General features: G+C 36.0%; 2 protein-coding genes and 2 non-coding genes across 5 annotated transcripts in view; 2 read left to right on the top strand and 2 right to left on the bottom strand.

The window, feature by feature from the left end:
- The first annotated feature begins 4,664 nt into the window (after positions 1-4,664).
- On the top strand, positions 4,665-16,720 carry LOC149802629 (ankyrin repeat and SOCS box protein 16-like). 2 transcript variants are annotated; one of them, XM_089951949.1, is made up of 4 exons: positions 4,665-5,122; positions 9,843-10,353; positions 12,603-12,826; positions 16,182-16,720. In XM_089951949.1, the coding sequence occupies exons 2-4, from the start codon at positions 9,850-9,852 to the stop codon at positions 16,327-16,329; spliced, it is 876 nt and encodes a 291-aa protein (XP_089808075.1). In that variant the 5' UTR covers positions 4,665-5,122; positions 9,843-9,849; the 3' UTR covers positions 16,330-16,720. The 2 variants fall into 2 exon arrangements, with proteins under 2 accessions (XP_089808075.1, XP_089808074.1); XM_089951948.1 differs by having other exon boundaries at positions 12,603-16,324.
- Positions 16,721-33,261: 16,541 nt separating this feature from the next.
- On the bottom strand, positions 33,262-33,333 carry Trnah-aug (transfer RNA histidin (anticodon AUG)). Its single transcript has one exon. It is a non-coding gene; the product is annotated as a tRNA-His (tRNA).
- A 12,975-nt stretch (positions 33,334-46,308) lies between these two features.
- Positions 46,309-46,380, bottom strand: Trnah-gug (transfer RNA histidin (anticodon GUG)). Its single transcript has one exon. It is a non-coding gene; the product is annotated as a tRNA-His (tRNA).
- Positions 46,381-63,161: 16,781 nt separating this feature from the next.
- The window catches only part of LOC149802626 (uncharacterized), a 5,385-nt gene continuing 4,864 nt past the window's right edge, over positions 63,162-63,682 (top strand). The window contains exon 1 of the mRNA XM_089951294.1: positions 63,162-63,665. Coding sequence (XP_089807420.1) covers positions 63,162-63,665 — 504 coding nt within the window. The remainder of the gene's footprint in view (positions 63,666-63,682) is intronic.

The following is a 63,682-nucleotide window of genomic DNA, read 5'->3' as shown; positions in this document are numbered from 1 at the left end:
TTCACAAAGGACTGTACACATCAGCTCTATTCTGACTACAGTATACGTCATCGCCTTACATTTTGGATTTTTCGTCCGGACTCGAACTTAAATTGATTAAAACATTTCATTACTAGGACTTCTCAAATTTATTTCGTGGATTATTCTTGGATAATTTTGGAATTTGATTCTTAAAACCGTAAGTTCTTATTTTTTTATATTTGCAGTATTTTTCCAGGGAAATAAATTATTTGTTAAATTTTTCAATGCTTGTTATTTTCACTCTTTCTTTTGTTACTGTTTATTCGAGCCTAAACACGTAACACCTGACTAAAAAAAGAACCTTGATTTCTCAAAATCTAATTATTTAGTAGCCTATCAATTCTTAATCGGTGATATTATTTATCAATCACTTACTTAAAGCAGAAATCAATGTTTGTCAATACCACACAGTTCTCTACCAACTTTACTGAGTATATTACAAAACATATAGTGATTTATGCATGTACCATTCATATATCTTCAAAGACGTTATATTTATAAAGGCCATGTGTTATTTGTATACCCATACAGTTTGATTCTGTCAGCTGATGTAATATAGTTTGTAATAGGAGATGGCTTTACATAAATACGTCAGCACTTTTTCCAAATCCTTACCTTTGCCTAGTACCAAATATATGTCCTTGACAATTTTGGAAATGAATATTGTTTGAACTACAATAGGGTTGCATGGTTAATGAGTTCGTATGCCAAACGAGTAGGTGTGATGAAGTTCGTCACTAAGCAATTAAACAAAAGAAATAAAACTTGCTGAAGAAAAAAAAGAAGTAAAAGATGCGAAGTTGGAGTTACGCATGTGAAGCTTTGTAAAACGAAAGAACTATCCGTGCTCCTTTGTCTAATTTGGATGTCAAATAAAAAGAGGGCGGTTATTTGTCCAGTCAAATCAGAGAGATGAATTAGGGGGCGGAGAATAACAAAACAGAATAGCGATCTCTTGCAATCTCATAAAAACATGCACGAAGTAAGATGGGAGCATCAGATTTCCCAGATAGTTCACATAATTAAAAATTCACCATACAATGAGCAGTCAATGTTTTCTTCATAAAAGTGCCATAATGTTTTTGAGTTAATCAAACTCTTTTGCATAACGATAATAAACTTTTCTGATCAAATGTATAGTACAATGAGATAAATTTTACTGGATAGTTTGCATTTCGAATTAATATATGTTTTGTACAACAAAAACATAGGAAGGGGGAAACTGTAACTGGTATCTGTACAGGTTTTTATGACTTTTTGTGAGATAGATCAACTGACACTAGTGTTCCTTGAACGTATGTCTTTTTTCAATAGTATTCTTTCAGACATCATTGAGGGTTGTACTGTATCAGAAGTTTGTTGCGTGAAGAATTTCACGCACACACACACACACACAAAATGTATGCTGTCTTGATATGAGCATCAGAAATCGCAGACATGAGATTAAGGGGCAAACTATCGGCATCATTGCAAAGTTCAAAAGCAAATTAGGATCAACCATTAGTAAGTGTTTTCTGTGGAAGGGTAATATCTTGGACTGCAGCGAAAGATATGTCTTCCCTTCGATATAATGGTGGACCATTCACCAACAAATAAATAAAATAGTTGACAAAAATTAAAACCAATCAGTGAAACAAACAAAATATTCCTATCGGGTGTGTTCACCTCACAGCGGCGCAGAATGTATAGTATTATGTAGTTTGTATAAACCATTTGATCTTTTATAGCAATAAATATAAATATATTTAGAATCTTACCAACTTTTTAAAATCCGTGAAAAGTCTAAGCGACTGGTTAGAGCAAGGCCGGCCTTAGGCCGATTGGACGAATCCCGCGCTCACAGGGGCCTCGCCTTTTAGTAATTTCAAAATGTATATATATAGAGAGAGAGAGAGAGAAAGTGATTTTAAAGCGATGGAAGAAATTTTATGTTCAATATCATATAAAACTTGTTTAAAAGTTTAACTCCAAATGCCGTGCTCACAGGGGATCCCGCGCGTAAATCCATGGGGGTGGGGGCTGGGGGGGGGGGGGACCTAAATGATACAAAGCGGGCCCAGCGTTTGCTAAGTCCGTTTCTGTATAATACATTTTTCTGTTGGAAGTCTGGTTTAAAAGTATCAGATAATCAATAACAAGTTTTACCTCATAGCTAAAGTACTCTTTGACAAAAGAATTAAGCAAGCTAAACGGCTAGAGGTTCGTGTCATTTTATTAAAAGACGATTCATTTGATGACACGTGTCTGAATTGTATCGATTAAAGCAAACGAAAGTATGTACCTTATTGGACAGATTAGGATGTCTCATTGGTCCAATTAAAATATCTCACTGGGCCGATTATGGTGTCTCATTGGACATATTAGATTATCTCACTAGACAGATAAGAGTATCTTATTATCGTCAACATAACAAGATTCTGCCTATCTTGATCTGTAGAAGTCTTGGTATTTCATACTGAATGTTTCGATTTCGTGCACATGTTATATACGGCACGATGTAATTTGACGGCGATGAAAGTTCAAGGGGTGCGCCATATTTTGAAAAGACCATACTAGGCACAACGGGTATCGTGATTTCATTTCAGATCAAAAGCTGTCTAAGTACTATTGAATATATACGATATCTTTGAAAAACACCATGTCACAACCGTGTGTAAAAGTATCAATCTAATACTTTCCTTTGTGTACAAAATAAAACGTATGGATGGATGGATGGATATATATATATATATATATATATATATATATATATATATATATATATATATATATATATATATATATATATTGCAATTGTGATCAACAGGTGTATAGATGCATCTATAATATGCACAGTGGATACATTTCAAATGTCAACAGTCATAAACCTAACATTTACCTAGTGCTATGGAATTAGTATACATACGGTAAGCCACTTAACTTTATCGCTCACGTGAATATATTTATACTGATAATTTTCCGTGGCTGTAATTCTCTTGTCAATGTTTAACTCTGTGATTAAGTAGATAATAATCGAAAGGAAACTACTTCCTGTGTATTATCTGAGTCATCGTCACAGTCCTCATGAATTACCCGTAAAAATATGCCAGTGTTTCGGGAATAAAATAACCTTAATGCATTTAAAATAGGAAAGAATGAACATGTAAATTCCTTGTCGAAATAACGATACCTGTTTTACACACAGTATGGTCCACTCCAAGTTAGTTTCAATATGTTTTTACCCAGCCCCACTGATGTAGACAATGGTTACAATGTCTTAAAGATACATGGATGTACCATTTTCTCGTGCCCAGGTTTGTGACATTTCCATTCAGATGAATTATTTGTATTAGTGGAGAAAAGTGTAAACAATTAGTTACTCTAAAAAAAAGTAACACAAAAATCCATTTCAATATCAATGCTCAGTCAGGTGTTTTCAATATTCATTTTGTCAAAAAAAGTAATCACGCATATGAGCACATACCGTGTGAATCAGGTGTAGATAATCTGTGTGTGAATCTGGTGTAGATAATCTGTGTGTGGATCTGGTGTAGATAATCTGTGTGTGCATCTGGGTGGTGATGATGCAAAGTCTTTTTCTTGTACAGTTCCAAATAATCAATAGTTCCGATTTTTACTCTTTTCTAAAGAATTCGTCCATTGAAGGTATATGTATGCCAAGATAACATTCCACATGGTTTCTTTTCTCTTGCCCAGTGATATGAATCTCGTTCTTGTGACTCCTCCCTTGACGGATTAGATCAGGTGTGTGCAAGCAGGTTTTAAAATATAAAAAATACTATATGGTGTGTGATTGAACCTGTAATATAAAATATATCGAAAGGATGTGCTGGTCCTTACATAAATCTATTTCAAAGGCATAAAGGCTACTCTCTCTCTCTCTCTCTCTCTCTCTCTCTCTCTCTCTCTCTCTCTCTCTCTCTCACACACACACACACACACACACACACACAATACAAGCACACACACACACACAGTACGAGTATCATTCATAAGGTTGCATGTTTAGTGTCAGCGGTTTCTTATTCATCTTCAGTCTGTAATGTCAGCAGTTTTTTTTTATTCAGCTTCAGTCTGTAGTGTCAGCAGTTTTTATTCAGCTTCAGTCTGTAGTGTCAGCAGCTTTTATTCAGCTTCAGTCTGTAGTGTCAGCAGCTTTTATTCAGCTTCAGTCTGTTGTGTCAGCAGCTTTTATTCAGCTTCAGTCTGTAGTGTCAGCAGTTTTTATTCAGCTTCAGTCTGTAGTGTCAGCGGTTTCTTATTCATCTTCAGTCTGTAGAGTCAGCAGATTTTATTAGCTTCAGTCTGTAGTGTCAGCAGCTTTTATTCAGCTTCAGTCTGTAGTGTCAGCAGTTTTTATTCAGCTTCAGTTTGTAGTGTCAGCAGTTTTTATTCAGCTTCAGTCTGTAGTGTCAGCAGTTTGTTTTTATTCAGCTTCAGTCTGTAGTGTCAGCAGTTTGTTTTTATTCAGCTTCAGTCTGTAGTGTCAGCAGTTTGTTTTTATTCAGCTTCAGTCTGTAGTGTCAGCAGTTTCTGTTTGTATTGTTAACGTTGCGACAAGCCATATATTTATTGCCGAGTTTATTGTTCCATATCATAAAGCGGCCAAATACCGTGTAGAAAGGTATGTAAACATAGACGGAATCACGTGACAAATGAATATTAACATGAACAGGGCTGATAACCACCCGACTGAAATTTTACCTCTGAATAGAATGTTCATTTAATATTGTTTTCAGTATTGATATGACTTTTCTTAAGTATGAAACCAATGGTGGATCAGTGAATCCATTCGACCTGATTAAAAAATTCCCTGGCAAACAGAAATCATATCATGGACGGTGAATCAGAGATATGACAACTATAACGTTTGCTTAGATATATCCAAGTCAGACATGATTTGGCGGGAACTGGGACTTGTTGTGTGACAGGCAACAATTATACATGTGCATGGAACAATAACTGTACATTGATTGATCTCTAGACAGATATATCAAGAGAGAGGAATCAAATAGAGACCAATTTTATACGGATGGCTGCTGATTTTGCTCCAGTGACAAAGTTCCCGTGTTACTACGTTATCTGTTAAATCACGACTAAGGTAAGAATGAATATTCAACGTTCAATCACTGCTTATTTGCGATGTAGGTATGTGTTGTGAGTATCAGTGTGAATGTAATGTTGTGTAATATTCTAGATGCAATAAACTACATTATGCAGCATTGTGATATTAATTTCAAGTGATACTTTCTTTGCGATTTTAAAGAAAAAATTCTTGGAACAAAAAGAACGTAACAGAGCTTCTTCTTCAGTTATGTGAATTGCACAGTTATATCAAATATGAATCATGTCTTTAATAAGCAGCAATGATGTATATATAGATCGGATATATTTGTATGCACACCTACAAATATTGAAAATATTGAATAAATGCAAGACTACGCGTTATTTTGTACTTAGCCAGTCATTTCGAGAATATATATATATATATATATATATATATATATATATATATATATATATATATATATATGGCGATTCCAAGTCCAGTCAAGTGTACTGGATCCAGCAAGAGATTGCGTGTGTTATAGATTGGTACGATAAACCCAACGCACTGACAACGAACGGTGCAAACCTAGTTTTTAACTAGCGTTACCACTTACAAGTCAAGAATGAGTTTTTGTCGAAGCCAATTATAAATCAAAGGCAAACATTAAGCACCGAAGAAAACATTTAATTTGCAAAACTTTACATGGGTATGCCTAATGGAAACAATATTTTCAAATTTAGATGTCGCAACTTATTGGCTGGAACTCCAATGCTAAAATGGCATTCTATTTGATATTAGCCTACAAAGATTTTGTATATAGGTTTTATTTCGGGTGTGTGTGAGAGTGAGTGACTTCGATTTTTAACGTCGCTCTAACAGTTTTAGTCATTTGGGTACGATGTATACAGAGTGGCACTTTATAGCGATGTCTTACACTGTGGTATCATGCCGCAGACGTGTAGCATCATGTCCCACACAGTCACTTTTCCTTACACCAGACCGACCAGTCATAACACTAACCTCTTAATGCTGAGTGCCAAGCGAGACAGTTGATAGTACTATATTTTTTAAGTCTTTGTTATAATTCGGTCAGGGTTCGAACCCGCAACCTCTCGCATACGTTAAGAATAAAACATTTTAGTGGTGACTATTCGACTAAAACCAAACATATACATATATTGATGTCAGCAGCGTGTTTGGATTCTTCTCTGGCCAATGTTTCCCACAGAGCCGCCTAATATTCTTCACTAAACTCAACCCAGTCTTTTAAATATATTGTATAAAGTATTACAGATTATATTTTGATTATTATATTTCACACAGTACTGACAATAGTATGCTGCAATTAAAGACTTGCGACATTGCTTCAATCTACGGCCAACAACATGAAACATCGTGACCTACAATCACGCGTTGTAAGAGATATGGCTACCAGGAACGTGTTGAAATATAGGTTCTTTTTTCCACAATCCCAAGTCGTTTTGCAAGCAAATAATTGATCTCAGTTTAATCTAACACTCTTCTAACTTAATGAATGAAAGAAATGTGTCAGTACTTAACGTAGGGAGGCACCAGTAAAAATCAATGGTTTACGTGAGGGGGTGGGGAGCCAAACCACTATAAATGTAGTGGTAGGGATCTTTCTGCATGGTTTGTTTGGGTTTCAGGGGTTTTCTGAAACGTGTTTGTAATTTTTGTCAACTGCAATTCTGCACATGGGTTCCGTATTCAGTGTCTAACACGTCGTAAAATAATCATAACATATATTGAACATAAAATTTCTTCCATCGTTTACCGTAAGTGTTCTGCTGTGCTATGTGTACCTGTTTTACCAGGTTAACTAGCGCCAGTTATATTGCTTTTTCTTGGTGTTGTCTTTTAGGGCAAAATAACACATATTGGCTATTTAGTACATTGATACTTGGAAAGTTTCTTGCTAAAGGACACAATACGGTAGCCGACGTTGCTAAAGAGATGGTAGGATCGAACCCGCGCGCTTTCAGTCTGGCACGCTGAAACTGGGACATCGAGGTTACTGCCTCTGCTAGTATCGTCTTATGACAGAACTGGAACATCTCTCAGCCATTTCCGTCAGTTCGAAAAATAACCTCGGTTGTAATTGTACAAATGTACATAAATTTGATCAGTTTCGGTTATTCGCCTCTGAAGAAGTGCATCATATATGCCACAACAGAAAATGCCGACGATATTCCGATTTGGACTTTGCCATAGTGTGCCATACAAACAGAAGTAGCCCCGATATGATTCTCACCGGCGGCGACTTTACGAAAAAGGTCGAGGATGTTTTGATTGGACATTCAGGAGAGTCCATCGAGCCCATTATAGATCAGTGAGGGTGTCTATATATCTAACAGGTGCAATAAATGAGAACCGTATGATAGCAACATCTGATTAACATTCCTATGTGTTCTAAGCGTTTCTGTTCAAACTTTGCTTTAGTAATGGAGTCGTAAATTAGCATGTATGTATGTATGTATGTATGTATGTATGTATGTATGTATGTATGTATGTATGTATGTATGTATGTATGTGTGTGTGTGTGTGCGTGCGTGCGTGCTTGCATGCGTATGTATGTATGTATGTATGTATGTATGGATTAATGGATGGATGGATGGATGAATGTATGTATGTATGTATGTATGTATGTATGTATGTATGTATGTATGTATGTATGTAATGGCAAATCTATCGAAGTGCTGGACAGATGAAGATAACAAAATATTAATTTCACTGATTTTTAAATTGAATAAAGGCTACCGCCATACATACTGCATATATCTTTGATAGAGAACTTTCTGCTCGCCCTGAAAAGTCATTTTGTTTCGTTCTAGGGACTCCTTTTGAGTGTAAATATTGACGCATAAGCTTTTTCAAACTGAAGTGCTTTCTTTGCACCTAATTTAGTACATGTACCTGCAGGTTCTATTGATGTCTGAGAATCTACGAGTGTGCAACACATACATAAACATACATACCAACAAATCTTTGACATTTCTCACCCTTCAAAGCCCTGAAAAGGAAGTGAGAACCGACGATAATGTCAGAGGGTGTTTTCATTATTGACCGTAATGGTTCAATTAGGTTTTTGATACCCTCAGAAATAGAAATAAAAACAATCAAATCAGAGGAACTGTATAACATTGTACCGAGGATCAATTTCAGTACAATAGTTAGCATCCATAGCCCAAGACGCCTTAGCATAAATAAAAGTTTTTTCATTATTATAAAAACAGAAAATATAGAACACTTGTCTCAAGTAAAACTAATTATATGCCTAGACGGATGGAACTGCAAAATTCTTTTTCGTACGTAATCAATAAGGCCTTTGTCCAAGTCGTATTTTATAGTGAACTGTTATATAGAGAAGATATGTTTACTTTTGTCTGTAAGTTTTTAATTAACAGCGCACTTATAAATCTTTCAGAGTGAAGCGTACCTCCTGAACACTTCGCTTTAACACTGCTTAGACGTTAGAAACAAAGTTGCCAACGGCGGCTGAAATAAGATAAAAGAGAAAATGTTGAGTATAAAGATGGAATCCTGACTATAAAAACTAAATACCAGCTGTAAAAAAGAGACGAATGTCCGGCGTAAAACAAGCCCAATTTTTGTACCGAAATTTCATTTTGAAACAGGTTGGATGCAACATTACGTTCATTTCCTACATTATAAAGGGTTTTAAGGTTAGCTGAATTTCTTATAATACAATGTAAGTGATAGGTGCGACAAGAAATAATATCTGGCTGAATGTAATCTGTGTCTAATACTTTACCACTTAACCTGGCTAAGAAATATTATACAGTTCTCTTTCAGTCCCTATCAATACAGCATTGTCTGTGAAATAATATTCGCAGATCACGATAATCACGCAATTCTTCGGCTGATTTTGTTGATTGTTTAACCAGCAATCAGATTACTCTAACTGGAGAAAGCTTAGCATTGAATATAAAGCGAACATTATCGTTATTGTGCAACTTTAGATCGCTGCTTTTTCCTCGTATAGTCGGACCGTCTATAATACCAACCGTTGCGCTCACTCGGTTAGGGGGAATGAACATTGCATCCGATATGGTGTAAGTTAAAAAAAAATTCTTACCCAAGAAAATGTGCCACTTAAAACTAATAATATTGACCAAAGCCGTATAAGATATTTGCTCGGAATACTGGAACATCATATCTGCGAGTGTTTATCTGCAATTAATGAGTAATAGAAAGTTCTTCCGCCTATTGTATGGGTACCTCGTTTGCTGTAAATATATTAAAATCCCACCTAATAGCCACACCTGGCTAAGAATTATCGAAATATAAAGATTCGTATCTTCCTTTAATATATAATGTACCTCATTACTGAGACAACCCTGTAAGAAGACAACGTTTTTCGACGCAGAAGAGTGGTATTTATATGAACGACGTTTCTGCTTTTAAAGGATTGGTTGGTTACATGTTTCAGTTTACATTAAATGGGACAAAGTGTCTGGTAAAGACTTAACTATTTATGGTAGAAGTATCTAAAATTTAGTAAAACACACACCCACCACCCACCCCACACACAGAGGCCCATGATTTCGGTGATGTATTCAATAGCAGGTTTATCAAAGTTTGAGGCTTTGAAATTGAGAATTTATTGATTCATTTGCTTTGAATCAAATTTGAGGCCATTGGAAGTTAGATGGATATGTATTGAATGTTGTTTTTTTTTTTTGTATATATATTTCCGTTGTCATCTTATAGGAGGTTACCTCTATTTCAGGGTTAGGATGGAGGTTGTAGATCCCAATGCTAGCAAGGAGAGCGCCATGCACGCGCTGACATGGTGTGTAAATATGGGCCATCTTGACGTCCTTCAAGCGTTACTAAGAACTCACTTTGCGGAATGCAAGCTCTCTGACATGGGCGACAAATGCGCTGACGTCCTAATGCACGCTGTCAGGGATGGTACGTCAGATGCCATGTCCCAGCTACTTATGTACGTTGACGACATATTTTTGTGCAAGACAAAGGAAAGAGACAATAATTACGTCACAAAGATGTTGTGTCTCGCAGTTGAGAAAGGGGAGAGAGAAAAGGTTAAAATTTTGGTAAAGAAACGTGCTGATGTAAATGCATTGTACCATGGTAAACCATTGCTTCATCTGTCATTAGCTCTTGGACATGTGGAAATAGCCAAGGTGCTCGTTGAATCAGGAGCCTCGGTCAATGCAGTTGATAAAAGAGGGGAATGTGCAATCAGCCCAGCTATATGTTCTTCAATACAGAACAAGGTATGCATGTTTATTGTATGAAACAGTCTATCATTAAAAAAATTTGAATGAAGATTTATTTCAACAATTGATATTGCTATATTTTGTATCCATATCTTAAGACAAAGTCTATGAAAAAAATGAAGTCTTAGATTTCTTCATCCATCAATATGCCAATGATTTCCAAAGCAATTGCTTTTCAGAATCTAGGATAAATAATACCATACATTAAACTTGTTAAAGATTATATTATTACTTGGTTTACGAGTCCCCGTGAGACATTTGTAAAGTAGCTGCATGATTCTCGCTCATATATTTACTAAGTTCAGGTAGTTTGGTACATTACGGCCACGCAGCTCTTTAAGAGCAAGACCTTTTTATCGTTGATCCTGAAACAATTATTTTCCACGAGACTTCGAGAAAAGAGTGTGGTCAACATGGGTACCCACTCATTGATATAGACATGGTTCTCGACTATCCCATCATATATCTGGAAACACATGGTAAATGCACAGAACAAATGTATGCTTATTTTAACCAATGGAGGCAATCGAAGCATACACATGAATACTGATCAATGCCACCGATACATGAGTTGTACTACATATAAGATAAAATATTTATCTGAAGACTATCAAGGAAACATAAAAATGACAGGACTTGGCTCTTGAATCGATTATCTGTCATATCCACAATCCTCGTGCAACTTATGAGGGGTGGGTGAGTTAGTAGCTCAATAAACCAGATATTGATGTCAACACGTTTGTTTCTAATTCTGAAGTATAATAAATTATCTGGACCGATAAACTATACATTACACCTCCACTTGTATTTTTCACGAGTAGTGGTAATATTTATATGTATATGTAATATTGCGCTTAAACATTATACCAGGGTCTCCCATAATCAATGCCTTATTTCATACACTGGAGCACTGCGTGATGTTTCCATTTGCCTTTCGAAGCCAAGATCATGCAATCGTCTTTAGGGCACCTAGCACATTTCATATTAATTTAAGGCTCAAAATGATTCTACGGTTTGATATAATCTTCTTCTCTATATGGCACTAGATGGTTGATTCATACACATTGTTAAATGTAACTGATTTCATACACATTGTTAAATGTAACTGATTTCATACACATTGTTAAATGTAACTGATTTCATACACATTGTTAAATGTAACTGATTTCATACACATTATTAAATGTAACTGATGTCATACACATTATTAAATGTAACTGATTTCATACACATTGTTAAATGTAACTGATTTCATACACATTGTTAAATGTAACTGATTTCATACACATTGTTAAATGTAACTGATTTCATACACATTATTAAATGTAACTGATTTCGCAGGCTCGACTTAAGAAAACTATCTGGACTGTGTTAGTGTTGGATCTTTCTGTATACATCCTCGTTTAAAAATAGGTCTTTCGAAGTTCTTTATTTAACTTATATGACGAAAGGTGAAGAAACGTTAACAAAGTGGATCCTACATCTTTTCCATTATATCCTAGTATGCGGTTACGTCATCTGCATTTATAACTGAATAAGCACTTAATGGTTCTTACGATAACTGAGATAACTGTTCGCATTAAGCTTTTATTTTGTCTAACTGTAGATCGGTAAGGGGACAAAATTGTTCTTCATTTTCCTGTATAAGTTATAAAGGACCGTAACATTGTCAGCGTTATTGGATATCATGGCCAGCCATTTAGAAGATTTCATACCACATTTCAAGTTGTATGTTTTGTGGGCCAATAAATGACACAAATATGAGACACTTTCGATGGACCAGTGTTACTGACAGTCACTGACAGATTTTTCAAGATAACAAATTATTTACTTAGTATGCTCCTGTAACTCAATAAAAATTATTATAATATCATTCAGAAACATAACAAGGGCAATTAAATCATAAATGATAAATAAATCCTCCGTTTTTTCAGTAACTTACTAAAATGAAACCCCCAAAATATTTTTGTTCCATGTTATCTATTCAATTCTTAAATATAAGATTTTTAGGTGATAAGAATGCGAAGGATATTGTTTTCAACCATAAAAATAGCTGCAGAGAACGTGACTAAACAGCACATTTTGTATAACGACTAAAATCATTGTGGGAGATATTTTTGTTTCTTTTTCTTTCATTATAATAACAGTTTATTTCAAATACATAAAAGTTTTTTAATTTTCTTTAACAGACTGTACATTAATTGTATTTCCGAAGTTATATTAAGTTAATCAGTCTTTCTTTACAGAAGGAAGTAGTACGTTGGTTAATTGAGAATGGGATGGACATCAACCGTGCAGCCGTTTCCGGGAAGAAGCCTATTCACATAGCCGCTGCACATTCGGCTGACGTAGTCAGGGAGTTAGCACTTGCCGGATGTGATGTCAACCAACCTGATGACGTCAACAGCGACACTCCCCTTCATATCGCATGCGCCAGGTGTTGTTCCGACACAGTTACTCAACTTATTCGGTACGGTGCAAAATTTAACGTTCTAAACAATCAGGGAGAAACTGTGCTCGAGAAATTATTAAAGTTTGCTCAGGAACATAACAACTCTCTCACAAAAGCGCGGATAGATCTTGCCAAAAGACTTATCAGCATTGGTTTCAAAGTCTTCTCTCACAATGAAAAAATACCATCGAAAACAAAACGAGGAAGGAATAAACTTCACGATCTTTATCTTCAGATTTTGAAATCAACCAATCAGACGAGGTCTCTCCAAAGTATATGTCGGTCGTACATAAGAGATAGACTGCAAGGCGTGGATGTATCACAGCAAATCGAGAAATTTGACATTCCACAGTATTTGAAAGAATATCTTTTATTTCAGGACGAAGATATCTGACGCTTATGAAATACTCAATACCATCCACGTTGTTGTTTTTTTAATGTGCTAAAATATATGTAATACTCTATTTATTGATTTAAGTTTGGGTGTCAGGTAGATCCGATTTACATATACTCTAGTCTTTGGTGATTGGTTAAGTTTAGTATAATTATTTATATCATTTGTCTTTTATAGTAGTGCTCACTGTGGAAATAGTTAGTCCCCGGATTGAACGTTTATCTTTCGTGTTTCCGTTTAAATTTACAGATAATTCTTGGTTTCGCAGAACTTAGTTTTGTTAACTGAGAACAATGATATATATATATATATATATATATATATATATATATATATATATATATATATATATATATATATATATATATATATATATATATATATATATATATATATGGGGCCCCGAGTGGCCGAGTGGTCTAAAGCGCTCTCCGTTACGGATCACTGCCATCTCACCTCTGTCTGCGTAGGTTCTAGTCTCAGATTCGGCCAATGTGGGTATGTGAGAAAGCTTGCCAGTAGCTTCTCGAGGGTCCGTGGTTCTTTCCGGGGATTTCCTGGGTTCTTCCTCCACCATTAATACTGGCCGCCATGTATAGCCTATCTTGTGCTGAAAAATGGCGTTAAAACATACAACAACAACATATATATATACATGGATAGATATTAATTGACATTGACTATTCATTTGTTTCGTGAGTTTCTGACCCATTTTTAACGAGACAGCCACGTCAGTTCTGCTTGTAGAGCGTCAGACTCGTAATCCTAAAGTAGGGGGTTCGATACCTGCCTATGCCAGCTATCGTCGCCTGTCTGGATTAATCCTTTGGAAATGTTATTGGTTCCAATTTCTTCGTCTTGGTAAGGCCGTTAGTGAAGTAAATGTTCTTTTTAAAATCAACCACCCAATTGTTTTCAATGAATAAAACTGAAATCTAAATAAAGATTTAATGTTGATATGATATAAGCATGGTCAGCCTTATCCTCCGCTTTGGCGGTTATGTCTCTTATCCTTATTCATCGGCCACATATACAGCGCCCAACCCTTCCAACGTTTAATTGGTTGACTTACGCATTACTGACGGTGACTCCGCCTAGCTGTCGAAAGAAAAATTATTCGAGTTCTCAAATGACTTTTCTTTTGTTTAAGATAATGGTTATGTTTTCTCCCGTTGAAACAAATTTAAAAAAACTTACATCCATGCAAGATTTTCTAGCCAGCACAAGTGGTGCAGTAGTTTGTTTCTTAAGGTGTAGGAAACGAAGAATTATATGTAAAGAACTGACCGCAAAAAGGCGACAGTCAATTTTTGGCATATGCCGAGTCCTGGCATCAATTTTTAGCATATACCTTGTCCTGGGCCGAGTCCTGTGTCAGTTTTTGACATATGCTGAGTCCTGGCATCATATCCAGGCCACCAAGTTTGGAAAGAGAATTTACGTTCAGTACTCTTAAGTAAAGTAAAGAAATAATGACACAGAATTATGGGATATAATTTTTTCACCACTAGTTGACCAAAAATCTTAAGTTTACTCAGGTCTTACTGTTTTTCCTATCCTTTAAATGCAAAAGTACTCTCCGTCATTATATTCTTAATATCAAACATGGGATTGTATAAGGATCGCATTCGCTATAAAGGTTGAGGAAACAGACAATATTTTCAAATTTACATGTGTGCTTAAACGAACCTCTGAACGGTTGAAAATAATTAGACTGTGTTTAGTCAAAAGGAAACCTTTATTAGTCAAGGAAGTCTAATTTGGACCAACTATAAATTCGCAATTAACTAATATAGCTATATCATCTTGAAAAATTCACAGATCAAACATAACCACGCCTACTAAATAGCACGTAAATTCTGATGACAATTTACCGCTGTATTAGAGAGTATACTTATAAGCAAAGAGAAAATGTCACATTTGTTTTTTAAAGTTAGGGAAGCTCTAACAGATTAAATATATATATGGTATGCAGACAAATAACTCGACAGACTAGTTAATGGCCACACATGACTTTAAGTGAATAACCATCATCATAACTTGGCCGCTTTATGTTATTCAAACCTAGCAACAGAGACATTACCAGTAGAATGTAATAAATCAAACAGAGTGAGCAAGTGGTCCATTGTAATATTGGATATAAACTACACTTGGCTGGCATCGGGTGGTACGTATGCGATTTTTGTCTCCGGACAAATCTTGATAAAATCTTTGGCAATTTACACAGCTCAGTGTCAAATGGCTGGCACCGTGTCCAATCAATATTATGATGATTAATACCTCCAACTAGGTAATATTGTTTCTTTTTTTTGGGGGGGGGGGGTAAGGCCATTTATCAGTTATTTATAAAGGCAATACAAGACAGCTAGTATAACTGCTGGAGGAAGAGCCCAAGAAAACCCTGGTAAGAACCACCGACCCACCGGTAGCAAGAGACAATCATTGGCCTATCCCGAGACTAGAACCCACGCGGACAGAAGTCAGATGAATGACCAGAAATAATATCTACATGCATAATATCTACAATAACATCGTTATTTTCTATTAACAAGATATTGATGTTGTATCGATAATAATATGAGTAATGATACCGTGTAGATGGTTTTAATTGTAATACGGCAAACATTTTACTTCAGTGTATATAATATAGCTCTTTCTCACTTTGCAAAATATGCCGCAAGTACTCTCAATTTTGGAACCGTCGCTTAAATAAATGCGATATGAAAAAACTTGAAGCCCGATATAAATTAAGCGATCGTCATTGTGAGACGAATCTTGTCCATATTCATCCTATCTGATCGGCGTACGCCCGGTGAAGGCGCAAGGGAGCTCATGCGGAGTGTGGGGGGTAAAATTGCCCCTGGCTCCAGTCCGGGGGAAGGGCGGGTGCCGTCGGAAGGTGTTTTGCAGCTGCAGTTTTCATAGTGTTTCACCTCGCCATAATGTAGCGGGGTAATTTTTCATAAAACTTATTTTCAGATGCTGGGGTGGAGATGGAGGTTGGCAAATGAAAGAAATAAAGGCTCTGCGGCAAAGTAGGAGCGCCACTAAAGAATACTACCCCTGGGCGCCTCGAACCCTCGTGCTGCCAATATATACGCCACGCGATATGGCACTTTCCAAATGACCGTTAAGTGGCTACCAAGTGCCAATAATCTGCTGTAAATGTCACTGACTAAAGCAATAAAAACCTGAACAGCCACTTATGAAAATACGTAAGAAAAAGGCCATTTTCATATTTTATCTATTCCTGTGTATCGTTGTACACTCTCGAGTTGCATAGTAGTAACGAGTTTCGGTGAAATTGTTGAAAGGGGGATAATTTCACATCACTAAATAATCTTTGATGAGAACCAAAGAATGCTTGAGACCTTATTTATTAGCCCTTACTTGTATGTAATCAATTTTCAAGTGTCCGAATGGTGTCATTAATTACACATTATTGTATGCCATGAAGGTCATTTATGTATTCCGTACCGACAGTATATTATTTTTATAATTAAAAACGTACTCTTAAATTGCGATTATTCACTTTATGAATAGCTGCGTGTGTTGAAATAATATGTGTGTGTGTGTGTGTGTGTGTGTGTGTGTGTGTGTGTGTGTGATTTGGATTTTTAACGTAGCTTTAAAATAATTTCAGTCATATCGTACCGATGTCTGCAGTGTGACAGTTTATTGTGTTGTCTAGCACCCAGTCACATTATCCTGACACCAGGCCGACCAGTCCTAACACTAATATCTTAATGCTGAGCGCCAAGCGAAGCAGCTGTTAGTACCATTTTTATCAAGTCTTTAGTATGACTCGGCCGGGGATTGAAACCACGACCTCCCACATTCGAGGCGGACGCTCTAACCACTAGGCAAATGGAGCGGTGAAATAATAATTGTACTACCATGCTATTTGTATGGATTCAATCCGACGTCCTCTTTTCTTGATCCGGTATAATACCTTTCCAAAATAGCTAAGATTCAAAGCAATCAATGAGTTTCGTTTAGAAGTGCTTTGAAGTCATTAAATATGCGGAACATTCAACAATCAAGATTGTATAGACTTATATTAAACTATATTCAAATATAATTTTAGAACAAAAATGAATATTTCAGATGAATAAATACCCCTACATGACTTTTCTTGAAGTTAAAATTTAGAAACTGCACTAGTGAAAACATGGTTTGGTCACGAGATGTGTTTGCCAGAAGAATGGCCTACTTGCAAAAGAAGAGTGAATTTAGTTAAAGAAATCCGTTATCGAAATGTATGTTTTCTCTCGTGTGTAACAGATTAAGTCTTTAAAGACTCAGATTTTTTGTTAAAGAAAACAAACATCATTGATTGCAAGTTTGACACGTATTGTCTATTATGCCACGCAGTTTTGATAAACCGTGAATCGTTTTTGTCTTAAACCCTAGGATGTCATTCTTGCTCGATATATTACATATAAAAAGTATAGTATTTTTATACATTAACTTTATTATGCTTTTCCATATGAACACATTTTATTTTATAGATTATAGTACAAAGAGATCGGACCAAAAATTCTACCAACTCCTCTACACTCATACTTGGTAAAGATCCACTGTTTACGTGCATACTGTTTACTGAGAATCCATCTTACTGCAACAGGCAATTAATCTGGAAACAAACTTACAGATGGTTCGCAATTTTGTTTTAACATTCTAGGAAACATCTGTTTTACAATACTTACATTTTTACAACAACAAAAATATATATATAAACATCGTGTGCAATAAAACACTAGAGAATTATTCATGCTGATTTTAGTGTACGGTGTATGTCTGCACATTTTTCTGTTGTGCAACTCAAGGTCTTATAGTATAACCATTATTCCAAGCATGTTAGAAAGTGAAAATCATGTAATGCCTGTAACCGCCACTTGATAAGATTGTTAATTTTTCATAACTTTAATAGCCACTTTGTAAGGCCATTACTATTTCATGGCTGTAATCGCCACTTTGTAAGACCACTACTATTTCATGGCTGTAACCGCCACTTTGTAAGACCATTACTATTTCATGGCTGTAACCGCCACTTTGTAAGACCATTACTATTTCATGGCTGTAACCGCCACTTTGTAAGACCATTACTATTTCATGGCTGTAACCGCCACTTTGTAAGACCATTACTATTTCATGGCTGTAACGGCCACTTTGTAAGGCCGTTACTATTTCATGGCTGTAACCGCCACTTTGTAAGGCAATTACCATTTCATGGCTGTAACCGCCACTTTGTAAGGCCATTACTATTTCAGGTCTGTAACCGCCACCTTGTAAGGCCATTACTATTTCATGGCTGTAACCGCCATTCTGCAAGACCATTACTCTTTAATCGCTGTAACCGCCACTTTGTAAGGCCATTGCTATTTGAACGACGTTATATTAAGCCCTATCAACATAAGGCAATCTGAACGCAATTTATAGTCTTATGTCAATCCTTTATAAACTTTGATACGTGTGATACTCTTAAGTTCTAAACATTTTCAACGATAAAGATATTTTTCTTCAATCAATCACTGTTTATATGGACCACGAAACTAGATCGTGTCTCCTTGCGCGTGTATGTGTAGATTTGTAAGTTTGCAGATACCTGATTTGACGGAAAAGTCTATTCAGTAGACCCACAGGGTAATATAGGTAAAGACTTTTATACAACTCTCAATAAAATTAATATGGTTTCAGTATTCACTATATGGTGTCTTGTTAAATTTTTTAGAAACTTCTTACTGAGCTCTCTTCGTAAATCAAGCAATAAGACAATTAACGATGCATTTCTTGGATAAAGACGACATAAAGCAAATTAAAATTTCGAAGGGTTGATAAATTCTTGAAGTCTAGTAACGTAAACCAAACTCAAAAATGCTTTACATATGACGTAGCTTTTTGATAGTATATATCCTTAACTGCAATGAGTAGCAACTGGTCACGTTTGAATAATAAAACACACACAATAAAGTGCACCAAATACTGGCTTTCTTATTATTGAATAAAATAATGATAAAAGTTTGGCTGATCAGTATAATGATAAGATAAAACGGAGGAAAACAGACAAATGGACGGACAAACAGGAAATAGATTGTGCAATGATTGGTAATGCATGATGCACACTTGAGTAGAATTTCACGCTCTGACGTTCTGACTAACAACATTAGCGATAAAAACATCAGATACACTCGGATCACAATTATTTTTCCTATATAGTCTCAGCATGTTTTTTCTTAGTACTGAACTTTCCACCGTGTCAAATTCCCAATAAATCATGTGTTATTCTAAAATACCATCAAAGATGACCTCATTGTGAAGTTCTTTTGAAAGGTTATCAGGCATTTTTCTTTGACAGTGTAAACAAAGCAGCGTGCAATGCGTCACATATTTCACTTCCGGATCAGCAGTAATGCCTCATTATTCCCTGTGCACTGTGGCTGAAATACATACAGATAAACACATCCTAATACTAATACTCGCATTCTAAATATAAGCAAATAACTTTAAACCATAACAAAGAACGCCTAAATCTAAGTCTTACGTCACACCAAAATGAGAGACGAACAAATTGCTCTAACACCATCTCGTACCCAGTGCTATCACGTGCTATGAAAGACGGCGGTGGCGATTTGACACAGAATACAGTAATACCCTTTGCCCTTTGTGTGTTACTATTTACACATGAAAAAGATTTATACTTTCTCTGTGGTTTAATATTCAAAATATTATTGCCATTAATTTGTTCCCTCAGGCTCACTACTGTCACTGCACCCGCGAGGACCGCACGTACTGTGCAAAGAAATAAAATCTGAATAGAAAATTGACAAATCACACAAAAGTGGTTCAGTAAGGGTGCATGTTTGAATCATACCACCGAATCAGCCCAGGTCAGCTACCGTGGTGTGTCCTTGTGAAAGTAACTTTAATCGAATTGCCTCAACACTAAATAACCTACTTGTATTGCTGTGCCATAACACACCAAAGTCAAACCAAGCCCAACCGACTCTTTAAATACATCGATGTTGTTGATGACTTCAGTCCATATATAATGGCATTTTGTTTGATATGAAAATATATTTGGAAAAACATATTAGGATTTAGTACCATGATTTTCTCCAAACTAATTTGAAAAATTGTTGATAATTTTAAAAACGCAAATTATGATTAAAGGCAGGAAAAGAGTAAACCAAATGTTGTCACCTACAAGGAAAGGCAAATCTAGTTCATTTTAAAAAGTCATTACGTTTTTAATCAGACAGGGGAATATTAACATGTGACTCGCACACTCGAGTTGCATGAGGTACCGGATATAACGACCGGACGTAGAATATGCTCAGTTTCAAATTCTAAAACACATTAGGGATAGACCGTTATGGTTGTTTCATTGGTTCATTGGTTTGTACGTAAGGCTCACAAGGCAACCGTTGTAATTTGTATTATTCGACGCATTATATTAAACCACTCGGCCACTCAAGACCCACTCATAATTCGCACATGTCTTTTTAAAAATAGTTTTGTATATTGCTTTATCGAAGTAAAGAATAACTTCTGCCGTAACAGTAACACACGATTGCATAGCTCACCTATACGAATAAACAGTAAGCTCCAGTGTCCACTGTAAATATTAATTATCATGCAGAAAAATAAAGTTCAACTAAAGCGACCTTGACAGTGAAATGTTTTCTCCTTTTCTAACTCAGATTTTGCTTTTTTTCAATCAAAATTTGAGAACCACTCTTTTGATATGCACTAGACAGGCAAAATTGTTCTGGTGTGCCGTTAAGCCACATACATACATACATACATACATACATACATACATACATATACGTACATACATACATACATACATACATACATACATACATACATACATACATACATACATACATACATACATACATATCCAAAACCATGAAGAAACTACCTGGAGAGCAAATATGGAACTAAGGGATGATTTAATTCACTTCAGAAACATTCATTTGGACTTAAAACCAAGTAATATATGGTTTCTTGGGCGTAAATTTCCATCCATGTTATGGCCTCTCTCTGAAGTAATGAAACTATATATCATGCCTGTTGGTAAAGTTATGGTATGCAAACTCTGTGGAAAAGAGACTGACGACAGAGCGAAACATCTTATTTTAGGTTGCGAAATGCTGCTTGAGGAACGAAACGTTTTCTTTGAGAGAGTGATTGACCCTTTAGAAGTGAGAGACGGGGTTAACTTATTCAATCAAGAAGACGATATATTGTTGGAGACACTTCTTGGAAGCAGGGTTGACTGCATGTCGTCTATTGACGATGACGTATCAGATACGCTCATGTTGGTGACCGCAAACAGCATAGCTTCATTCTACAATAAAATGTGTGCCCTGCTATCAACTAACATGCCCTAACATGATATTAAAAGTAAGTAGTAAATTAACATTAAATATAAACAATTAAAGGCCAAAGTCTTCTTGTCAAATCCGCAAATTTTGTTGTATGACAGCTGTTTGTGTGTCTGTTTATGTATTTGTTTATGTATTTGTTTATGTTTATTTCCAAGAGATTTCTATATGGTTTTCTGTATTTATATATCTCATTTTGTAAACACATTAGTTGACGATGTATATATCATGCTTGCGTTCTCGTCTATGATGTGTCTCATAATCCTATGATATGTATAATATGTATCTTAGCAACCTGATATACTCTTTGTTGTAGAGGTAACTAAGTCATTTAGACAGTCAGTCATAGATAAATGCATGCACGCACGCATACGCGCAAACAAGTATATGTATGCATAAATACATGCGTCATATAAAGAAAAAAAAAACTACATATAGAATTACACTGTTAAAAGTTTTTCATTTCATTTTCGTTACTATCTCGAACTTAATGTTAAGCACATAACACTATAGACGTATTAACTTTTCGAAATATTATCATCATCAAGCAACTGTTAAAAGATTAGTGCCTTGCTCCGCCAAATGACTGCAGATTTGCATAATTGCAGGCAGTGAGATATTTCGTTTTGTCAATACGGTAGCTGACACAGTATTACTATTGTATTTTTGTCAATTTTCTGTTTTATTTTATGATCTTGTATTATCATGAATTTGTTTATTCTGATGTAATCTCTTTTTAAAGAGGAAATAAAGTCAGTCAGTCAGTCAGTCAGTCAGTCATACATACATACATACATACATACATACATACATATACATACATACATACATACATACATACATACATACATACATACATACATACACATACGTACATACGTACATACATATATACATACATACACGAGTCCCTTGGACAGACATGTAAGGTACCTGGAAGATGCTGGGCCAGTCTTCAAAATACATAAATTTACTAAGTTCACATGATTTGGTTTCTACGGCCACTGCGCTCTATCAGAAACAATGCATGCTTTTGTTGTTGATCTTCAAACTCTGCTTTTTAATGTCATAAACGTTAAGAGAAAAGTGCATGGCCAACGTGTGCATTCGAGCCAACAACTTCATTTTTGAAAGGTAACCTCTCTAAACTGTTCAGCTCTGGGGAATCACGCAGCGGCATCCAAACTTTCTGGAAATGTGGTAAAAGCAACCACTGCAAGTATTGCACACTGGGTGAGCGACATGGGCGACTGTTTTGGCGCCAAAGCTTTGGGGTGGGAACATTTCGCGGCGTTTGCTGTATTTTTCCTGTGGTGGGTGACCGACACGGCGCTCGTCTGCGGGGCCTCTTAAGCCCAAACTTGCGACGGCCCTAGCTGCACAGATCATTCGTATGCACAATGTTATCACTGGAGACAATAGAAGCATACACATCAAGGCTGATCAATACCATCGATGCACGAGTTATACTACATTTAGAATAAACTATTTGTCTCAAGACCATAAAACAAATATAAATATGACAGGGCCATGCTCTTGAATCGATTACCCGTCATATACACAATCCTAGTTGTTATGGATGTTGTACTTGTTGAAGGCTCGATGAGCTAGTAGTTAAAGAAATTCAATTTTGATGTCGAGTTTTATTTCCTTCTAAACCCCAATAAAATAAAGGATACATAACACCTTCACATATATTTTTGGCGAGTGTCATGTAATTTGCCGTAAAGGACATTGCATATCAAATATTATTCCATCTATAAAAGCATATCCCAGAGGATCCCAGAGGCAATGTCAAATATTTCCTATTTATATTGCAGCACAATACTGCGCATTTTTGTAGTTGCATCCCCATGTCACATCGTGTAACCATTTTCAGCGCACATAACGCAGAACTTCGTCTACGGGGCTGAAAATGTGTTAAATGTAATCCCACAGTTTGACATAAGAGTCATTTTCTTATCCTAAGGCACTAAAACGGGCGATTCACGAACATAAGTTATATGTAATGAATTTCGCAAACTGTACTTAAGAAAAATATCAGGATCGTGTTAACGTTGATCCTTAGATATTTTTCATTGAGAAAAGTGGACTTTTACAGTTCTTTAGGAGACTATTAATTTAAATGGCAAATACGGCGATCGGCTATAAGCAAAGTCCGATCATAAATGACCCAATATTATCCCTTTACGAAAGGTGAGGGAGATAAAATGCAAGAAATAGCTGGGCATTCCATAATGTCAGATTATCCGGTTACTTAAATGACATCAATAATTTAACTAATAATAAATGGCCCTGTCAATAAATAGCAAATAACACGTGTATTTACTTGAAATATATTACTAATAACAAATTTGGTGTACTGAAAAGCATTGTGAGAGACCACCTTGTTATCTCAAAAGAAAAATCTGTAATTTTTTTTAAATGTTTCTCTTATGCAAGGTTTATTAAATCAATATTTCTTTACATGAGTAAGTAGTGCTTTGGCTAATAAAGTGGGACAGACCTCAACCGTACACCCGCATCTGCAAATAAACATATCCACGAAGGCTCTACAAATCCGACCGGCCTAGTCCAGAAGTTAGCAAATGCCCGAAGTGATGTCAACATGATGACGCCAGCAGTGGTACTTCTTTTCATATCATGTACTCATTGTTGTTCCGACTCAGTGACTTAGCTGTTCCGGTGTCGTAAAAAATTAAATTATCTAAACAATTAGGCAGAAACTCCGTTCAAAATATTTAAGTTTGTTTACGCCATCACAGCTCCCACAAAAGAGTGCGTAGATCTCGCCAAAAGACTTAACATCACTGGGTTCAGCATTTTCCGTCACCATGAAAAAGCACCTTCGGACTTTAATCGAACAGAGGTGGCTGTCTTCACCATTTACCTAGTCCAGCGTACTAAATGGTCCAATTTTGTTTCGTATTTCTCAGTGACATATGTCTTGCATTGTTATGGCTTTCAAATATACATTACTTTTGTGCTTACATGTGATCTGTTTTTTTTTTTATACCAATAGATTTCACTACATATATTTCCAGCGAGTATTTAGCTGGGTGAGTGTGAACCAAATTTTGGCTGAATGTCGAGTCTAGTATACATGTCTGTGCAAGGCGTTTATCGAGAAGCCATGGATAGCAGATTGTAGGAAGTAAATTTCAAGAAAATAATCAAATTAGTTCATATCAATTTCATATCAATTTCTCTTTCAAGCCAAGCAAGCAAAAAACTCGGATTATACGGTATAGGTAATAAAGTTTTGTGAAGGTTTGCGTGCATTTCATTTTGCAAATTCGTCTTGCACGAGTGACGTGTGTCGCAAATCGAATTCCGAGAACAACTAGACACGAAGATTAGGGTATAAATGTTCCCTACCTCGTTTGTAAGTGTTCATTAGAATGACAAATGCAGAAACAAGTTAAGCCTTACTTTTATCATGTTATCATTCGAAATGAAATCTTTCACATATAATCAAAATCACCGTGCGTAGAGTAAGCTATTATTGTTAAAGTGCTTGGCAAAGCATGTAGGTCATGATATCCGCAAAATATCACGCACACACGATTATACCTAGGTCTGTTATGAAGACCGCCATGGTGAGTTAAGACAATTTCTGTTTTGTCGTTTGCCTGTACTTATCCAGATACTTCTTCGTACGCATGCCTGGTTTGAAAAATTGCATTTACAGTTGAACAGATCAAAAACACACAGTCACAATAAACAGAGTCTATCCAGTGAACACGGCATATGAGACAGTTTAATGAAGCGATACAATGAAATGGTTGATTTAAAAGCAATTTTATTTCCGCAGTTTTCAATTTACTTAAAAAAAGCTCTTCGGTTGTTATACCATCTTCGCTACCGGGAATTAAAAGATTAGTGTTTCAGATTCGAATCCTTGTCACAATAAAATACTGTAATCGTCGATGTCATGGCAACATCGGGCTTTCCTTTTTACTTCTCCCCTTAACTTATAAGAAAGTTTGCTAACATTTTCTATTTCACAATAGTTACGTCATCATAGCTGTTACCATTCATTAGTTTGTGTTTGTGTTTTCCTATCCTAAGTCTTTCAATGGCTTTGATTTAGAAATGGAACTATATTGAAATGATCTGGTTTGCTGTTATAGATGAAATAGAAGTCATCGATCAATTAAATGATGAAATAGAAGTTATCGGCCAATCAAATGATGAAGTTATCGGCCAAGCACATGTTTTTAATTAATACCCTAGAATGAATTTCATAATCTCAGCAATATCATAATGGTATATTGGAACTTTATTGCCAATTCAGGTCTAACAACAGACATAAGACTCTGAGTACAAAAACATATTATAGTATTCGTGTACTGGTATAATGGATATAGAAATCTAGAATAACGGAGGACAAAAAAAGAAAAATCCGATCAGTATTTCGGATATACATGATAAAACTGGATGAAGAGGTAACATACAACTGTTTGGAACACAATGATTTAATATCCAATCCAAGAAATAACTTGCAAAAAATACATCTTAGATGATACCACGCTCCTAAGAGTGTTTGAAAAGCTTCAAACATTACGAACACAAATATATAATAAGGTTAAGAAAAGTCTTAGGGTTAACAATTTTTAGAAGCGATCTCGTTTTATTTTTTAGAATATTATAAGGAAATTTCAAGGGCTTGAATTAGTGAGTGGGGTCAAACCTTTGCTTATGCGGGAGGTCGTGGGTTCGATCCCCGGCCAAGTCATACCAAAGCCCAACAAAAATGGTACTAACAGCTTCCTCGCTTGGTGCTCAGCATTAAGATGTTAGTGTTTTGACTGGTCGGCCTGGTGTCAGGATAATGTGTCTGCGGCATGATGCCTCGGTGCTAGACATCACTATAAACTGCCACACTGCAGACATCGTAGCGATATGACTGAAAAATTGTTAAAGTTACGTTAAAAATCCAAATCACACACACACACACACACACACACACACACAAACCTTTGCTTAAAATGGAGAAACCTCCCTTATCCTTTAACCTGAATCTTATCCTGATACTCCCCTGATGTACCATCAGCCTTATGAATGAAAATTAAGGAACAGTTGATTAGAAAAGATTTAATGAAGATATGATAGAAGTGGGGTCTATGTTATCCTTATTTATAATGTTTGATCATCCCCCCCCCCCAACCATTTCCAGGTTTACTTATTTGCCTTATGTATTACAGACGGTGACTCTCTTAAGCCTGGTATCAACAAGAACGTTTTAATACATGTTTAATACTTGCATTTTTTCAAGGCGGCACATGTGATGCAGTGATGTTGGCTTGGGTACATGAAGCAAAGGTCTATAAGTAAAGAGCGGACCGCATAAGGGTGACCGTAAATTTTTGCACGTGCAGAGTCCTGGCATTATGTTAATTAGAGGAAGAAAATTATTAATGGCATCTAATTACCGACTACCATTTCCCCAATATTGGCAGGAACATTCGGTTTACTACGATCTTAAGGATTTTCTTATCTTTAATTTTCAAACTCGATAATGACATGATTTGCTAAAATTCATCTGAGAAAATCAATATATATGCGTGTGTGTGTATGTGTGGGTGTGTTTGAACATCAACACAGAAAAAATATTTGTGTGCTATAGCTGCTTGAAAAGATTGCAAGATAAGTGCTAGATAAGTTGCAAACACAAATTATGGATGTTTATCTGCATTTTTAACCACTTGTTTCGCTATCTTTTGCCGCTGCAAAGGTTCATTTGGCCGATATCTTGTGGACTATTAAATGTCTTTGAGTCAGTTCTTTTGTGTCGCTACTCCTTCGAAATCAAACAGACCGTATAAATTGTTAATTCACTAATTGTTCGCCTTAAAAATGACGTTTAGTGTTATGCACTTATTGACTTTTGATGAGGATTCTACAAAGGTTTTGTCAACCACAGAAGAAGAAAAAAAAAAACAAAGGGTTGATAAGTTCTTGTAGCAGCATAAATCAATCGTTAGTAATTGTTGTATTATAAAACTTTTTATTTTCTACTAGTTGTTTGTCATAATGGCAGTGTGACAGCATTTGGTACAGTTTTGAATAATTAACAAAACAAAACAAAACACAGAATGTTCAAAAAGTGGGGACTTTCTTTTCACAAGGTAGAATACTAAAATAAATTCGACTGATCAATATCATAAAAATAAGTAAACTTTTAACGTTCGAAAAACATAGTTCTTTCGACGTAAGTTGTAAAATTTAAACTGGCATTTAAGTGTAAGTACGGACAGACAAAACGACGAAAATTGGCAGATGGACGGACGAACAGACATACAAATAAATGATACATTCCGTCAATGATTAGTAACACACGTTAAACATTTAAGAGGAAATTCTCGGCTCTGATATTCACTGGCGATAAGGCGTCAGGTGAGCAGTTAGAATTTTACAACACCATTGCTAACACACGTGACAGCCCATAACACCATCGAGCGCAAGCGATGGTCCATAACAACATTGCTAGCACGCGTGAAGGTCTCATAACGTTCAGCATTGACATCAATGACACAGAAGCCCATCAGAACAAATCACACTTCGATGTCATCTAGTATACCGTTATCCCCCTTGTCTTTGATGTGTAACTATTTACACATAGGTAAGGTTTTTCTTGTTTTCTGTGGTTTGATATTCAGGATATTATTGTTAACAATGTATTGTTACCTTGCAGTGGTAGCAAATATTGTAACAAACGTACCGTGGGGTTCTCTGCTATCCAGCTAGACAGTGGGATACGTTTTGGAGAGCTACAGAGACAAGATGCTACTTTATCATGAGTTATTAGTTGGGTTGAGGAACAGCAACGCCCTGCTTGCGAAGTATCTGGGAATAGTGCAGACGTTAACGCGTTATAGGTGGCATACAAATTATTACAGATGTCAGACGAGATGCTTGTGCAAGTTTGGCTAGATCGTTCCGGCAAGCCCATTAAAAGTTTCATCGTCGTACCAAACAGCTGGCGGCGAGAAGTCCTAAAGCAATGCCATGATGGATCCGCCGGGGGACATTTAGGTGTCGACAAAACCCTCAGTAAAGTGCGCCAACGTTACTATTGGTCCGGTAAGAGGGATGATATTCGTGACTACTGTGCTCCGTGATCCGTTTGGCTCTGCACAAAAATCACGAGCAGAAGCGCCGAGCAAAACTTCAGGACATAACTGCTGGGGAAGCAGGTGAGCTGGTAGCCCTCGATATTTTGGGACCTCTTTCAAAGACGGAGGAAGGAAGTGCATACATCCTTGTAATTGGAGATCATTTCACTAAGTGGATTGAGGCGGTGCCTCTGCCTAATATTGAAGCCACCACGGTTGCAAGAGCGTTGCTGGATAATTTCGTTTGTAGATTTGGTGTGTGTGTCGTGTACTGATATCTGACCAAGGCCGACAGTTTGAAGGTGTCGTATTCAAAGAGCTCTGTGTAATATTAGGGACTAAGAAGACGCGAACGCCTCCCTATCATCCACAATATAGTGGGATGGTGGAACGGTATAACAGAACTTTATGCCAGATGCTATCAGCATACGTGGATGATAAATCAGAAAACTGGGACCAATACATTTCTATTACAGCTTGGCCTATCGTGCATCTAAGCTCACTTCATCTGGATTCACCCCGAACAAGCTGATGCTGGGGTCGAGAAGTGATTCTCCCTACAGATTTTCTAGTTGGCAAAACACCAGACGAGGCCCCAGAGAATCTGCCTCGATTTGTGTCGGATTATGAAAAAGAAATGTGGGTGGCCAACGAGGTGGCATGAAAATAAATAGGCACCGCTATTTGGCATCAGAAAGTCACTTATGAGCTCAAGGTTCATGATCATTCTTTCAGTGATGGTGACCTGGTGTTGAGCAATCATAAGGCGACTCAGATTGTTCACTTCAACCAACTAAAACCATGCTTGGTGCGACCTGAGAGTGAACATAAGCACACCGATAGCCAGGAAGAAATACACAATAGCGGTGATGAAACTGAGATGGAAGAAGCAATATCACCATATCGAATTACGGCTCAAAAGACCAATTTAATGGAACAAAGAAGGGCGCGGAGAAGAAACGCCACCGTGTTGAATTAAGTTACATACATTATTTTAAACTGAGTTCAGTTATTTCATGTGCTTATAGCACTGACCTGTGATAAAAAATAAATTTTTATGGGTGGGTAATAATCATTTCTCGTGATTATTAGTTTTAGCTGGGTATAGAACAAAGCGTCAAACGGGTTGAGATAGAAAACTCGCGTAGTTAAAAATTAGATTGACCTGCTCCCATCGGCTGTACACATAGTATAATTCTAGTGAATTAATTATTTGATGACAGATGTCTATTTTTATGCTCTTATGAATAAGTTATTTTGATTAATCGTGTGCAGTGTTAGATCAAAACAGTTTTAGAAGTTCAAGCTGCTTGGAACCAGAGTTTGGTAAATTAAATACATTTGTTTGGTTAGTGCTGTAAGTGAAGCAGAGCTAAATTGATAAGGGAAGGTAGCGGTTGTATGTATGATAGTTTGGAAGTTAGTGGATTGTTTTTTGTTTTTGTTCTGTCCCTGTATAGTTAGTACTCGTTGTGAACATAGCGAATGACAGCAGTGTCAGGTCTAGCATTGGTCAGTGGACGACAATGTGTGTCGCGCCAGTTGGGCGATGAAATCATGGTAGACCTGTTGTTGATGTTCGTACGAGACGTGTTATTTCTTTTAAGAACGTATTCTCTAACTTCTTTGTAACAGGAATGTTCCTGTGTGACATTGTCATTGACGTGCTAGCGACTTGCCAGTTGGAAATTGCTTCGTACAGTGAATTAAAAAAAAATTGTTCGCATCCATCTTGACAATTGTAATGGTCCAGTGTGGTTCCCGTCATGCATAGTCTGAATTGTCTGCTTGGATGGAATAGTGTCCATTTGGGAAGTTCTGAAGGACAATTCGTAGCACATGTCAATTAATTAGCAGCATGAGGTAATTATATTGCACACCAAAGTATAGCAGTATCATATATGTGATAGTGTTTCAAACTTTTGCTTTTGGGAGTAGGTTCTTTTATGGCTATGTTCGGTCGCTGTAGCATTAGTCCATTAGTAGTGGGTTAGTTGTAAAAAGATAGTTTCGGCCGACCGAGGCTGAGTCGAAAAATATATTGTGCGCAGGTGAGCTACGGTGTATTGGGAGACGTGTATCCTGGTGGAAACGCAAACTCTAGACCTGAGTTTTTCGGGTAAACAGAAATGGTCCTGTGTTACATTTGTTTTCTTGTTGTTAAAGACCTATGTGTAGAGAAGTCTATCCTGCAGCCAATTCCGAGGATTGTTATGAAAGAGTTTGAACCCGAATAACTTGTCGGAACATTTTCATGTTGGATTCAGCTTGGTTAATTTGTGTTTATTGTTGACATTTAGTTTACTCATAAGCAATTAGCGATTCAGAACAAAGTTTAGTTGCGGGCTAATAGGAACAAACCCATTGATTCAGAGTTTTGTTTAAATCATATTTGGGTTTCATTAATCGGGTTTTTGGTTTATTTTCGGGAAAGTCGTCAATTTTAATTAGACCACAGAAGTGTGACATTTGTGTCACTCGAGGTCGAATGATTTTTAAAGGCGGGGGTAATGTAATAAATTTGGAATATACGCATTTGGTTATAGCTCCCCGTTTTAAGGAATTCTTAGATTTTTGTGATTATTTGCCCGATTATTGGAATTCGGTGCAATGGAAATATTCCTTAGCCCGAAATAATTAACCAATTACTAGGAGCAAATGAAACTGGGTGAAGTGTTAGTGAGTTTCCATGATGCCATGGTTCACTAGTAGTGAATTCAGTTCAAAGCCGAATAAGTGTCTCTGGAATACCATAGTCCCTATTAAAATCTCGTGGTGTACATTGGTGGTGTGACTGCAGTGGCAGTATTTACGGTAGGAAATCGGAAAATTACACAAAGGAATAAATAAGAAGGCACTCAGCAGATACCGTTTATGTCGCCATGGTGGCAAATGTGATGCAGTTTCACTGGCGAAATGTGCCTGGAAACCATGGATTGACTGGCCTAAGGTGGTGTAATTACAATAGTTCCCTGTGTTATGGGATAGTTGTATTGCTTCTGTGGCATGAATTGCTGGCGGTACGGAAACCTAACGAAGAGAAACCATGGAGATGTGCGGTTGATAGATATTTGGCAGGTTGTGAGATCTGTGGTCTTCCATTGATTAGAGTGAAATTTATGTATAGAACGGACAGGTCGGACTTTCTAATTGGGGTAAAATTATGACTTCAAGCGGGAATCGCGCCAGGGTTTGACACCGCTCGGTCAGGTAAAGACCACCGGCATGTAATATTATTCTCTCGGGCGTATAGATGTCGTACTCGCGAGGACCGCATTTACTGTAATAAAAAGAAATCTTATTAGAATATAGACAAATCACATATAATGAAATATTTGTTTCGTCATCCAAGGCCCTATTTCAATTTACATGTACATGTTACATATGAAGATGCGATTAATGAATGTGAACATTTTATCAGATGTGTTGACTTTAATGCTTTTTACGGTCCTTCTAAAGTGGCATATTGCGTTAGCATGAAAATACATTTGTGAGAAATTATATGGTGACAGTTTTAAAAATACAAAATCCAAATTACTGCAGGAATCGAGTAAACCGAATGTTGTTACCTAGTTCAGTATACCTTCCCTAAGACGGGGATAATAACATGTCGCTCCCAGATTCGTTTTGAAAAGCTGACGTCCCGGATATAATAAATGGACTTGGAATATGCGACATTTTGTGGTCACCTCTCTTTAGTTGGCTCTTTCCCAAGCTTCCCCAAAAAAAATTAAACTTCACTGCCCCACTAGTGCCAGATAGCTGCAATTAAATGCACATAAATTGTTACAAATGATGGGAGTAAAGGGCAACAAAACCATTATCTCGAGAAAAGAACAGAGTCATTTAAGTATCAGAATAATTTCTCACCTTTTTTTGGGGGGGGGGGGTGCACGAAGGGTTGCTAATATAACCTTTCAAAGGGTTTAGAATTGACTCTTGGGAAAGTTTGTTGTTCAAAAAATTGGGTTCCTATTCATATATAAATATCTAATCACGAACCAGTTGGAATCGAAAGGTCGAATTAACTTTATCATCAGATTCTTCAACTGGATTCCAAATACGAACATGTATAGAATTTTGAACTGTTATTACACAACCAACAGTTTGAACCAAAATAGCATCCCGGTTAAAGGATGTCGGAAGTGTCCTCATTTACCGATAATCTTTTTTCTGCTTAAGAATTCCACCATATATTCTCGATTTTCATACCAGATACTAACAAAGAGATCAATTTTACTATTGGATAATATTAAGACAGAGACAGAGGTGAGTTGTGCGTGACCTGTAAAGACAGGTGCCACAGATCATTCTGCCACCCGGGGCCCCAGACATGATAAAAAATAATTTGGCTGATATTCCATACTATTTAAGTAAAACTCAGAAGTATTTTTTTCCTTGTCATATCAAAGCAGTTGGATGATCTTATGAAGTCGAACAAGTAAAATTTAATAAAACCACTGAATAAGTGGAGTCGTAAATAGGAACTAACGTTTGCTTGAGAAATAATACTACACTATTTGTTTTAGGGGATAGAAAAGGTGATGCCGTGACCAGGATTCGAACCTGGGTTATCGCGTTCATAACGCGAAGTCCTAATCACTTGACGATCACGGCCGTCACTACCGAGACGAAGATGGTATTCTTACGTAAGATCTAAATATTGACTTTGCAATCTTGGCTGACATAAGCTGAGTCACGTGTCTGTTTAACTCCAATATGAGGCGTTAAATGTTCATGGTATTTTCGAATTTTGCTGTGAAAATGCACCAAGATACATGAAGGGTTCTAAACGGACAGTAAGTCATCCGCTGAGAGGAGCATATACAAAACAAAGGAACGAAACATGCCTGATACAGCTTGTGCTAACTTTTTTAAATTATTTTTAGAAGCTATGTTTTGTGTACAAAGGTAGAACGGTCTGATGAATAAGGCATTCACGTACGCTTAATCAAATCCATCATATATAGCCGAGTCTGCCGAGCTGAGAAAATTGTACGGTTTATGTGTCATATTAATGGTAATTACACCATGTATCTGGGGAATAAGGACTCGTATGTGCATAGCAGGGATTATACATTGTAATTAATTATAATTGATAAGAATAATTAGATTCCTTTAATTTGAAAACAAATTAAAAATGAATTACGTTCCATTTAAACAAGAAATATATTAGTTTTAGTTTCTAACATTTCGTTAAACACTAAGTCCAAAACTTTCAAAAGATATTTTGAAACAATCCCCTAAATGTTTATAAGAGCACGTGTTAGTCTTGACGCCATAGTGTTCCGCAGTAAGCCCAAATATCACCAATAAATGTACTTTAAAAACAAAATTTCAATAAAGTCAGTAAAACACGAAATATAGGTCACATGTTACTTTTTTTAATAAGGATATGATAATTATCAAAATGTATTCCCTCATCAAGTTTAGTAATCCTAAGAAGGTTAGTATGTAGATAGTATCCAAAAACATGTGGTCATGAGCTAACTGCTAAATCTTAACCAAAACTAGTAAAATATGAAATATAGGTCATTATGATCTTGTTTTAAAACAGTGGCATGATACTAATACTAATAGAGATGCATATCATTATCAGTTTCACAACTATTGTATAATCAGTGCCTTAAAAATGAATATCAAACTTCAAAACTAACTAGATCATAAAATATAGGATATAGCGACCTACAAATGAAATGAGGGAGCATTGATCAATTAAATGCATTAAAGATTTTTTTTTATATTCTAGATAGTACAGTATATGCATAGCGTACAACATAACCTATGTTGTCATGGCCTAATTGCAAGAAATTAACCTAAACCAGTAACATGTAAAACGTAAGACACCTTTATGTATAGGTGTGGTACTAACAGAGATGTATACAATCTTCAAATTTACTGATTCAAACATGAAACGTTAAAACACAAATTTAACCAAAGTCAGTATCCCCTCACTAAGTTTCAGGATTTCAGGTATAACAGTATGTAGACGGGGAAATTTTTTCACAAAAACCGTGTTTTCATGACTCAACACAAAAACTTTATCTAGGACTGTAAAATGTGAAATGTAGGTCACATTATCCTTTTTTCATTATAAGGGCGTAGTACCGTTAGAAATATATGCTTCTTGAAGGTATATCATTATTACATTCATATTTTACTTACATTCATAAAACTATGTGCACATTTATTTCAAAGCCTCTGACGATTATCTTTACCTTCATTCCCATTCGCTTGTTATTTCATCTTTCATATACAATCCTGATGAAAAGTGCACCAAAGTCATGTGAACTTGATCCAATTCCAACATCACTGCTGCTTGAGTGCTTAGATCCAGTATTGACTTCACTAACTGATGTTATTAATACCTCTCTATCATCCGGGGAATTGCCATCATTTTTCAAAACTGCCATTGTAAAGCCTCTGTTGAAGAAACCAACACTAGACCATAACGATTTAAAGAACTACATCCCAGTTTCTAATATTCCATTCATATAAAAAATCTTAGAAAAGGTTGTTCTATCCCAGCTTGTATCTCATCTAAATTCAAACAGTCTTTTTAGCAATGTACAATATGCATATCGCCCCTGCCACAGTACTGAAACTACTCTTCTGAAAGTAGTTAATGACATTCTCTCTGCGTTGGATAGCGGAAAGAGTACAGTCTTCACCCTCCTTGATTTGTCTGCAGCATTTGACACAATAGACCATGATATATTATTTCACCGTCTCCAGCATGTATTTGGCATTTATGATACAGCCTTACTGTGGTTCAAGTCCTACTTGGTCAACAGGACACAAATTGTATATGCAAATGGAATACACTCCAGCCCAGTTGATCTATGTTGTGGTGTTCCACAGGGGTCTGTTCTTGGACCTGTTCTCTTCATTCTGTACACTCATTCGCTCTCAAGTGTCATAGATCATCATCCAGTGTCTCACCAACTGTATGCTGATGACACCCAAATATACAAATCTAGCCACCCAACTGAAGTTGATGCTATCATCCAAGGTGTAGAGAAGTGCATTTCTGATGTGAAATCATGGATGACTTGTAACAAGCTGCAGATGAATGATGATAAAACTGAGGCCATTCTGATCACAACACAAAGACTTTCTCATTCACATCCTTTACCTCAAACAATAAATATCAGCAGCACCAACATAAAATTCACACAGTCAGTACGAAACCTAGGTGTTACTCTGGACAGTACTCTCACATTGCACCAACATGTCATGAACATATGCAAGGTTGCATATCTTGAGCTGAGACGCATCAGCTCAATTCGTAAATATCTTTCAGTTGATGCCACTAAAACACTTGTGTGTTCATTAGTGCTTTCAAGACTAGACTATTGTAACTCAATTCTGTCTGGTTCATCTCAATATCTGCTCCAGAAACTTCAAAAAACTTCAAAACACAGCTGCTCGGATCATACTTAGAGTACCACGATCAGAGCACACCTCCCCGCTGCTCTGTACCCTACACTGGCTATCCATTCGATCCAGAATCAAACACAAAATTTGTTCTCTGTGCTACGTTTCACTGTCAGACTCAAGTCCAACATACCTATCCGACCTCACCCATGTGTATACACCAGCAAGATACTTACGCTCCTCTTCTGACACAATCGTATACTCACTATTCCCACTATGGAAAAAAAGTCATATGGACAGCGTTCTTTTAAATACCAGGGCCCAGCAACGTGGAATGAATTGCCCACTGAACTTAGACACAAAGACACAGTGATCACATTCAAGAGGGCTCTCAAAACTCACTTATTTCGACTGCAAGAACAAACTTAAAGACCTAATAATGTTTCCTACCTTAAATATTCTCAGCATGTTTAATGTTTTCTAATTTCACGGTGTTTGTTTTTGTAATCTTATCATTATATGTTTTTTTATCTTACAGGTGTTGTCTAATGTTGTAAAGCGCTTAGAGCTTCTAAAGATTAGGCGCTATACAAAGTCCTCATTATTATTATTATTATTATTATTATTATCTACTGATATACTTCTAAAAGGAAAGGACCCAGAGACCAGTCTTCGATGGATTGCTAATAGTGTCGGTTCAGAAACAAAGTTCTCGTACTGCTACTATGTCTGGTAGCTCACTTCTACATGATGATTATACAAGTTTGATTAAACAATTTTTTTCCTTCAGCATCCGAAAGAAGTCATTGAAGTTGATATCTCACCGATGCATGATTTGCATGCGGCCACTGTGCATCTGGGTAGCTAAGTTTGCCACCGTATAGTTATAGATGCAGTCAATTACATATCCCAACAGCGATGCGAGAGTTCTGGAGGTGAAAACCATGCATCGGTGAGTTATCAACTTCAAGCCATGACTTCTTTCAGATGCTGAAGGAAAAAAATGTTTAATCAAGGGAGCATAAGAACAACTTCTGAAGCTATGTGAAAACTCGAAAGTTTTTATCAGGTACAACTATTGACACTTCGTGCTTATCATTTTTATACACTGTATGCATACCAATAGTTACTTAGCATGTGCATGACTGAGCGTAATCGTTGCAAATAGTCACAGTCAGATCGACAAGCAATTCATTTTCTGTAGGTACTGTATCCAGTTATTTTAAATGCGTTGGTATAAATGATGCATACAAAGTCCATTAGCATGGATAAAGTCATGTCTGTATTTTGACCATAAATTGGTCTCTCATTTCTGATATAGTTAATGAAAGAAATATGTCAATAGTTACGTGCGGAGGCTGTCCAGGAACAACTGATTTACTTGTCGTGATGAAGATAGCTTTCAACAAGGTTTTAGTAAGTTATCAGTGAATGATATAGGTTATGGCGATATATAACACTTATTTCTTTTGCAAATGAAACAAAGCCAACCCGATGCATTTCTGAAGTCATCTTTACTTGGAATCCATGAACAACATCCTATGGATTCCACACGCCTAATTATTTCATTACAAGAAGTTTGTCAACTTGTACGATTATTTCGTTTACTTCAGATACTAGTAAAACACATACGAATAACTACCTCTGAATTAAACTATCCAAAATTCCCCCCAAAACAGATTATTTCCTTTAGTATAAAATTGATCTAATTACTGAGATTATCCCAGTAATAAGGTAAATTTTCTCAAGTCCCATGAGTGGCTTTTAATACGAACGAGGCTTTGCTGTAATGCGATAGGCTTATTACATGCAAACTACACTACGTCGGTTTCTATACATTGCAGCTTTTTAAAGGATCCGACAGACATCGTACTAATCAAAGTTGAAGTTTCAATTATTGAATGAAGTATTTTTAAATATTTTTCCTAGTTTCCACCGTCCACATGATTGAATGCCTTTTTTTGTGTAAAAAAGCTTCGTCGTCGTCGTTCTGGCAGGTTGGTTGTAATTCTTTTATGTCGTTAAACAACCTTAGCATTCTTGCTCTCTACTTTCATGAGTCATTTAGCAAAAGCACTTGCTCATATTGATTATAATTCCGGGCGACAAGTAGCGGGTTTATCGTACTTTTTAACTTTTAAATTCAGCATTCATTGATACATTTTTTTTCATCTCAAATTTCTGAAAATGGAAGTTAGATTGTTGTTGCTGTTAACGAATTCATGTCAAATACTTTTCAATTTGTAAGCACCAAGACGAAATCGCTAGCTTGGTAAATGAGCAAAGTATCCAAGTCTGCCTGAGATAACAACAGTTATTCCGTTGTTATCTTATTGGAAGTAATCTCTGTTTTCGGGTTAGTGTGGAAATTGTTGATCTCAACGCCAAGGACAGCTCCATGCACGCTCTAACGTGGTGTGTAAATATGTGTCATCTTCATGTCCTCCATGCGTTACTAAGGACTCACTTTGCCGAATGCAAGCTCTTCGGCAACAAATGCGCTGACGTCCTAATGAACACCATCAGGAACGATTCGTCAAATATGTTCCAGCTACCTTCATACATAAATGATATAATTTTATTTAGGAACAAGAAAAGAGACAGTAATTACTTTACTCATGTGCAATGTCTCGCAGCAGGAGAGAGAGAGAGAGAGAGAGAGAGAGAGAGAGAGAGAGAGAGAGAGAGAAGGCTATGATTTTTGGCAAAGAAAAGCGGTGATGTCGATACATTCTACCACGGAAATCTATTGCTTCATTTGTCCTTTGCGCTGGGACATGTGAACATAGCCAAGTTGCTCGTGGTATTTTGGTCCCTGGCGAATGTAACCTGCAAACGAGGGCAAATCGCAATCAGTCAGGCAATGTGTTCTACGATTTTCGTTTCTGGAATGATTGTAATACATATTTTGTTTTCCGAAGTAAATTATTCTTGCGAAGAAGCAATAAAGACTTTCAGTTCCTCACAAATATTTGTGTGTTAGGTAATACAAAACGTGTATGCAGTTTTGTATATTTATCACGACAGATAAGAAATATAAAGATTGACGGCTGATCTACACCTTGAATAGATGGGATATACTATATTTATCAAAGAGTATTATAGACGAGATCAACACACTATTGATCATTTAACTGATTATTAGTCGTAAACGTTTCAATCAGTACCTGAGACTAATACCGAAATACAAAAAAAAAATGATATTTGATAACCCCAATTCAATGCAAATATTCGTAAGAATAAATTTGGTTCAATATTCTGAGAGAACCTTACAGTTTGTTTTTATTCTAACAATATAAATAAGTCGTGCATACATGATGTTAAAGTGAGCAATGAATACATATCAGGGTAGAAATAAAGGAAGTTCAATAAATATAGCTTTAAAAAATTATTTTGTCAACATTGTATCCAATATTTCATTGTGATGTGTATATATAACTTTCAATGTCTATATTTTCTTTATGTGATACTTATGATATTTTAAACACTTGGTCTCCTCAGTTGAAGACACAGAATGAAGTATGATCATCAACCTTGGCTGGGTCAACATAGAAATTTTATAAAAAGACGAGATCACTTGAAATTTATAGATCATGAATATGAATACAAAATATGGAGCAGTAAAGAAAGCAAGCGATTAAACAATCAAATAGAAAAACTACAACAAAATTCTGGATGACTCGAAAAATAACCCCAAAACTATCTAGAAAGTTTGAAGGAATCTGGAGCTGGGAGTGCAAAAATAACACATACACACACACACACACACACACACACTTCATGAGGGTAACCATGTCTATGATCAAGATGGCATGACAAATATTTTCAATGAATTTTTTGTAAACATTGCCTCTAAAATATGACTGATAGTTCAGAGTCAAATTGTTTTTGTTCTACAAAATTGTTATATGATACTAAATCTGAAAATCCGAAAATGAGTTCCGAGTTTAAGTTGACTTATCTAAAACACCTGAATGTGTATAAATCTATCGGACTTGGCATCGATTTCTTAAGGCAGTTGCATATGCTATCCTTATAGTATTACCTTCGTATGCAATCATAGAAACAGAAAGAGTCAATTTTCCCAATCTTGAAAAACTGCCGAGGTATTATCACTACATACAGCTGAGCAAAAGAGGATGTAAACGAAATTAGACCAATATCAATTATTTCATCTCTTTCCAAATTACTTGAAAAGCATGTACAAATTTCTTTTATGACCTATCGCCACAATAATAATATACTTCATGAAAATCAATCTGACTTTCGAAAAAAATCATTATTGTGAAACTGTACTTATCTCTATGGCTGCAAGCCTTAGATGAGACATAGTCAGTTGCTATTTCTGATAATCGATTTTAAAAAGGCTTTCAACCTAAGAGAACGTGGCATGAAATTCTTCTTGAAACGTTCAAAATCTATCAATGTAGTGAATATAATATTATTAAGTGGTTCACATCATCCTTGACCAACAGATCTCAGCAGGTAATTTAGATGGCCACCTATCAGGAAACAAAACAATCAGTTGTGGAGTACCACAAGGTTCTTTTTTGGGGCCATTGTTATTAGTTCTGTTCATAAATGACCTACCCCTAGAAATAGGAGATTCAGTCTCACCAACTGACATATATGCTGATGACACAACTTTGTGTGATGCTGAAAGCAATCAAGCTGAAGTTGAGAAAACCTTCACGCTGCTCTCAACAGACTTTAAATATGGTGCAAGGAAAATGGTATGATCCTCAATACAAACAAAACAAAACTCTTTCTGATAACAACATGACAGAAAATGTATGATTGCAAACTGATTTTAAGCATGTTCTTTATCATAACATTGATCTGAAAATTTTTTGTTTTGATAAATCTCTTGAAATATTTTCCTTGGTCTCATCGAACCGATTATATTTCAAATACAAAATCAAGGCCTGAAGTTCATTAGCTTATAGACCTATATTTTACAAAAGTTACATTCAACCACATCTGAACTACTGCAATATAAGTTTGGGAAACACGTCTGCTATAAATATGAGAACAATTTACAGACTCCAGGAAAGGGAATCTAAAGTAATTCTTAATCAGCAAATATATAATGTTCAAAATCCAATGCTTAAAATCAAAGTATAACAATGCATGGAAGAACACTCTTACGAATGACCAAAATACTACATAAGGTGTCAATAAAATCTGACCCCATTTACTTGAATACCATTTTCCAAGAAAGAGTATTTACTGGTACACCAAATCTAAGATCATTAAAAGAATACATTTTCAAAGTACCCAAGTAAAAAACTAAGAACTAGTAATAATAATTAGCTTTCAATTTTTACTTCTCTCGATTGGAATAACATTCCACATTATATTAAATCAGCTCCAACTATTTCTTCTTTCTACAATCGGAACATTATATGGATGAAATCCCGAAAAAGTAAAAGTTACGCTACCCACATACATTTACCTTTTAGTTTTCCTATTCATTTCTACAGCAATGTAGCATTGATATAAATAGTTCTTCATGTACTCTGTATATGTGTGTGTATGTGTGTGTGTGTAAGCATATTCTTAGCTTATTATATATATATATATATATATATATATATATATATATATATATATATATATATATATATATATATATATATATATATATATATATAATTATTCTTTTTTATAAGTAGTCAATCAATTACGACTCTTTGCAGATACTGATGTGACGAACAGAATTATTTAAAAGCACTTTGTATATACAGTGACAGACTAACATTATAGCATTTATGATGACGCTTCTCAATCACTGCACTCTTTGCCTGATATACGAACCTCTTTAATGGGTTAAACGTTCTCACTTAGCACGCAAGTAAAAGCAAATTATTTAATTGCCAAAAAATGTATTTAAATAGCACGATTACCGTCTGAGCAGACATTCATTAGAATCCATTAAACTTAAAGACCGACAAATGCTATTGTTGCACAACTTACAGTCTTTCTTGTCTCTTTTCAAGTGTTGATGGACTACATATTTTACCATTCTGAAAACCTTCTAACGCCCTTACAAGACTGTGGGTTAAATAACTTTCCAGAATTTACGTCAATCTTCTATCATTAAAGGTATGCAATAAAGTATCTGAACAGTCATTTGTTAGATTCCAATACCTGAAACAAAACAAAATAACCGTGACAATAAACATCGAGGGCAAGTTTCACACAATTATCATCTCCTTCGCGTCTTTTTTAAGCCCTCGAGTGGCGTTATTGTATACAGTTTCGACTAGACTATGCATGGGGAAGAAATTGCAGTATTTAAATAGTGGCTGAGAACCATCGAATTATTGGGGTCTCTTTTATTAGCGCGTACTTAGATGTAATCATTTTCAAATGTCGAAACGGTGTCATAAATTGTACTGTAATTTATGCCATTAGAATAACTGATTAATACAATAGTCACGTGAATTTGAAGACAGTTAGCTACACATTTTATTGATTAAAGTTTTTTTAAAATCCTTTAGTCTGGGTTTCGTTTGCGGTTGATACTACACATGCCATGTGTTTAGAGACGAGTTTAATTATGGAACGGCCTGTTTGCAGAAAGCGACTTTAGAAGAAGGATACGTTAGCGGAAATGAAGTGTTCTAATATGCATTAATTGCTTTAAATGACGTGAACAAATGAATATTGATTACAAGTTTTGCATTTATTGTCTTGTGGTGCCCCAGATTATTTACTAGCTGTGGATTGTTTTGGAACCTTGGATTGTCAGCTATGCTTCAGAAATACTATGTAAAGAATCAAAATATATATGTGGTTTGTGTACATTTTCTTTGTTAATTGTATCTTATCATTAACCGTTTTGTGGTCTATGTACATTGTCTTTGTTACATTGTAACTTATCATCAACCGTTTCGTGGTTTGTGTAAATTCTATGTACTGAGAATCACTTCTATAAGAAAAGACAAACCTGAACACTGACTTAAAAGTGTTCATTTTTGATGAGGTTGAACGACAACGCGAAAAAAATTCTAACTTCTTAAGGTTATTTTATTTTTGATTTAGACTGTTGCTTTTCTATTAATGTTCATTATAATTTTCATGAAATAACTTTTTTTCAAAATGCACAAATGTCAACCACGCTTGAATAGACAGGCGCACGTACGAATCTCTTTGATGATTATTTTAATTTTATTTCCTTAAACGGTTGGAAATTTTAGATTATACAATTTGGAGAAATATCGATGTTGTTGTTGTAGGGTTTAACGCCATTTTGTAGCACACGATAGTCTTTACATGGCGGCCAGTATAATTGGTGGAGGAAGAACCCTGGAAAACCCCGGGAAGAACCACCAACCCACGAGAAGCTACTGGCAGGCTTTCTCACGTACCAACGTTAGCCGAAAATATCGATGTTAGACACACTATCCATGGATAGGACATTTGTGGTTATCACCCATCTGCCGGTCTGTCTGTATGTATGTATGTATGTATGTATGTATGTCTCCTTTTATAGTTGTGAGTATCCATTTATTATTGACTTTTAGAGCATGTTCTTACAAGCAGTCTCTTTTTTAAATCATACTGTTTGCAATTTTTCCGGTCACGTGGATTAATATTGATTTAAAAGGCGAACCAAAGTAATATGACGGAATCATGTGAAATAATTGGATCTTTAAAACTTACATATTTGATGCAAGGAAAGTTAAACAGAATTAAACTAATTTTAAGAAGGCTGTTCTAGATGAATTTGCTGGTAGCAATCAGAAATTTTGTCTAAAGACCCCAGCAAATTTTAGAGTTATTACATGTCAGAATAAGCAAAGAAAAATCATGCTGCAAGTTATTGCATGTACCGTCCGATACTTGATGTTTCATGAGTCAAAAAGAAAATGAACCAAAAAAAAAAAACGTCATTGGGCATGTTATTTAATCTGAGTATTGTCCGATATTTACACCCATATATGAATAAATATTCCGTCTGCATTAATTACACTCCTTTATATGTATGATAGCTAATGTAATTATTGCTTTGTTAAGTTCCTCTGAATACAATGAAATACAGTGTTCCATTTTTTTCAAAGAAAACTTTTCTGGTTTAAAATATTCAGCAATACAAATCAGCTGACGTATCGAATTCGTGTTATAATTTTTTTTATCGAACTTGTGTTATAACTTTCTTAACTCGTGTTAGAAAGAAGGATATATCAACATATGAAAAATGCAAATAGTTGAGATTGATTTCGTTAAAGTTATATAGCCAAAAATGTGCAATAAATGCTTAAAATCGGAGAGCAAAGTGAAATGTTCCTACAAATGTATCTAAAATTATGTATAATGAATCTATATTATCAGGTATGGACAGTGTACTTAATTTAATTATTTCATATCATTTAAGTATGGAAAGTAAATATTATTTAATTATCTGTTATAATGTAAGTATGGACACTAAATCTAATGATCTGATTTAATGTCTATAATTATTCTCCTAGTATGAACAAAAGATGTTTGACATATATAATTGATTCATTGGTTTAACCATAATTATCTGTATGTAGTACAGCTAAGATTCCTTCCTTTATTGACTTTATGTTTCGCTAACCAAGTTTAGAACGGTGAACTATCTGGAACTTAATTTTTTTGTGGGCATGCTCATTGGAACTAAGGAAGGTAATTTTAGGCGCTAGATCAGTAACTCCGTTGCAACCTGAAACCTCCTTTGTACAGCAATTTATGTCTGTATTCGGTTGAACAAGCTTCTCTTCAGCCACGCGTCTACGCTCTACTTCGCTGAGCAAATTCCTCTCTAGCCACTTTATACAACCTACTTGGCTGGGAATGCACCTGTCTAGCCATCCGATTATGTTATCTATCCATCCGATTATGGTATCTATTCATCCGATTATGTAAAGGCTCACATCTAGCTGGTATTTTAATTGGTACTAGTGAACAGAAACCTTTATTATACTATGGACGATTGGTAAAATGGGTAAACTTATGTATATACTGTGATTACATTTTTACGGTCGTGGTTTTAACCCATGGATGACGACCTATAACTAGGTCACCATGCTGTTTTGAGTGGGTCGCTGAGATAAACCTTCATAATTTTAAAATTGCTACCCAAGTGCTTTCTTTCAGCACTTGATCGGTGGCAAAGCTAACCCCACAAACGTAATCTGGATCGCCGCCCCAAAAGGTTAAGAACCGCTGTTTTTACGGTATTGTTGTTTACTTCTTAGCAACTGCAGCATGCGCACTTCTGCCTTTTCACACACACACCACGCAACAATCGCGAACTATAAAATACAAGTCTAATCAGCAACTAGACACAATCTTCTGTTGAAAATATTTCTTCCTCTTGACAAGGTCCTATTAAAGCAAACTTGCACATTTTAAGATGTGTTATACTAGATAGTTATCTTTTTACATACTTTGAGGATAATTACAATACATGTAAGCTGTTATTTTATCTTAAAATGAAGATATATTTGTAGAGCAACTGAACATTTGTTATCTTGATTTTCTCAAATAAATTTAGAGAAATCTTATAAAAACGTCTACGAACGGAGGACAGAATTAACCGTAGCAACTGGGTAAATCAAATGTTTTGACCTGCCTCGCTCTCATTTAAAAGCTTGTACAAACTTAATTAGGCACCACACCCTAGCTAAGAATGAAGAGAGAGAGAGAGAGAGAGAGGAATAATACAGGGTCATTCGTGTATCAGAATCATTCTTGTTTAGGAAACCACATTCGGTAATACGCATTAATAAATGAGATTGCTTGCGCCATTTTTAAACTATCACTGTTATTACTTAGTTACATGTTACCATGTTTACAATGTTCTAGCCATACTTAAATACCGCATTCCATTACTGTTACAAAGTATTAGTAATATTCGTTCTCCAATCTCTCTCGAATCATTCATTGTGATTACTTATCCCATAAAATTATTAATACTTTGTAATTAATTTCATTTTCATAAATTATATTTATCCGCATATCCCTTAATAATTACCCCCCCCCCACAAAAAAAAAACGAAAAAAAAAAAACGAAATATCTCTAAATATTTAAAGACACAATCTAGGACGATTGGTCAATACTAGTTTGCAACCATACAGTGAAACCATTAGCCTTGAAATTAGTTTTAGGGGAATAGAAATGGATTATTTTTTAAATTTAAAAAAAAAACGCTTGGTGGTGCCATGACAGCGACGGACACAGCATATTGCCGTGACCAGGATTCGAACCTGGGTTGTCGCGGCCACAACGCGAAGTCCTAACCACTAGACGATCACGGCTGTCACTTCCAAGCTGACGATCGTACGCTCACGTCAGATCTAAATGTTTACTTTCCAATCTATCTTTATGTTGCCCTGATTTTAAGTCGTGTTACCTGTCTTCTTTCTCATGATCACACGACAATTCAAGGGATTGTCCCACTTTGCTATTTTAGGATCAGTGACAGTGCACCGAGACAAATAATTTTACGAACGGAAAAAATAAAAAGACGCGCAGACAGGATAGAAGATAGACAAACACAATAAGGACAGAAATTATCAGAGATACTACTACAATCGAATGCTTGCTTAGGTATCATATTTTGCCTCGACTGTGTGTGTAAATAATATTTTCAATAAACCGGTTCTATGAACTAGACATGTATTTACCCTTGATAAATTTATTAACCTCTAATCAAAATCTTTAAAGATATAGAGTTTTCTCTATGGTTTGTCTTTCGACAAAGAAAACTTTTTTTATGCCTCATCCAAATTTATGATAGATTCTATCCTAGTCTTGGGGTTTATTTATCTCATTCTTTTATTGCGTTACTCATTTACAAGTCGACTGTAAACAACATAAATCCTGATCTGCCGTATCATAATGCGATTACAGATCAGGGTCTATCTTGTTTGCTCTACTAATTGCTCACAACAAACTGCATAGACTCACATCTGCCGGCACACTATGTGACTGCAGATCTGGGTCTATGCAGTTTGTAATTTGACTCGTATTTTAAGCGAGTACAGACCGTATGGTATATGTTGGCGATGTTGGGAAAATATTATTTTTATCTTAACCATCAAATGTTAATTGATTAGATAAGCATGTGACTGTAGATCTTACTGAGGTCACATCTTAGCACAAACATAGAATAAGGCACTCAGCAAATATCGAAGTTATGACTAAGGACACGATTGGTGCTTTTGGAAAGTACCAAAGAGGAAGTGAATGAAATATTCCAAGAGACATAAATCTAAATCCAAACGAAACATTTTGCTTTTCGTCCACGTTTATGATTCGATACAAATCAGAAGGTCTGTGTAAAGAACAAATCGTCAGGAAATTGTGATGTTTTGCGTGCTTCAGTTGTGTATAGTACATAATGTGAAAACTTAGCATATCCCGCTTACCAAGAAACGTAGGTCATTAAAATCTAATTCCACTTTATATATATATATATATATATATATATATATATATATATATATATATATATATATATATATATATATATATATATATATATATACATATATATATATATATATGTGTGTGTGTGTGTGTGTGTGTGTGTGTGTGTGTGTGTTTGTGTGTATGTATAATTATGTATGCATGTATGTATGTATGTATGTGTGTGTATGCGTGTGTGCGTACGTGCGTGCGTGCGTGTGTACATGCGTATATGTGTGTGTGCAATGAAAATGCATGCCAAATATGATATGCCACAGTGTCTAGGAAACTGAGCTACAAGAGATACAGAGAAATCAAACTACAATATGTGTGCATGTCGGTGTGTAAGAGAAAGATGAGGTTCCAAAAACGTCTTAAAAAGTCTTAAAAACTGACAAAGTATGTTTTAGTTTCATTTTTATAAATTTTTGCTCCTTTTAATCCGAGGAAGCCGATATAGCTCAGGTGTTCGAGCGTTGGACTCGTAATCTCAAGGTCGTGAGTTCGTAACCCGCCCAGGACAGCACTGGTTGGCTGACTCGGCGTGTTCATGGATAAGCATTTGCCTCTTATTTCCTGGGCAAAGAATACAGACGAACCAAGTGATCAAGGTGTCTTTAAAAATTCAACCAACCGACGGACCAATCTTTTTAAATCCGACTAATTAGGATGAAATTCTCAAGACCCGTTGGAAAATTCAGCTGCTTTACATGATCTGTACGATAATGTTAACTGTACTGACAGAAGTAGTATATCACTCAGCTTACAGATTTTGTACGAAATCAAAATAGTCTAATGATGACAAAGTATTTGAAAGATACCTTTAAATCCATCCGTGCATTTTTCCAATATGACACACAGTGCTTAATCAGTTTTCTTGTCAAACCTTAAAAACGATTACATGCATTGATTCATAGATCAATTGTAGAAGCATTGCAATTTGTGAAAAGTAAGCATTCGAGTAAGCTTAATGCTGTATTCATCCTGTTTATAAATTAAGTTTGCATGGACGAATCGGGAGGGGGAGGGGCGGGCGTGAAAAAACATGACCTTTCTTTGAGTATGCTTTCTTTCTTTACGCTAAGATGGTTCACATTATGCACTGGAAACACTTAAATGCAGGAGCTTCGGTGGACTTTACGGACAGGTCCCCCCCCACACACACACACACCGTCAGTTCCACCAAACTAACCGCTCGCAGACATGTTTACGCTCCCCCAAAACAATATTTCTGGATCCAGTTCTTGTTTGACCCCAACAAAATTGCTAGAGAACTGTTTTCCCTGCACAGTACACTTTACATTTCTGTCACAAGTAGTTATATTTTTATCACCCCGGAGCCCCGGGTGGCCCAGTTGTCTAAGGTGCTTGCATTTACAGATCACTGACATCTCACCTCTGTCCTCAAGGATCGGAGTTTCCAACGCGGGTATGTGAGAAAGCTTGCAAGTAGCTTCCAGTGGGTCGTTGGTTCTTCTTTCACCAAATATACTGGTAGCCATGCATAACCTCTAATGTGCTGAAAAATGCCGTTAAACAAACAAAACCAAGTCTACGTTTTTATCACTTCACTATTTCACATTTGCACTCTACATTTCTTAGCAAAGCTTATTTAACAATATCTTCGTTTAAGCTGTTTTGAAAAATTAAAAAAATGTAAATAGGATTACAGTTAACCATCGCAGAGAGATATATGCATACGTAACTGCTTGTTAATCACCATCTTAACTAACTGGTCTTAGCAATTGCATAGATGCGCTCAGTATATTCACTATTTACGTAAAACGCTTATTTCTATCTTGAGTTACTTTTGGACTATTGATTTATTTGTATATGTTATGAAAGCGTTGTGTTCAAGTTCCTGTGACTATTGATTTAAATATCTAAGACTACGACAAAATCAGTGTGCATCGCTACTAAAACTGCTCAGAATTATCTTGTGATCTGACCGTAATTTTCAGTTCCCTTTCCTGTTGCACACACCATACTATCAAGAGGCTTACTGATATTGTATTTGGATCATTAAAAATATATAATTTTAAAGACTTTACATGGATCACGTTGATACTGGAGGTCAAAACGAGTCTCTCCAATGAAGCAAAGAAGCTTTCTGAAAATTAGTACAATGTAAAGTACAGTAACATCTTCTATACAAAATGATAAGTGAAAGTTGATAAGTTTATTCTTGAATATTATACATTCAGATATAACACAGAGTATAAAATAAATAAATAAATTGACCATAAAGACACACAACGAATTTATTTAAAAAGTCGTTGTCGTGATAAATCTTCAACATCGTACGTACTTAAACAGTGTACGTACTTAAACATTGCTAAGGTTCCCTTTGTACGTAATCATTGTTATTACTTTCCTTATCAATAGAAGCTTATCAAAGATAGAAGATTATATTAAGATTAAAGTAAAATAAATGGTAAATTTGTAAGACTGTACTTGTTTGCAAGGATGTACAACTATTTCTTTGGTACGTTTTTGATAGACAGAAGACTTGTTGGGATAATTGTGCCTTACCATTTCTGAAAGTGCTGTCCGCTAGATTGAAACAGTGAATTTCAGGCATGGGTATTGACAACTTTGCAATAGATGAATTGGAGTCATGGGTATTGACAGCTTTGCAACATAAGAATTTGAGGCACGAGTATTAACAGCTTTGCAGTAGATGAATTTGAGAAACGGGTATTTACATCTTTGTATTTGACGAGGCTTGGGTGTTGAAAATTTTGTAGAAGATGAATTTGGGGCATGGAAATTGACAACTTTGCAGTAGATGAATTTAAGGCATGGGTATTGACAGCTTTACAGTAGACGCATTTAAGGCATGGGTACTGGCAAATATGCAGTAGATAAATTTGAGACATGGATATCGACAACTTTGCAGTAGGTGAATTTTTTTTGAGGCATGGATATCGACAACTTTGCAGTAGATGAATTTGAGGCATGGGTATTGACAGCTTTACAGTAGACGCATTTGAGGCATGAATACTGACAAATATGCAGTAGATAAATTTGAGGCATGCATATCGACAACTTTGCAGTAGATGAATTTGAGGCATGGATATCAACAACTTTGCAGTAGATAAATTTAAGGCATGGATATCAACAACTTTGCAGTAGATAAATTTGAGGCATGGATATCAACAACTTTGCAGTAGATGAATTTGAGGCATGGATATCAACAACTTTGCAGTAGATAAATTTGAGGCATGGATATCAACAACTTTGCAGTAGATAAATTTGAGGCATGGATATCGACAACTTTGCAGTAGATGAATTTGAGGCATGGATATCGACAACGTTTTTGCAGTAGATGAATTTCAAGTATGGATATCGACAACTTTGCAGTAGATAAATTTGAGGCATGGATATCGACAACTTTGCAGTAGGTGAATTTGAGGCATAGATATCGACAACTTTGCAGCAGATGAAGTTGAGGCATGGATATCGACAACTTTGCAGCAGATTCATTGAGATCAGTATACACTTTGCTTCCATAAATATAACTGTTTAATTGTACCTGCAGACGACACACACACAGACAGACACACACAAACACACACACACACCACCCTATGCTTATACATTTGATTACTGTATGCACAATAACACAATTAGAACAGTAGGTAAGAAATACTCACCATTTAAAACAAAATAAAACACAACTACAACGACAGCAAAACACCAACTTTGTCATAGGCGCAAGCTGCAATATGACTTAGAAAGACAGAAATTTTACCGCTAGAGCAACACGAATGAGCAATGACGTAAAATCAGCTATTTGATTTCTTTTCTTGGGAGATATCTGTCGCTATATCGATCTTTGGCGATTCGTTGTAACGCTCATACAGAATAGTCGGTTTCACCCATAATCAATTCCCGACAAATCTTTACCAACTTTCTATAGGTTTTCTTGTTCAAACTCTGTACTAATTATTAGTTTGGGACACCTTCGTTTTAACAATGTATGTCACGGTCATTTTGAAAGTAAATTGAATGAATGACGTATTCCAAAATGGTTCGAACTACATTTCTAGATTTAAGACAATGATAAATGCCTTTTCAGATCAATAAGTCAAATTTCATTCTGGTAGTTATCAGCTCTGTGGATGATAATATTCATCTGTCACGTGGTTCCGTCTATGTTTAAATACACACTCTTTGGTCTCTTAAGATATGGAACAATACACTTTGCAATAAATATGTTACTTGTCGCCAAGTTATCAATAGTCTTGTTGGAAGGAGCTGACTCGACACTTTGCACTCGATGATGAAGAAAGTAGTTTATATCCATCTCAAATATTAGCATTAAGTATATTCTTAAAGAAGGAGCGATAATGAATGAATGGAGATGAGGATGACATGCACACAGATGTACATACACACACAAACACACACATATTCATAGATACACACACATATATACAAATCTCTCTCTCTCTCTCTCTCTCTCTCTCTCTCTCTCTCTCTCTATATATATATATATATATATATATATATATATATTTATATATATATGAAAATATTGGAAATGAATTGATCAAAACTAAAGTTTTTCGAGCAAGTGGTACAATGCTACGAAATGTGACCCAGTTTTATTGTGATGTTTTCTCGATTTGACCTTAAATGTCAAAAGGTTCCACTACTCGTTGCAAAAATCAATACAAAGGAGAATTAGTATTTACCCATATTTGTAGTAATTCTGCTTTTTTGTTGATGGATGGGCTTCAAACGATGACAAAGCTTACGTGTCTTTGCAACTTTAAGTAATGGAATCATAAAGTTGGACGCTTTCTGTGCAGGACAGAAGTAGACCATTAGTGGGCAATACATTATGTGGTCTATAGGTACTGTTCTGTCAAAAACGAATGTGGAATTTCTTGTTATGATGAATTTATTGATATTATTCACTTTTGGGGTATTTTCTAGATCCTCTCGCAGAATTATAAGCGAGTTGATCCTGAGTATGATTCATTGAATCTACCGAAGTAATTTCCATAACGTTACTGTCAATAGAAGGTAAAATTACAAGACTAATTTAAGTATTACCAAGATCAGTTCTCGATAATGTGGGTGTGAAAGTTAATGAAAGTGGCCTTCGCGCATGGGGGGGGGGGGGGAGAGAGAGAGGAGAGAGAGTTTAAAGAAGCAATGCGATAATACTTTGTTATATGTATTCATTTCTCGTATTACACACACACACACACACACACATCACACCATTGCTTAAATGGAAACGAAGTCGTGGAAATATTTGCACCGTTTCCCTGTCTTAAATGGCATGTAAATTACATGATATCTCTTTAGACCCCATTCTCACTTAGAACTAATACCTGTCATTTTTATTGAGCCTGGTCAAATTCAATCACTATAACCGTAAACATCATTCAGTATGAAGAAATAATTAAGATTTGAGAGACATTTGGAAACCAACACGCGAAGCGTACAACCGGTAACCGAAAGGAACTGGTATACGCTATTTCGTTTTTAACGTGCGGACAATCCTAATAATAATTGCCGGTTCGATTTACATTTCCAACAACGGTATGAAATTGTATCTTGAAACAGATAAATAAGACACTATTAAATTAAAATTTAAAAAAAGCATTCCACAGTACCCACGCAGTTGTATGCTATCCGTTGTATACATTTGGTCAATTAGCGTGTGGCGCACCTTTCGTACTGTCACTGCTGTCGTGGCTCAAATCATATAGTGTCGTATATATTAAACTGGCTCCACCCGAATAATTATATCGCCAACTGTTCCACAAACTGAAATCACGCTTTATGGATATTTTAAAGGGCAGCGTTGACCATAATCTTCCTGTCTTACAATGTATATGTCTAATTTCTACGTTTTAAAGGAGTTTATTTCTGTACCGTCCATAGATCATTATTTGCTTCCTAACTCTTACAAATGGGCAGCTAAACTGAACGTAGTACAGAAAAAGATATACATTTTTTTCCAGATGATCACTGATAGGATTGCAAATTATTACTTTCGTCAACCAACACCTTAACGGTATTCCTTAAATAATTACACCTAAATAAACAGATCATATTGAATAGGACCTGCTGTCTTGTATGTATGCATGTATAGGGTTTAAAGGCACATCAACACAATCATGGCTATAAAGAACAGATTATGGATCCCAAGAAGGCAAGGAAAACAAAAATAAAGACAACAATAGTACACTTCTTAATTAAAAAGGTGTAAAATCTTGGATATTAACCGTACTCTTTTTTTTCCATTTTTGTTCTTCAAAGTCCAAGACATTTTCAACAAAAACATCATCGCTAAATGCATCCCTGGTTGACCCGATTGTCCTCATTAGTCACTCCCTAAAAACAAACAGGAGGGAGAATCGGATCTATTTCATATTTCCCAGTCCACAGCTGAACATGCTGTTTGAACACCAAAACACTTTTGAAAATATGGGATTGATTTTTTCCATGGTTTATAATAAATCATATAATTCTCAATATATTTTTTCTAGATATTGTTTCTAATAACCCAATTATTAAAAAAGGAAGGGGGTTTGATAGAAAATGAAGTACCCGAGTAGTTTTATCTGATAGTTCTTTTCAAGACTGCTGCATTTGCATTTGAACTTAACACCGCTTTGCATGAAAATACACCTTCAACTGCAGTTCAGGATATAATAGATTTTACACGAGTACTCATTTCAAATGAAATTTATGAAACGAGTCGAATAATTTATGTCTTTTGCTAGCGATGGCGAGAGAAAAATTTAAATTATTTGACGAGAATGTAAGATTATATTTACCGAATGACGAAAAATACTGACTTTTTTTTCCAAATCGCTGAATACTGTAGTGCGATGATTCTGAAATACTTACATATGTCTTGTTTATCAAGTCTTTCATTTGGATGCGATTGTTACGTCATTTCTAGCGTCACATGGTAGTATTAAACGTATCACATGCGTAGAAATTATAAAATGGAATATTATGTAACACATTCAGTTGTCACGTGATTAATGTTTAAGAAGAGACTAATGGTTTCTTAATTTGTACGCATTAATTAGACCAGAAAGAACCATTTGTATGTGAATGTACATAGACAAGAACAATTACCTTGAACTTGATCTCATATAAAGTTGTGCACATTTAGACGGGAGCTTTTGATGGCTATATTCGCATGCCATGTCTTTTAGCGAACAAGAATATTAAAAATTTCTCATTGTATGTGCTGTACAAGGCCACGAGATAAATATGGTTCTTTACTGTGACTACAAATATTGGTGGAATGCTATTATATATTTCAGTAGCACGTGTCAAATTCTTGGTATGTGTTATCTAAGTACCAAAGTCATGAAAACACGCATAGATGTGTGTTGAGTTACCTTTAACAAATCAGTTTGGTGCATAAAACACTGCTATGCTGTTCTGTTTGGTAAATAAAAGCTAACTTTTTATTCTAATGCAATATTTTCTCACACTGGTATCTTTCAGTAGTATAGACTTTGACTTAAAAGTTTTTATTAATGCCCTAAAAAGGAGTTTAATAAGCCCAATCCTCTCCCCCGTCGCTTTCAGTGTATCCCACTCAGCGTTCGTAACTTGTTGGAATGCTACTCGTTCAATAATAACTTAATATTCAGAAATCCTCACACGATCTGGTGAATGAAGTTTTGCATATCAGACTGAATTTATAGTAGTTGTTTTTAAAAACCATTATCCTTTTCGGATCTCAATGAATCTACTTGTTTGTGGATATATATATATATATATATATATATATATATATATATATATATATATATATATATATATATATACATATCCATGAACACGCCGAGTCAGCCGACCAGGGCTGGCCTGGGCGGATTGCGAACTCGCGACCTTGAGATTACGAGTCCAACGCTCGAACATCCAAGCTACATCGGCTTCCTTTGATTAAAAGGAGCAAAAATGTAGAAAAATGCAAATGAAACATACTTTGTCAGTTTTTAAGACTACATACTTTGTCAGTTTTTTAAGACGTTTAAAGACTGTTTTTGGAACCTTATCTTTCTCTTACACACAGACATACATATTGTAGTTTGATTTCTACAGCAATCGCAATTGCTTTGGCAAAGTATGCCAGCCACTATGTATCTCTTGTAGCTCAGTTTCCTAGACACTGCTGCATGCATGGCATGTATTTTCATGCACAAACACAAACACACACACACTCGCGCACGCACGCACGCACGCGCGCGCGCACACACACACACACATACATACATACATACATACATACCCCTGGATTTTAGAGGAGAATGCTTGATAATATTTAATGCAAATAATACAAATAGTACTATCGTAAATGTTAGAGAACTTTTAATAGCACTTTCCTTTTTGCAAGTGTGTCTGCTATGCATGAGTGCATGTAACACCGACTTAGAGGCATCATTATTTTGTGATGTGTACTTATATATACACGCAGATTATAACACGCAGATTATAACAACGGGCAAACGAATGCTCGGCTTAGTCCCCATATAATGCGTTCTCATACCTGCAACCTCGGATAACACTAGACTAACGAAAACACGAGCCAAATAGTTTCCTTGTTTTCCCAGAAATTCTCCAATTTCCTTTAAAACAAGCTGATTGATATGCAAACTCGAATCATACTATGCATACTGAACCTTATGGACCACAATTCCAGTTGGAAAGGCGGGGTGACCTATATTCTAGAATATCCTGAATGAAGTGGGAAGGAAACTTATGAACCAAATTTGATGACAGCTCGCTGTTATCAGAAACCAGCAAATAAGGGTATTTATGAATTTTAAATCGTTTGTTTAGACTAAGCGGTAAAAATAAGCAACCCTACTGCCCATTTAACATATACAGTATAACTAATGTGAAACCATTGACTCAGATTCCTAATATAGGGTACGGTCACCTTGGTCATTATCACAGTCATCTAATTGCTGCCCCCCCCCCCCTTCACCGTTGTGCCATTTTTCTCACAAACGCTACGTAGCTTGATAGACAAACAATAATGCAGATAATCATCTTAAGATCTATCAATAATCAGCATTATTCATACCTTACAGAATATTAAAATGATATCGTGACATATCAGCATAGAATTAAATGTTTCGTGAAGAAATACATCGTTAACCAAGAGCTGTTTAGTACAAGTAATATTGAAAATGCGGTGGAAATAATAGACGTAAGCACAGGTTACATTCTTTCTAGTAAGTGTAAACGCGTATGTTTAGATACAAAAGTGGATTTTTTAAAAAAATTTTTATTAGCGATACTTTTATCACAGTATTGACCATATCATTCAAAAGAAGTGGGAGTAAAGTGCCTTTCTCTTGGACACAATGACCGGATCCCACTCGGTTTGACTTGGGCAGACATCGGAACCACTACGAGTCCAACGCTGTACCAAATGAGCTACAGCGGGTACAATACACAGACAGGCTTATATGATAAAAGAAAAAAAGTCAGAACTGATAGCCTTCTGACTGATAATTTGACTTTTAAAATGAAATGTGTTTTTAACACTGTTTTATTCTGTACAGGTGTATCTATATTAGGAAACCAAATCGGAATATACCATTCGTTATTATGCCTTTGAAACTTCTCTGAATGACAGATATTGTTGAATGGACTATGACTCGGACAAATATCTTGTGAAAAGTTCGGGTATGATATACCATACAAGGTCAAGAAAGAATTGGACGGAATTTAAGTAGGTGTGTGAAAACCAATGCTCATAGGTGCTAGCGTGACTCGACACTGATCGATATAAACCGAAGTACTAAGAGAGACGATCAAATAAGGGATCAATCGTTTACAGTTAGCCACAGAAATAACTCCGAGTTAGTGTAGTACTCCGCTGTCGGTGACAGACGAATCAGGTAAGGTATTTTAGCAATGAAGGAGTTTATTGCCTTCGCACGTTAATTTAATAATATTAAGGTTATGAATGCAGGCCGATAATCATTTAAGTTATCGTACATCACAAATCCTAAATGATGGACATCACAGGTTTTTAACATTCTTCATTTACTCTGTTCGTCAATTAATTGTGAATTTCCATCAATTGATCTCATCACTGCATTGGCAACTAAATTGGGATTTTATGCATTTCGCGTTTGAATCATTAAATTTGTATGTCATGAATTATCAATGATGGATTTTCTGAAGGGACAGGATACAATGACTATATTTTAAATCAAGGTTTTTTGAGTGGTCTTATTCATTGGAAACATGTCATGAATTTTGGAATGATAAATAGTTCTATTGTATATATCTAAAAAGTTATCTAGCTTAAATTACATACTTTATCCTTTACTATATTGTACGACTAAAATCATGGAAGTGTTGTTTTTCATATTCACCTGCAGTTGTAAGTCATACATATACCCACACATGGGCAAAACGTAAATCTGTAATAATTAGGTACTATGTTCTCTAACTTACTTCAACTCTCCATGCTTCTAAAACAGCATATTAAAAGCTGCTTTTGTCATGTATGCATATTATTCACTGGTATTAGTTTTAGTTCAGGCGTAAATATATTAACAAGAAATACACAGCATATCAAATACTTTACGTTTCGGAAAGCCCTTGAAGTTTGACGTCTGGAAAAGTCCGAAGTATTCTGGAATTTTGTAACTTGTATAATTTTTTTAAAGTCATTTGTTGTTTTATAGGGTTTGACACAATTTTTCAGCAGATCATAGACTGTATACAGCGGCCATTAAAACATTTGGTGGAAGAGGAAACCAGGAAAGTACCACCGGCCCACGGGAAGCTACTGGCAAGCCTTCTTACATACCCACATTGGTCAAGTCGAGACTCACACGGACAGATCTGAGATAGAGTGATCTGCAGAGGCGATCGCCTGAGATCACTCGGAAACACGTGACCCCTCATGACGTGTATAAACTCTTGTTCATTTGATGCGATGTTTAACACATACCATATTGTTCTTTTCAGTCTGTCAGAACCATTATTTACAGGTGTGCCTCAGAGACACGATATTTTGGTTTATAGGGCAAAACACGCTTTCATTTCTTTATTCTTTTCTTCTTTTATTGGCCCCATTTCCCGCACCCAGCTGCACTTCTGAGCCATTTATAATCAGAATATAAACGCGTTCAAATATTGTTATAAGGGTGACCTCTACGAATCATAAGAACTGAGTCCATAAGCTAGATGATTGCCATAATATATGGTATTTCTTATATAGAGATTATGTCTTGCGGAGTAGGTATCTTATTTTCATCAAACGTATCCATTGGAGATCACCGCTTAATTTACGAAATAGAAGACATTTGAATCATCAACTTTGTTTCAATACTTTTATATTATTTAACAGACACGCTGCAATTACGATTCTGGATAAAAAATTCATGATGCATTAATGTGATTTTGTATGCAAAGAAATGCACCATTCGATTCTTCGCATGGTCGTAGTGTTACAGTTAATAGGAACACAAATAATATGTTCAGCTTACTATATCATTATCATGATGCCGTGACACGATTTTGTGATTTGCTACTCCAATAGTCCAATAAATCAGCCCACAAATATGTATTAATACTGATGGACGATGTTGTGGGTCTGATATCACCTGTTCATTAAATGGACAATTTTTCTGCATGCATATCATTCCGGAACAAACCCGCGTACACTTTAGACACGTACAGGTAATTGGTAATAGCCATATCAAGCGCGAAATTCAAAATAGCCACAGGAAGGATGGGTGCGCTATTCCAGGTGGATTTGCAAGTCACCAAACATATGATTTGCTCTGGAAAAATAACCTACATATCATCAAAAGAACCCTTTAGCCGACGGTAGCTGCACATCCACGAGAAATACCGGTAAGTGTATAACATGTACACCGATGTGAACAGGCAAATTTGGATTGCAGATAATTTCAGCTTTTAATGAATAGGCCATATCAGCCCCTGACCCGAAAATCAGTATCATCACGGGTGAAGGGCTGATTTATCGGTCTATTACTCCAATTGTTCACGCCTGATTATATGAGGTTTAAAGAGAAGAAAGTATCATCAGTAGTGAGTCAATACAAGTTATTTTGAAATTAAAGCAATTTTTTAATTTCGCAGGCAGAATGAATAAAATTCAGTCTCGTGGCTGCGTGTTTGTGTGAGGGGGACAGGCCCAGTTAGGTCCGACACCTTCCTTCCAACATCATTTTTTGGAATTGGGAGTAACCTACAGATTTAAGTTCCGCAAGGGCACATAATTTCTCGCTACGACACTAGCGGTATATTTATATTGCTTTTTACAGACCTGTCTGCTTCTGTTCCAGTGTCGTGTTCTCTTCATTTTGTATGGATTATCACAGATAGTATTTTATTATATTTAATCTCCTTTAGGGCTGTCGATATGCAACCCTTTAATATGGCTAGGGATCAATCTTACAATCTGAGGGTTAACAAATTGGGACTTGATAATTGCTGATCACGCATAGCAACCGGCATTGAAACCGTGCAATTGCCAAGAAACGTCAACTTTTTATTAAAGCGACCGTTCTTAATAGGGCTGAAACGGATAGTTAATTCCTTAACCGATGACGCGTAATACACTAATCGAGCAGTAACAGATTTATCGCAGAAAGAAACACATAATGTACATGATGCAAACTGACAAGAGTTACATGATCAAGTTCCCGGTTTCTAACATCTAGTGAAATCACATAAAACGTGTCGTTGGTGTTTGGGCCAGAATTTCAAACAGGTCGCCTTAATACGCCCTTTTTTGCTGAACTTGTGTGCCGCTGGCGGTAAAATAACTTAAAATGCGATTCCGAAAACCACATACACTGTCCATAGAAGAAACGAGGTTCGTGTCTAATGTGTAAGTACGTGTTTCCATAAAGAATGAGTGAAGATGGAATCACTATTATTCTTATCATAGAAAAGCTTTTGGTCAGATGTGTGGCAGATGTATTTCAGTCTTTGATTTCAATCTTAAAACTTGTTCAGCTTGCTAAATATGCTTGCAAATGTTACAATGGTAGGGATATTGGTTAACCGGTTACCAAATTTAGTAACTGGTTACCGTTAATACTCGAGCCATGAACGGATATCAGAGTAATTGTTACAGACCTGTACTGGGCCGTAAGAAACGCGCATTAGTAACCTCAGAATGTATTATTTTAATAGATATGCTGAAGAAACGTTAGTAAACGGTGAATACTCTTTCTCTCACTAACATATGGTTTAGTATCTTTAGGGGTGTGGGTGGGTGGGCGGCGGTTGTGATCGTAAACAAATAGGTAAGATGTCGGTGGAGCGGAAAGCCCGATGGGTGCCATGGGTACACTTAGTAAACATATTCTGTGTTTAAAGCTTGCTAATTTTAAACTGGCTCTTTCTGAGACAAGATAATTCCTTTTAGTGAAACCAGAAAGGGGGTTATTTAATCGACGTACAAACCAGCCATTACTCTGTAATTCAGTAGCTTCTTAGAGAAGATGGCATTCAGGAAGTTTTACCACATTAACAGCAGTTGGTGAAAAGACTTAAATAAGAAAATAGCATTTGAAATTTCTACTGAAAATGCAATAAAAAAAATATTTTAAAAATTCTTCCTTGTGAACAGTGTCATGCTGCATTGTACCTAGGCCGATAAATCACACTTATTATGATAATGATTGGCGGTTTAGGGGCTGATATCGCCTATTTATTAAAACCTGCGAATATCTGCTGCCAATTTTGTCTGCGCACATTGGTGTACATTGTATACACTTCCAAGTATTTCTCGCGGCTGTTGAGCTACCGTTGGCTGAACGCTTCTTTTGGCGATATGTACATAATATTTCTAGATTTAATCATATGTTTAGCTACTTGTAAATCCATGTGGAATTGCACAATCTTCTGTCCTGTGGCCGTTTTGAATTTTGCGCTTGACATGGCTATTACCAAAAACCGGTAAGTGTGTAAATTGTAAGCAGGTGTGTTTCGGAAACATTTACATGCAGCAAAATTGCACATTTAAATAAACAGATGACATGAGACCTACATATCGTCTATCAGTATCAACACAGATTTTTGGGGATGATTAATCGGACTACATGCTACCATTTTTTGCATGAACGGAAAAGGACTGTGATATTAATACAAGAATGAAGGGTATTTTGTAAAGCATCTTCATAAGTAAATATTTAGACTTTCTTTGTAATGAGATTGTATCTTTGTCTGGATCGATTGGTACTGGTATTTGTTCTTATTTATCAATACAATTTATTATAGTCGTACGTTAAAGTCAGTTATTGATTAAATTAGTTATTTGTTCTGTTTAGTGTCTGAAAGCGTAAATAAATTCTTATGTCTACATAGAGCAATCCAAAACAAATAACTGTTATTCCTAAACACTGTGTTTTACAAGAGCTTCAACTTGAGCTACCGCTAAGTCAATATCAAGTACAAAAAAGACGTGCAAGCTATAAAGAGTCAAATTAATACATTGAATTTTAAACATAAATATCGGTAAATACACAGAGTACAGTCTCTGAGAGGAAATGCTGATTCCAAACCTTTTCACATTATGTAAGGAAAGATCGATTAACGATCAATCCCCTATCATTTTCCCTTCTCTCTATTTTTTTTTACATTATTTATCTGTACAAAATATGTACTTACCTACTTACATATGGATGACTAACTCACTGAATGTATGTACTTATGACTGCTTATGTGTGTGTACGTATATAGGTATGCATTTACCTAACATCCTCTCAATTTAGATGAGATCTTTAAAGTTTTAATACACTATTCCTTTTTATTTCCACTTACGAACTTGTACAGCACGGCTTTGGTCACTGAAATAAATATACAATATTAGGTCATGCATACCGTATCATTGCCCGGAGAGATCAATATCATAACAGATTATCAGAGTGATTAGAGTGTCCATATTACGAATTATACGTCTTGATAAGAGCAAATACAGTGGACTGATACTTCTGACACCTTTGTCTTAGCGTATTTGGGGTGTTTTTGATTTTCTTAGGTCTAGGGAGATGCGGTAGCGTAGTTGGTAGAGTGACGGTCTCGTAATCCAAGGATCGCAGGTTCGACACCTGCCGAGGCATTCCTGGGTTGGATGCTTTGGTTTGTCCTTGGGAAAGGCACTTAGTTCCCATTTCGTCTGACATGATATAGCAAAGTTCGTGCCATTAAAACCAACAAAAGTAAGAAACAAAAACCTTAATTCCTCGTTTGGTTTGTTGTTTTCGTATAGATTTGTGTATTTCAAAGTGGAATCCTAGCCAAATATACAAAGTTGCATCGCTCCTCGAAAACGTTTACTCTTATTTTGATCCGGGTATAACAGGATCAACAAGGCAATAGTCCACGGGTAATATCTACTTCTTCCACGTTCTAGTCGAGATCCATCTTCATCTCAATCGTTCAACAAGTTTGTTGCAATAAAGAATTACAACTTAAAAGGCAACCGTACCATTTACTTCATGGGGAATACGAATGAGCATGTGATGTATATGGACATACAATGTGCAACATAAACGTGATAGTGCATATTATTATAAAAGTTTCCCACTCTACTTTAACAATCGTCATTTTTCTCTGTTTCAGATTAGGTATGGAACTTGTAGACTCTAACGCCAGCAAGGAGAGCGCCATGCACGCTCTGACATGGTGTGTAAATATGGGCCATCTTGACGTCCTTCAAGCGTTACTAAAGACTCACTTTACTGACTGCAAGCTTTCTGACATGGGCGATAAGTGCGTTGATGTCTTGATGTGTGCCGTCAGGGACGGTACGTCTGATATCCTGTCTGAGTTACTTCCATACGTCGACGACGTCTTCTTATGTGACACAAAGGAGCAAGATAAAACTTACGTTACGAAGATGTTATGTCTTGCAGTGGAGAAGGGTGAGAAAGAAAAAGTTGAAATTTTGGCGAAGAAAAAAGCTGACGTAAATGCCTTTTATCATGGGAAGCCGTTGCTTCATCTCTCTTTAGCTCTTGGAAATGTGGACATAGCCAAAGTGCTCGTTGAAGCTGGGGCCTCCGTGAATACGACTGATAAGAGAGGGGAATGTGCTATCATCCCGGCTATATGTTCTTCAATAGAGAATAAGGTAGGCATGCTCCTTAT

The sequence above is a fragment of the Sinohyriopsis cumingii genome, chromosome 3 (assembly GCF_028554795.1).
Source record: "Sinohyriopsis cumingii isolate HCF-2022 chromosome 3, ASM2855479v2, whole genome shotgun sequence".
NCBI classification, from domain to species: domain Eukaryota; kingdom Metazoa; phylum Mollusca; class Bivalvia; order Unionida; family Unionidae; genus Sinohyriopsis; species Sinohyriopsis cumingii.
The sequence above is the reverse complement of the archived record's forward strand: the minus strand, read 5'-3'. Positions and strand labels throughout refer to the sequence as shown.

Coding starts and splice junctions, on each gene's coding strand:
- LOC149802629 (XM_089951948.1), top strand. CDS start 9,850: ATGGAGGTTGTAGATCCCAATGCTAGCAAGGAGAGCGCCATGCACGCG. Junction 10,354..12,602: donor GTTCTTCAATACAGAACAAG/GTATGCATGTTT, acceptor CTTTCTTTACAG/AAGGAAGTAGTACGTTGGTT.